Source organism: Crotalus tigris, unplaced genomic scaffold (genome assembly GCF_016545835.1).
Source record: "Crotalus tigris isolate CLP2741 ecotype Arizona unplaced genomic scaffold, ASM1654583v1 scf7180000017690.20705106771:4171800, whole genome shotgun sequence".
Lineage (NCBI taxonomy): Eukaryota > Metazoa > Chordata > Lepidosauria > Squamata > Viperidae > Crotalus > Crotalus tigris.
This window is the reverse complement of record NW_024096569.1, coordinates 2,638,395-2,703,584: the sequence shown is the minus strand read 5'-3', so window position 1 is coordinate 2,703,584 and position 65,190 is coordinate 2,638,395. Positions and strand designations below refer to the sequence as shown.

Below are 65,190 nucleotides of genomic sequence, written 5' to 3'. Positions count from 1 at the left end.
GTTCCACTGGTTAATTGTTCTAACTGTCAGGAAGTTTCTCCTTAGTTCCAGGTTGCTTCTCTCCTTGATTAGTTTCCATCCGTTGCTTCTTGTCCTGCCTTCAAGCACCTTGGAGAATAGCTTGACTCCCTCTTCTTTGGGGCAGCCCCTGAGATACTGGAAGACTGCTATCCTGTCCCCCCTCGTCCTTCTCTTCATTAAACTGGACATACCCAATTCCAGCAGCCGTTCCTTATATGCTTTAGCCTCCAGTCCCCTAATCATCTTTGTTGCTCTTCTCTATACTCTTTCTAGAGTCTCAACATCTTTACTACATCGTGGTGACCAAAACTGGATGCAATAGTCCAAGTGTGGCCTTACCAAGGCATTGTAGAGTGATATTAATACTTCACGTGATCATGATTCTATCCCTCTGTTAATGCAGCCTAGCACTGTGGGACAGCCCATTTGAATGCTTTTCAATGTATTGTTAATTATTATTTAGCACATAGCAAAAGCGACAATGAAGCCATGGTGCCTTGCATACAGTGGTGGGATTCAGCTGGTTCACACCACTTTGGCAGAACCGGTAGCTAATTTTTTTGTTGCCCAGGCCCAGAATGGACTTCTGGAAGTGGCATCTCCACAGAGAACCGGTTGTTCACATATCTGAATCTTGCCACTGCTTGCTTCTATTGCTACGGAGTTAAACTGCTGCTGAGCAGCTTTGACACCAACTTGAACAAGATGAACTAAGATGATCCAAGGCCTGGAGACCAAAGCATACGAAGAACGGCTGCGGGACTTGGGCTTGGCTAGTCTAAAGAACTGCTTTTTAAAAGGCCAGATCCTGAAGTTGAAACTCAAATACTTTGGCCACCTAATGAGAAGGAAGGACTCACTGGAGAAGGGCCTAATGCTGGGAAAGATTGAGGGCAAGAGAAGAAGGGGACGACAGAGAATGAGGTGGCTGGATGGAGTCACTGAAGCAGTAGGTGTGAACTTAAATCGACTCCAGAAGATGGTAGAGGACAGGAAGGCCTGGAGGAACGTTGTCCATGGGGTCGCGATGGGTCGGACACGACTTCGCAATTAACAACAACAACTAAAGAAAAGAAGGAATAGGGGAGACATGATAGCAGCATTCCAGTATCTGAGGGGCTGCCACAAGGAAGAGGGGGTCAGGTTGTTTGCCAGAGCACCAGAGGGAAGGACGAGAAACAATGGTTGGAAACTAATCAAGGAGAGAAGCAACCTGGAATTAAGGAGAAACTTCCTAATAGTGAGGACAATTAACCTGTGGAACAGCTTGCCACCAGATGTTATGGCTGTTCCATCACTGGAGGTTTTTAAGAAGAGACTGGACAGTCACTTGTCTGAGATTGTATAGGTTCTCCTGTTTGAGCAGGGAGCTGGACTAGAAGACCTCCAAGGTCCCTTCCATCATCATCATCATCATCATTATTATTATCACAAAGGTTCCTTTCAACTCTGTTATTCTGTTATTCAGCTGGTTCTAATCAGAATTTCACATTCTTGCTTGTTACTTCAAAGGGACTAGAAACATTAATCAAAGCACTCCTTGTTAATGGAAAACAGTTATTTAAAGAGGCTCCCATCAGCTTCACTGATTCTGATTATATTATAAATACATATAATGTTGTCCTGCGCCCTTGTTTTCTCTGGCTGAAAGGAGAGTAGCAAATTCCTGGTATGAATGCCAGCACCCTCGACCTGTTTAAATATTTGGCACGGAAATAATAATTTTCAAATATTTACTTGCTGACCATCAGCTGTCTCAGTTAACCAAACATCGGTCCGGAAAACAACCAGAATTTTATTTAGCGTTGCAAACTGGGAAAAAATGGATCGTTTTGGAGACTTGATCAGCATGAAGGCTGAGCAAAGGACAGTAATACACATGCCTGAGCTAACAAATACGGATACCGAGTTATATCACGAAATCCATATATAGTAGTGGCCAAAATTATGTAAACCTTTTGGGAAAAGTGTACATTTGAGGTTTGATGCTAATAACACCACTTTTTGGGGGGGGGGTAGTACCCTAAGATTATATATCAATGGAAAGATAATTTAATCAAGAATGTACTGCAACAAAGTTTGTTCAGTTATCTGTATCCTATGAAACGTTATAGCCAAATAACCAGAAAAAGGAAGCACAATTTGCTTAGGTTGATCTCAGGTAGCTTTCCTTCATCCGATTGTAGCCAATGAGCACGAGCGTTTAGAGAGCCAGTCAGGTGTCATCTTGTTTTGGCCATGAGCCAATCAGATCACAGAAGGATCCAGGTATTGATGTCCTGTATTGAAGCTGAGAGGAGGACATTTGTCAGTGTGTTATGGGATCGCTATCAAGTTGGTTGGAGTTTTTGGTGTTCTTTCCTTTAGCGAGCTTGTAAAACGTCATAAAATTAAAGTCATGGTGCAAAGACTTGACTGGTCACCCAGAAAGCGATGTAAATAGAAATTATTAGGTGAACAAAGCTACAGTTCTAAAGAAATTAGAAGAAAAATGGGTGGAAACGTAACCAAAAGTGGCATTTCTAGGTTTTTGAAGAGGTATAAGGAGACGCAGTCACTACAAAACCAGACTGGTAAAGGCAGGAAAAGGTGCACAACAGCAAGTGATGATAGAAGAATTAAGAGGCCGTGCCTACGTGACAGAAGAAACTCATCTGGGTGTATACAAGATGAAATGGCGCAACACAATGTGAAGTTGAGTGCAAGGACTGTTCGGCGCAGACTGCAGGAATTTGGCCTAAAATCTAGAATTCCACACACAAAAAAAGCCATTTTTATCTCTCAAACTTAGGTTGAAAAGACTAAACTGGGCTAAAACCCATGTTACCTGGACATAGGAACCATGGGACAATGTTATTTGGAGTGATGAGATCCAAGATCTCCCTGTTTCGTAGTGATGGCATAAAATACGTAAGGAGAAGAACCAGAAAAAAATTGCATCTTGATTGCATTACATGTACCGTGAAACACCCAGTCAGTGTTATGATCTGGGGTTGTATGACATCAAAAGGTGTGGGCAGAATTGGTGTGATTAATGGGAATATAAATGGCCAAAAATACATTAATGAAATACTGGAGCCCAAATTGAAGCCTTCCGCACACGATCTTTTCCGAGACAATGAAGCATTTATATTTCAACAGGATTCAGCTCCGTGTCATGTTGCTGCTGTGTGCAAAAAGTGCTTTCAAGATAATCGTAAGGCCTGGGAATAGCCCAGACCTTCACCCAATTGAAAATCTATGCAGCCGACTAAAGAAACTTGTTAGTCAGAAGCGAGCCAGCAATAAAACCCAGTTAATAGAAGCAATCATCTAATCTTGGTTTCACATTATAACAGCTGTAGAACTAAAGGACTTGGCTCGCTCCATGGGAAGACGTTGTAAGGCCGTAATTCATGCTAAAGGTAACCCAACTAAGTATTAACTGACATGGTGATTTTTGTATATCTCGTTTTTTTCTACGTGTTTCACTTTTCTTCTTTATAACTGCTATTCTAATAGCAAATCCTTCATGAACAGTGGATCTCAACCTTTTTAATGCCGCAACCCCCAACCGGTCGTAAGTCGAGGACTAGTCAACTGGTCGTAAGTCGAGGACTACTCAACTGGTGCAGCACCGTTTGCAGAATGGGGCTTTTGGCGGGCTCAGCAGGGCAGAGGCAGCCTGGACAATTCCTATTGGCTTTTGAAAGCCAATAGAATTAGACTCTATTCAAGAGAGTCTATTCTATTGGCTTTCAAAAGCCAATAGAATAAAAGGGAGGAGCACAGCTAAGGAAAAGGGGGGGAAAAATGGCGGACTGCGTTGTTTGGCGACCCCCGTGAAATGGTCGTTCGACCCCAAATGGGGTCCCAACCCACAGGCTGAGAACCACTGTTCATGAAAGTTATTGCATTACATTCTTTTTTTTTATTAAAAAGTTTTATAAAAATTACAATATACCCCACCCAAAAACTCCCCTCTCCCTCCCCAACTTCCCAGAGCTGAATACAGGGTTACAAATATGATAATCATAATCTAATTAACATTAACCAACTATATAAATAACCAAGTCCATAATGCACTTTAACTCCCCTTTAACATAAATATAAACAAATTGAAAATAAACATAATAATAATGAAAACATAAACAAGTTAATATCCTAATTATTAAACAATACAATCTCCAAATTGTTAAACAATACTAATACTAAAAATAATAATAATATCATACTAATACTCTAAAATTCACTCATAGGCTAAATGAAAGTTTTTAGTCCCATATTTATTCTGAATATAATTTATCCATCTTCTCCAAACCGAAATGTATCTTTCTTGTGAGTGATCCTTCAAGTAAGCAGAAATCTTAGCCATTTCTGCTAAATTTGACACTTTAAGCGTCTATTCTTCTATAGTAGGCAAGCAATCCTTCTTCCAATATTACCCTACTAGTAACCTTGCATTACATTCTTGATTAACTTATCTTTCCATTGGTATATAATTTTATGGTACTACTCCCCCCAAAAGTGGCGTTATTAGCCATCAAACCTCAAATGTACACTTTTCCCAAAAGGTTTCCACAATTTTGGCCACTGCTGTACAGTGTTTCGCAACCTCGGCCATTTTAAGATGGGTGGACTTCGACTCCCAGAATTCCCCAGCCAGCGTGGGCGGGGCTGGAAAATTCGAGGAGTTTCCGCTCTTGAATTTTCAAGGCCTCCCCTTAATTACTAAGAATTGGCTCACCCTTTCCAGCTCTTGATCAAGTCAGGATGTGAGTTTGCTATTAGCTGAGGACTTTCCACAGAGCTTTAGCAAATACAGGGAGTCCTGGACTTACGACGATTCATTTAGTGACTCTTCGGACTTACAGCAAGACTGAACCCAACAGCAACCTGGAATTAAGGAGAAACTTCCTAACAGTGAGGGCAATTAACCAGTGGAACAGTTGCCACCGGAAATCGTGGGCGCTCCATCCCTGGAGGTTTTGAAGAAGAGATTGGACAGTCACTTGTCTGAGATGGTTCAAGTTCCCCTGCTTGAGCGGGGGGCTGGACTAGAAGACCTCCAAGGTCCCTTCCAGCTCTATTCGAATTCTGATTCTGAAAAAAGTGATTTACGACTGTTTTTCACAACATTGATGTGATTAAAATTCAGACGCTTGGCAACCGACTCACAATTGTGACGGTTGCAGCGTGCCAAAGACACACAATCCCCTTTTGTTACCTTCTGACAAGTCAAGTCAAGAGGGAAGCCACATTCACAACAATTATATTACTATCTTAACAACAGCAGCGATTCGGTGGCGAGACAGGTTGTAAAATGGGGCAAAATTCACTTAGTGACTGTCTTGCTCAGCGACGGAAATTTTGGGCTCAATTGGAGCCATAGGTTAAGGACTACCTGTCCTCTCCCCCAATCTTATGTTGGTCTGGCTTGTTTGCATTTAACGATCCTATTAAGCCTGGGTTTGTTAAACAGCCCTCCCCTGCCGGGGCTTGTGAGCACGCCGGGTCCCAAAATAAGCAGATTAAATTAATGGGAAAATATGAATCCGGTGCCAAATTGTTCTTTGGTGTATCTATCATCATTTTTACTTTATTTGACAGCTGATCTGTAGGGAACAAAGACATTTTCCTGGGTGTGGAATAAACAAGAACTTTGTTTGTGATTCTCAGACAATCTTCGTACCCAGCAATTTGGTTTTACGCTTCTGCTTTTCTTCCCAAACAGTTCAAGCCCCTGCTGACGACAGGAGAAAAACAAATCCAGATTAAAAACGAAACAAAGCTCCAAAAAACAGCCCTCAGAGTTTTTCAGAACAGAATATTAAGAGGATAAAAAAGTCGGAAGGGACCTTGGAGGTCTTCTAGTCCAGCCCCCTGCACTTTTTTTTTTAAGCTTTCCCCTGAGACTAAATCTGTGCATTCACAGCAGCTGTATTTTCCAGAATAATAGAATAGAATAGAGCTGGAAGGGACCTTGGAGATCTTCTAGTTCAGCCCCCCGCTCAAGCAGGAGAACCTACATACCATCTCAAACAAGTGACTGTCTAGTCTCTTAAAAATCTCCAGCGATGGAGCGTCCACAATTTCTGGTGGCAAGCTGTTCCACAGGTTAATTGTCCTCATTGTCAGGAAGTTTCTCCTTAGTTCCTGGTTGCTTCTCTCTTTGTTCAGTTTCCATTGTTTCTTGTACAGTCCTCAATTTACAACCATTCATTTAGTGGCCGTTCAAATGTGACTTACCGTGGTTTTTCACCCTTACGGCCGTTAGCACCCTCCCTGTGTTCACGTGATCAAAATTCAGAAAGCTTGGCAACTGGCTCGTATTTATGATGGTCGTAGAGTCCCCCTGGGTCACACGATCCCCTTTTGCGACCTGCCTGACAAGCAAAGTCAACGGGGAAGCCGGTTTCACTTAATGACTGTCTTGCTAACTTCACAATTGTAGTGGTTCCCTTAACAGCTGTGGCAATAAAGTTGTAAAATGGCGGCAAAACTCCCTTAAGGATCGCTAGAGCCATTGTTATCAATAAACATCTCGCTTAGCAGCAGAAATCTTGGGCTCAATTGTGGTTGTAAACTGAGGACTACCTATATATCAAGTGCTGGTATGGTATAGGTCAGGGTTAGGCAACCTTGGCTCTTTTATGACTCATGGACTTCAATTCCCAGAATTCCTGAGCCAGCATGGTGAGCCACTCTTGCTGAGGAATTCTGGGAGTTGAAGTCCACAAGTCATAAAAGGGTCCTAGTTCCCTCACGCTGGTTGAGGAATTCTGGGCGTTGAAGTCCACAAGTCATAAAAGGGTCATGATTCCCCCATGCTGGCTGAGGAATTCTGGGAGTTGAAGTCCACAAGTCATAAAAGGGTCCTAGTTCCCTCACGCTGGTTGAGGAATTCTGGGCGTTGAAGTCCACAAGTCATAAAAGGGTCATGGTTCCCCCATGCTGGCTGAGGAATTCTGGGAGTTGAAGTCCACAAGTCATAAAAAGGTCATAGTTCCCTCACGCTGGCTGAGGAATTCTGGGAGTTGAAATCCAAAAGTCATAAAAGGGTCCTGGTTCCCTCACGCTGGCTGAGGAATTCTGGGAGTTGAAATCCACAAGTCATCAAAGGGCCATAGTTCCCTCACGCTGGCTGAGGAATTCTGGGAGTTGAAGTCCACAAGTCATAAAAAGGTCATAGTTCCCTCACGCTGGCTCAGGAATTCTGGGAGTTGAAGTCCACAACTCATAAAAGAGCCAAGGTTGCCTACCCCTGGTATAGGTCAACTCAACAACTTTTAAGATGCGTGGACTTCAACTCCCAGAATGCCCCAGCCAGCCTCGTTGCTAATGCTCAGTATAAAAGACTCCATACTTCGTGCACACTGACAAGCAGATCTGCTGACGAGCCAGGAAGCTTAACAACCATGTTACTAAGTTAACCACGGTGGCAAAAATGGTCACAAAATGGGGCAAAGCTGACTTAACAGCTGGTCCAGCTCCGTTTGCGCTTGTACGTTGAGAGCGACCTCGTCTCACCGTTGTCTTGCTTAACGACAGAATTTGGGGGCTCAATCGTCATACGTCAAGGATTGCTGACTTGTGTGTTCCTGAACTGAAGAATTCCTTGAATTGAGGTCACATGGTGTTTAGGAAAATTAGAGAACTTTTGAAGTTAAATTTAAATATGTCACCGAGGATTGCATTACTGTTACTGATGGAAAAACAAGAGATAAATGAAGCAAAAAAAGGAATTGATTGTAAATTTGATAACGGCAGCTGGATTAGTGATGGTTAAACATCGGAGATGGAATTGGGTTATTCAAAGGAATGAGTGGTATAATGGGCAGCATTAACAGAGGGATAGAATCAAGATCAGGTGAAGGGTTAATACCACTTTACAAGGCCTTGGTAAGGCCACACTTGGAATACAGCGTCCAGCTTTGGTCACCACGATGTAAAAAAGATACTGAGACTAGAGTGCAGAGAAGAGTAACAAAGATGATTAGGGGACTGGAGGCTAAAGCATATAAGGAACGGTCGCTGGAATTGGATATGTCTAGTTTAACGAAGAAAAGGATGAGGGGGGACATGAAAGCAATCTTCCAATCTCTCAGGGGTGCCCCAAAGAAGAGGGAGTCAAGCTATTCTCCAAAGCACCTGAAGGCAGGACAAGAAGCAACAGATGGAAACTCATCAAGGAGAGAAGCAACCTAGAACTAAGGAGAAACTTCCTGACAGTGAGAACAATTAATCAGTAGAACAACCTGCCTCCAGAAGCTTTGAATGCTCTAACACTGGAAGTTTTTAAGAAGAGATTGGACAGCCATTTGTCCGAAATGGTATAGGGTTTCCTGCCTGAGCAGGGGGGTTGGACTAGATGACCTCCAAGATCTCTTCCAACTTTATTATTACTATTATAATGAAATATGGAATATGGCAATAAACGATAAATTTAACAACAGAAATTAAGTTTAAAAAAGGGATGATTAAAGTAAATAATTATAATGAAACATGGGGTGATTTTATAAAAACAGTCTTGGTGGAAAGCAAAGGGAATAAACCTGCTCAAGAATAAATGCTGTTTTGGAGGGGATAAGGGCACAATCGAAATGTATTGCATATTGTTAGTTGTTATATGAGAAGAAATATAGGTAATAAAAATGGTGTCCAGGGGGGTGGGTGCACTATAGTATTTGTATTTTTTTATACTGTTTTTTATTTAGACATATGTATTATGTTTGTATTATTTGTATGTGAATACAATTTTAATTTTAATTTTAAAAAAAATTGAGGTCACGTTCCGGGTGGATTCACATTTTGTCTGTCCTGCCCTTCGCTCCAAACTCGATCCCATTCTTGCTTTCTCGGAACGACGGGCGGCGTTGATGTATGAATAATCACTCTAATTGCTGCTTTCGGTGGGTGGGTGCTGATAGAATAAAAGCCTTTGAGTCAGCTCAAAAAAGGAAAAAGGGAATTTAGGCAGGTTTTTTTTTTTTTATAAAAAGGAACAGGCTTCCCTTTCTTTCATCAACCTCTTGACAGGACCCGCCAAGGATCGTGACGGTTTTTCAAGGGATTTTATTTTAGGAAAGAGCGATTAGAGGGCAGAGATTCCTCCGTATCTTAAAATGGCAGCTCGTCCTCGACTTAACAATTCGTTTAGTGACTGTTTGAAGCGATAAATGGCACGGAAAAAAGGACCGTTTTTCAGACTTAGGACTGTCGTAGCATCCTTAGGAAATGGGGTGTAGGGTCTCTTGCTTGGGGGCGGCGGGTTGGACTAGATGACCTGCAAGGTCTCTTCCAACTCCGTTCTTCTAATTCGCGGGGTCAAAAATGTGGACGATTGACAACTGGCTCAGATTTATGACGGTTGCACTGTGGCGGGGTCGCGCGATGCCCATTTGTGAGCTTCCCAGCCAAGCCGAGTCAGTGGGGGGAGCCAGTCCTCAGACTTACAACCATTGCAGCAAGTAATATCAGAATTCAGGTGCTTGGCAACTGACTCATATTTACGACGGTGGCAGCATGCCGGGATCACGTGATCCCCGTTTGTGACCTTCTAAGCAAAGTCAATGGGGGAAACCGGATTTACGTTAACAACCGTCGTCCTAACTTAACAACTGCAGTGATTCGTTTAACAACTGCAGCAAGAAAGGTCCTAAAACGGGGGCCAAGCTCTCTGAACAACCGTCTTGCTTTGCAACGGAAAAATTGATCTCGAGACTAGACATTTACCTGTCCGAGATGGTATAGGTTCTCCTGCTTGAGCAGGGGGCTGGACTAGAAGACCTCCAAGGTCCCTTCCAGTTCCATTCTATTCAAAGGACTACCTGGGCCATTGAAACGAAGATTCGGATAGGAGGGGCAGAATTTAAATCTGAATTTTTGGTGACCGGGTTCAACAAAAATTCACAAGAGGAAATTTAGGGGTGTGAGCATGAAGTCATCGCCAAGTCAAGCCAGCTGGATTTCCCAGGGGGAAGATGGGGTGCATATATCAGCCGGAAGGAACGGGGAAAGAACGAAGGTGACGCCTGGATGAGATGGATTTATATTCCTGTGACTGGAAACGCCTGGCGAAGTCCCAGCTGTCTGGGTGCAGGGTGCCGAAAGAGACTTGATATTATAAATTCCCATTTGTGCAGCCATGATTTGTGCGGCTAATTAGGCAGAAGAAGAATGCAACACACCTAGGATTCTTCAGCAAACTTTTTTTTAGCTTGGGAGGGCTAATATTTAGTTCCGGCACTAATAGAAACGCTCATTTTAGATAGTAGAATAATTTATAATTTACATTATATATAGGTGATCCTTGACTGACGAGTGCAATTCAGCTCAAAATTTCTATTGCTAATTGTGAAGTGAATTTTGCCCCGTTTTACGACCTTCCTTGACCCAGTGGCTATGTGAATCACTGCAGTTGTTAAACAAGTAACAAGGTTGTTAAGTAAATCCGGCTTTTCCCAGGGGTCTTCAAACTAGACCCTTTTAAGACTTGTGGACTTCAACTCCCAGAATTCCTCAGTTGGCCATTTTGATGAACCGGCAGGCTTAGATCCAGACCAGGAGTCTTCAAACTTGGTCCTTTTAAGACTTGTGGACTTCAACTCCCAGAATTCCTCAGTCGGCCATTTTGATGAAGCTGAGGGCTTAGATCCAGACCAGGGGTCTTCAAACTTGGTCCTTTTATGACTTGTGGACTTCAACTCCCAGAATTCCTCAGTCGGCCATTTTGATGAAACCACGGGCTTGGATCCAGACCAGGGGTCTTCAAACTTGGCCCTTTTAGGACTTGTGGATTTCAATTCCCAGAATTCCTTAGCCAGCTGCCTGGCAGAGGAATTCTGGGAGTTGAAGTCCACAAGTAATAAAAGGGACATTGTTCCCTCACGCTGGCTGAGGAATTCTGGGAGTCGAAGTCCACAAGCAGGGGTCTTCCAACCTGGCCCTTTGATGACTTGTGGACTTTGACTCCCAGAAATCCTCAGCCAGTGTGCCTGGTAGAGGAATTCTGTAAGTTGAAGTCCACAAGTCATAAAAGGGCCAAGTTTGAAGACCCCTGCTTGTGGATTTGAACTCCCAGAATTCCTCAGCCAGGCACGCTGGCTGAGGAATTCTGGGAGTTGAAGTCTACAAATCATAAAAGGGACATAGTTCCCTCACGCTGGCTGAGGAATTCTGGGAGTTGAAGTCCACAAGTCATTAAAGGGCCAAGTTTGAAGACCCTGCAATAATGTCTGCAGGGTTTTAGTTAGGCAGAGTTAGGTAGCAGTGCCAGGGAGACGGAGAGAGCAAATATGCATGGCATTATTGCATTTTGATTGCCAGGAAACACAGGGGATTTTCTCAGGTGTCAACATAAATTGTCTGGCCCAAGTTAACCTAACGAAAAAGCCAAGTTCATACAGGTCTGGCCAGGCTTCAATTGCTCTTCCTGCAGCTTGCTTGTTCTTCATACCGTATCATGTTTACCTTTAGTTTTATTTATCCAATTTACATGGCACCCTTCTCCCCATCCAGCGACTTTGGGCGGCTTACCAGTTTTTTATTGAAGATTTTTTTCCCCCATTCCCTGGGATAAATGATGTAGAAAGGAGAATTAGGAGAAAGGAAAAATAGTAACAAACTATACAAAGAAGGAAAGAAAAAGAGAATTAAAGAAACAAGTTCTGGTCTTCCTTCTTCACAGCATTTGCAAACCGACTTATATTTCCCTCCTTCTTGAGACTGTATCACATAGTTCTCCTCTATCCTTTGAATCGGCGCATCCAGAAATCCCCATTTCATTCCCTCCCCATTTTCAGCCAGAGGTCCATAAGAGATTTCCAGAGCGGCTTTGCAGAGTGAGACAGGTGGCGTATAAATTTAATTGAGAAGCAAATAAATGTAATAAATAAAATAAATATAATAAGTAAATGTGGTCAGTGCATTTGAGAAATGAATAATCTGATAAATGCAATAAATAAACGAAATAAAGGTAATAACCAAATGTAATAAATAAAATACATTAAATAAATGTGATCAACACATTTAATAAATGAATAATTTGATAAATGCAATAAATAAATGATAAAGATAATAACCAAATGTAATAAATAAAATACATTAAATAAATGTGATCAACGCATTTCATAAATGAATAATTTGATAAATGCAATAAATAAACGAAATAAAGGTAATGACCAAATGTAATAAATAAAATACATTAAATAAATGTGATCAACACATTTCATAAATGAATAATTTAATAGATAAATGCAATAAATAAAGGTAATAAAGGTAATAACCAAATGTAATAAATAAAATACATTAAATAAATGTGATCAATGCATTTTATAAATGAATAATTTAATAGATAAATGCAGTAAATGAAGATAATAAAAGTAATAACCAAATGTGACAAATAAAATACATTAAATAATCTAGTCCAACCCCCGCTCAAGCAGGAGACCCTGGCAAAATGACAGAATAGCACAGTTGGAAGGGATCTCGGAGGTCATCTAGTCCAACCCCCCGTTCAATGCCCCACGCCCTTCAGCAAATCCCTCTTCTGCTGGTGACCCTGGCAGTCGGCCCCCCACCTCTATTTCTTTGATGCTCCCCACTCCCGCGATTCAAATGCTCGTAATCTCAAAGAACTTAAAATAAATTTAAGTTTAAGAAATCTAAATTTGCCAACCGCGCAGATAGCACCGTTCGCAGTGAATGAATGAATGAATGCACATATGAATGAATGAATGGTGACGTAATGGGTGCAATGCTTTCTGGGAGGAGCGGCCGCCGCGCTCGCTCGCTCGCTCGCGCGGGGCAGGCCGGGATGCAGCGCGGCAAAGCTCCAGACTGGTTCCGGGAGAGGCGTGGCCTGCGAGGGTCTCTCCCGCGCACGCGCGGTGCGGGCTGGACCTCCGCGTGCCGCGCGGATTGCAAAAGGTGGCGGCGTTGCAAGCAGCGGGTGCAAGATGCGCGATCCTGTGATCGCTTTTCCGCGGGATCCTGTGGCGATCCAGTAGGAGCGGCAGCCAAGAGGCAAACTTTGGGCCGGGCGTCTGCTGTAAGTCTTGCAATCTTCTGAATTTTGATTGGAATCTTCCAGCCTTCCCCTTTTTGATTTTTGGCTCTTTTTTCTTTGCACGGATTCTCTGCAGGCAGAAATGCAACCGGTGAGGCGGCGAGGAGAGGGGCATCTCAACCAGCCCGGCCTTTCCTGGGGTGGCCCCTCACTTTCCTTGACCGTTGATTTGCACTTTCTCCTGGCTGTTGGTGGATTAAAAACGAGCTCTCCTGGGTTGGATATTTTATGACCTTTGACCCTTGGCAGTGTAACTTCAGTCTAAACCAGGGGTCTTCCAACGTGGCCCTTTGATGACTTGTGGACTTCAACTCCCAGAATTCCTCAGCTAGGTACACTGGCTGAGGAATTCTGGGAGTTGAAGTCCACAAGCTGGGGGTCTTCAAACTTGGCCCTTTGATGACTTGTGGACTTCAACTCCCAGAGTTCCTCAGCCAGGCACGTTGGCTGAGGAATTCTGGGAGTTGAAGTCCACAAGTCAGAAAAGGGCCAAGTTTGAAGACCCCTGGCCTAAACTGACTTTGAAACTCTGGATGTTGGTTTTGAAGGGAAACCCCCACCCCTTAAATTAATTTTATTTAATTATAGTGAAATTATGCATTATAAATTGAATACACACAGAGAGACGCACATGCACACAAACACACAGACACATATTGTATTTTACTGTGTTATTAATTTAGATGAAATGTGAATATATATTGTGAGTCCATGTTTGTTATGTCATATGCTAAAAAAGTCCACAAGTCATCAAAGGACCAAGTTGGAAGAACTCTGCTTGTGGACTTCAATTCCCAGACTTCCTTAGCCAGCGTGAGGGAACTATAGCCCCTTCATGATTTGTGGACTTCAACTCCCAGAATTCCTCAGCCAGGCACAATAAAAAAAATGTTTCGCGCCATTATTATTTTTGCAAATAATTTGAAGCAACAAACAGCCAACACACAGGAGGGAGAGAGAGAGAGAAAATATTATATATTATGTAAAGTTATATGTAGCACCCGATGACTTTGATTGGATGGAATGATTGGATATTCAAAAAGTTGTTTAAAGTGTAATGTGTTGAAGTGTCCAATGCACACTCAGGGTTTAGCCTGCTCTTTCTTTTGTCCATTTCATCCCCACCACACCCCTGTGAGGTGGGCTCAACGAGACTGTGTAACTGCCAGAATATTTTTAACCTGGATTTTTTTTCCTGGCCTTGTTACAGCAAGCGGATCCCTGCTGCATATGTTTTATTTTTATGTATTAAATTTATATGTTTTGTTTTGTTATTTATTTATTACATCTACGTGGTGTCGGTCTTGCGGTCCAAAGTGACTGTTTTTCTTGTTGCTAATTTCCTTGATTTTCCCTCCGGCAGTCCTGCTGAGCTGTCCAGAAGGATGGCACCCCCTGCCCACCGCCACAAAGCAGCGAAAAGCAGCAAAGAGCGGAAGAGACGTGCTGCTAAGACGGGGAAAGGAGACCCAGAGGAGATCAAAGGAGGAGGTGTTCCCAAAATGGAGCCCGCAGTGGCGGGTTATTTCCACCAGGCGCACGAAACCTTCAAGTCTGGCTTTGCCTCCGATGAGGAGAAAAGTAAGATTTGTTCACAGAGGGATTGAGGGAGACAGAGCCCTTTGAAAGCTTGTGGAAACAGTCCTCGAGTTACGACCGTAATGGAGCCTGCCCACCACCACGGTCGTAACTCATGATGTTTGTAAATCGGGTTCTCCATGCGAGTGACCCAATTTTAGGACCATTTTTGGAGCAGTTGTTAAGCGAACCAGTGGTTCACTATAAGGTGGCTTGAGCGTAAGCGGGACGTATACATGCCAGTGTTTGGCAAAATGGCCATAAAATGTAGTCACGTGACTGGGGGGTTGCTGTAAACCGGGGGTCTTCAAACTTGGCCCTTTGATGACTTGTGGACTTCAACTCCCAGAATTCCTCAGCCAGGCATGCTAGCTGAGGAATTCTGGGAGTTGAATTCCACAAGTCAGCAAATGGCCAAGCTGGAAGACCCCTGCTTGTGGACTTCAACTCCCAGAATTCCTCAGCCAGGAAGACCCCTGCTACAAATTGCTGTAAGAGGTCATGTGAGTACAAGGGGTAGCCATTGGTCTTTCAAATCTGGGTTGTAAGTACCCCCATGGAAGTCTGTTGTAAATTCAAACAGTTGGTAAGCGATCGGTCATAAGTTGAGGAGTACCGGGCCATAGCCTCACCCATTGGCATTCAGAAATTTGGGAATACAGGAGTTGTTTTTTTTTGTCGGGAGGAATTCTGGGAGTTGAAGTCCCTACATCTTCAACTTGCCAAGGTGGAGAAACACTGTTTAGTGCAGCGGTTCTCAACCTGTGGGTCGTGACCCCATTTGGGGTTGAACGACCATTTCACGGGGGTCGCCAAACAACGCGATCTGCCATTTTTTTCTCAGCTGGCGGCACCGCGCATGGGGACGCAACCGCGCATGCGCACTGCGCATGCGCGCTGCGTCCTTATGGCTGGGGTCGCCGGTATAAAAAGGTTGAGAACCACTGGTTTAGCGAGCATTGGAAGCACCGAAAAGACAATTTTAATGAAAAGACAATTTTAACAATTGCTCCTCACACTTAACGACTGTTGTGGCATTCTGACCATCAAGTGATCAAAATTTGGGAGATTGGCATGTACAGGCAGTCCTTGACTTACGACCACAATTGAGCCCCAAATGTCCATTGTTAAGTGACACATTTGTTAAGTGAATTTCGTCCCGTTTTACGACCTATCTTGCCACCGTTGTTAAGTGAATCACTGCAGTGGATAAGTTAGTAACCTGGTTGTTAAATAATTCCGGCTCTCCCACCCCCCACCCCCAATTGACTTTGCTGGTCAGAAGATTGCAAAAGGGATCACATGATCCTGGGACGCCGCCACTGTCATAAGTACATGCCAGTTTCCAAGCGTCTGGATTTTGATCACGTGACCATGTGGGGATGCTGAAAAGGCCGTAACTGTGAAAAACGGTCCTCAATCCCTTTTTCAGTGCCGTTGCAACTTTGAGCGGACACTAAACGAACTGTCATAAGTCGAGGACTGCCTGTATTGACAACGGCTGCAGCCTCCCCGGGGACGTGATAGCCGGCTTCCGATAAATAAAAGCAATGGGGGGGGGGGAATGCCAGATTTGCTTAATGACTGTGCGATTCCCTTAACGACTGGAGGGATTCGCTGAACGACCGTGGGCCGAAAAGCTTGCAAAAACTGGGCCCGACTCCATTTAATAACCGCCTCGCTTAGTGAGGGAAGTTCTGCTCTCAATTGTGGTCGTAAGTCGAGGACTCCCTATAACACGCCTTATTTTTGCCTTATTTTAGGTTAGATTATATTGTATGTATTGTTTTATTTTATTGTTTTATATATTTTATTTTAGATTATATTTTATGCATTTTATTATATATTATTATTTATTTATTTTATTATCGTATTTTAGATTATATTTTATTACATATTATTTTATTTTAGATTATAGTTTAAGTATTATTTTATTTTAGCTATTGTTTTATTTTATTGTTTTGCTTTCTAGCGTTTTGTGTATTTGATATATTATTTTGTTTCTTTTGTTTTATTATTTTATTGTGTATTTTATTTTAGATTATATTGTATGTATTATTTTATTACTTTGCTTTGTTTTGTTTATTATTGTTTTATTTTTATCTACAGGCCTGTTTGTGAGCAACGTCCTGACGGAGGCCGTCGCTGTGGCGCTGCCGCTGGCCCTGGATCCGTCCGGGTCGCTGCTCCTCCAGGCGCTGCTGCCTTCGGCCTCGGGGGCCAGCTTGGAGCCCCTGCTCCGGGCCCTGCTCCCCTCCCTGCGCCTGGTGGCCTGCCACCCCTGCGGAGCCCACATCTGGGAGGGGGCCCTGTGGAGAGCCCCAGCGCTGATCTCGGACGGGGGAGAGGAGTCCCAAGCGCTGGAGGAACTTGTCCTGGATCTGGGGAAGGGTCTTCAGGAGGAGCTGTCGACTTTCGCCTTGGATGCCCACGCCAGCTTTGTGGTGCGGACCCTGTTGCAGGTCCTGGGAGGGGCCCGAGTCGGGTCAGACGGGGGACGGGGGCTCCCAGGCTCAGGTGAGTGGTGGCCATTGAATACGTCCCCCATCATGTGATGGGGGTGTGTGTGTGTGGAGGGGATGGAAGCCGTCCCCTGCTTTTGGGCATCTCAAGAGTTTCCTGCGTGTTGAGATCCAGGGTGGGAAGGATGTGGGAATGATGAGACCTGGGTTAATGACTCTCCTCAGTTCTAGGAGGTTTCTGGGTGACTCCGAGTCAGCTGTTTCTGCTCAGCTCACTGTATCTGTTTTTGTTTTTATTTTATTTTAATATTTTATTTTTTATGTATTTTATTTTTTATGTATTTTTTATTTATTTTATTTTTATTTGATTTTATTATTATATTTTATTTATTATTTCATTATATATTATTTCTTATTATTTTAGTTGAGATTATATTTTATTATATGTTATTTTAGTTGAGATTATATTTTATGTATTGTTTTATTTTATGTTACGTTTTATGTATTTTATATATTTTATTTTTTATTTTATTTATTATTTTTTATGTATTTTATTTTTATTTTATTATTTTTTATGTATTTTATTTTATTTATTCTTTTATTTTATTCTTTTATTACATATTTCTTATTTTCTTATTTTAGTTTAGATTATATTTTATTGCATATTATTTTAGTTTAGATTATATTTTATGTATTGTTTCATTTTATTGTTTTATGTTATGTTTTATGTATTTTATATATATATATTATTTTATTTTAGATTATATTTTATGTATTTTATTTTATTATTATATATTATTTTTTATGTATTATTTTCTTTTAGATTATATTTTATGTATTGTTTCATTTTATTGTTTTATGTATTTTATATATTTTTTATTATTTTATTTTAGATTATATTTTATTATATATTATTTTAGATCAGTGGTTCTCAACCTGTGGGTCGGGACCCCATTTGGGGTCAAACGACCATTTCATGGGGGTCGCCAAACAAGGCTGTCCGCCATTTTTTCCCCCTTTTCTTTGGCCACGCCCCTGGCACCCAGTGATGTATAAGTGGTTGGGGGTCACCACAACATGGAGAACTGTATTATGGGGTCGCGGCATTAGAAAGGTTGAGAAGCACTGTTTTAGATTATATTTTAAGGATGATTTTATTTTATGTATTGTTTCATTTTATTGTTTTGCTTGATATTATTTTGCGTATTTTACATATTTTATTTTATTTCTTTGGTTTTATTGTTTTATTATATGTTTTATTTTAGATTACGTTTTATGTATTGTTTTATTATTTTGCTTTGTTTTGTTTATTATTTTATTTTTATTTACAAATAACAGATGAAGTCCTAAGCTCAACATATGCTGTCCTCAACCTAAGGAACTTCAAGTCCCAGAATTCTGGCTGGGGAATTCTGGGAGTTGAAGTCCACAAGTCTTAAAGTGACCAGGGTTGGACACCCTTGGTTAATGCCCTATTTTGCCAGGTGTTTGCAGCAAGCAGAACTGTATGAATCGTTTCCATGTGGGAAAATCAGGGCCTCTGATTCACACCTTCCCCTTTTTTGCCCACTTCCGCCATCTTAGGGCTTCTTCGTCCCCGGGCCAAGAGTTCAAAGGTCGGGAGCGAAGGACCAGCGGTGTTCGAGGTCCCCGCCAGCTTCCTCTCCCTCCTGCAGGAATTCAAAGGCTGCTTCCAGGAACAGATTGCAGGTGAGATGCCGCCATCTGCTGGGCAGGTGGAGAAACAGCAGCCTTGCACAGCTCTTGAGGGAGTCCTCGCTTAATGGCAACAAGGGAGCGTGGGATTTTTTGTGATAAGTAGTTGTGGTGGTTAAGCGGGTCTCCAGAAGTGCTGACTCGATCTTACAACCATTTGGCTGGAAGGGACCTTGGAGGTCATCCAGTCCAATCCCCTATACCAGGGGTTCTCAACCTGTGGGTCGGGACCCCATTTAGGGTCGAACGACCATTTCACGGGGGTCGCCAAACAACGCAGTCTGCCATTTCCCCCCTTTTCCTTAGCTGTGCGACTCCCCTTTATTCTACTGGCTTTTGAAAGCCAATAGAATAGACTGTCTTGAATAGAGTCTAATTCTATTGGCTTTCAAAAGCCAGTAGGAATTGTCCAGGCTGTCTCTGCCCTGCTGAGCCCGCCAAAAGTCCCATTCTGCAAACGGTGCTGCACCAGTTGAGTAGTCCTCGACTTATGACCGGTTGAGTAGTCCTCGACTTACGACCGGTTGGGGGTCGCGGCATTAAAAAGGTTGAGAACCACTGCCCTATACCATTTCAGACAAATTTCAGACGTCTCCCTTAACAGATATTTTGGGGTCGTAAGTCGAGGACAACTGAATGTGTCTTGTGAGACATAAGCTAAAGAGGAACAGGACAAAAAAAATTCTGATGATGTTACCTAGTGTGGTAACAAAACGTTCCGAAACTAAATTGAAACCGGCTTGGAGAGCAAACTGCTGTCAAAATCTAAAACCCGAGCTACAAGTATTTCCTGTTATTTCAAAGGTATAGAGGTATATAGATAACATTTATATGTCTTTCCTGGCCTGACCTTAACCAAGATTCCCTGCTATTAAACTAACCCTGTTTTCCCTCTAGATTTCATCACCAACAAATGTTTCAGCCTCTGCCTGCAGGTGGCGCTGGAGATCCTACATAGAAAGCTGCCTGAAATGAGTGCTGAGCTCTGCCGGTCTGTGATTGGCTACCTGAGCAGCTGCAACCCAGCTGCAGCTGGGCAAAGGTGAGTGTTGGGATTGGCTGGATTGTTGCAGGGATTGCAGTGGCTGAGGAATTCTGAGAGTTGAATTCCACAAGTCATCAAAGGGCCAAGTTTGAAGACCCCTGCTTGTGGACTTCAACTCCCAGAATTCCTCAGCCAGCGTCCCTGGCTGAGGGATTCTGGAGTTGAAGTCCACAAGCAGGGGTCTTCAAACTTGGCCCTTTGGTGACTGGTGGACTCCAACTCCCAGAATTCCTCAGCCAGGCATGCTGGCTGAGGAATTCTGGGAGTTGAATTCCACAAGTCATCAAAGGGCCAGGTTTGAAGACCCCTGCTTGTGGACTTCAACTCCCAGACTTCCTCAGCATGCCTGGCTGACGAATTCTGGGAGTTGAAGCCCACAAGACATAAAAGGGCCAAGTTGGAAGAGCCCTGGTCTAGACACACTTTAGCATTAAAACCTTTGACTTACAACCATCATTCAAAGCTACAACGGCCCCGAATAAAGTGACTTAGAACCAGTCCTCGCACTTGTGACCATTGCAGGCTCATGGGATCAAAATTTGGGTGCTTGCCTACCTTTACGACGAGGACAGCATCCCAGGTGATCCACCATTTGAGACCTTCCCAGCCGGCTTCTGACCAGCAAAGCCCAGGAGGGAAGCTGGATTCATCTTAATGGCCACACGATTCACTTAACGACCGCATATGTGGATGTGCATGATAAGGCAGAGGCGCATTGATGCGCCTGTCTCGTTTATTCCTCCCTCTTCAGCAGCCTCTTGGTGTTTCTGAAGGACGCGACCTGCAGCCGGGTTCTGGACAAAGTCCTGGAGGTGTCGGATGCGAAGGCGTTGCGCTCGTTCTACAAGGTGCACGTGAAGGGGCAGCTCCGCGTGTTGTCAGCTCACAAGGTGGCCAACTTCACCTTGCAGCGGCTGATCCAGGCCGCCTCGCGCAAACTGGTGAGAGAGGATTTGGGTGGTGGCCTCTCCGTTTGTGTAAATCGGGGTGCTGCCGTGGGGTGCTGCCGATTTTCGATTAATCTCGAAAAACTAAGCAGGGACAGGGCGGGTTAAGACTTCGAAAGGGTAGGAGCAGATTTTGGTTCCCCCCCAATGGCATGAGAGGCTGTTAAGGCACCAGGATAGAAACCAGGAGATGGTGAGTTCTAGTTTGCTTTAGGCATGAAAGCTGGCTGGGTACCTGGGCCAGTCGCTGAGTTCTAGTCCCACGCCCATCACTAGGAGAAAATTCTAGTCCCGCCGTAGGCATGAAAGCCATTGGTTGACTGGTTCAGTGACCAGGAGTGGTGAGTTCTAGTCCCACCCACCCTAGTCACGAAAGCTAGTTGGGTGACTGTGGGCCAATCACTAGGAGACGGTTCTAGTCCCGCCTTAGGCATGAAACCGACTGGTTGACTGTGGGCCAATCACCAGGAGACAGTGAGTTCTAGTCTCACCCTAGTCACGAAAGCCAGCTGGGTGACTATAGGCCATTCACTAGGAGACTGTGAATTCTAGTCTCATCCTAAGCATGAAAGCCAGCTAGGTGACCGGGCCAAATCAGGAGACAGTGAGTTCTAGTTCCACTCTAGTCACGAAAGCTAACTAGGTGATTGGGCTAATCACCAGGAGACAGTGAGTTCTAGTCCCACCCTAGTCACGAAAGCTAGCTAGGTGACTGAGCCAATCACCAGGAGATTGTGAATTCTAGTCCCATCCTAAGCATGAAAGCCAGCTAGGTGACTGGGCAAATCACCAGGAGACAGTGAGTTCTAGTCCCACCCTAGTCACGAAAGCCAGCTAGGTGACTGGGCCAATCACCAGGAGACAGTGAGTTCTAGTCCCACCCTAGTCACGAAAGCCAGCTTGGTGACTGGGCCAATCACCAGGAGACAGTGACTTCTAGTCCCACCCTAGTCACGAAAGCTAGCTAGGTAACTGGGCCAATCACCAGGAGACAGTGAGTTCTAGTCCCACCCTAGTCACAAAAGCCAGCTAGGTGACTGGGCCAATCACCAGGAGACAGTGAATTCTAGTCCTACCCGAGTCATGAAAACCAGCTGGGTGACTGGACCAGTCACTAGAAGACAGTGAGTTCTAGTCCCACTTTGGCATGAAAGCCGGCTAGGAGCCTTTGGGCCAATCACCAGCAGAGTGGGAATTCTAGTTCACCTTAACCAGGAAAGCCAGCTGAGTGACTTTGGACCAGTTACCAGGAGACGGTGAATTCTAGTCCCACCTTAGGCCTGAAAGCCGGCCGGGTGACTTTGGGCCCAACCCACCAACCCACCTCAAAGGGTTGTTGTTATTGTAGGGGAAATAGAAGGAGGGAGGAATAGGAGACACGTCCGCCACTTTGAGTTATGTGTGAAAATAATAAAATCGGGATAAGATTACCTGAGTCACACAGTAAGGGTCCCCCAGCTGCTCGTGATCCATTGCAGAGAGATCCATCAGATCCCTGCCGGCCTAGAAGAGGGGACGGGGCTCCTGAAGACCTCTTGGTTTAGGAGGGTCTTTTCACTCACACCCTGTCCCCAGCTGGGGAATCTTTTTCAGGAGCTGAGCCCCGGCTTGGAACAAATCCTGGCCCTGGAACATCTCGGCATCGTCACGGCGCTCCTGGGCGCCTGCCGGAAACACGGTGCCCACCAGCCGGAAGTGCTGCAGGTCCTTTTGGAGGTGAGCAAATCCTGCTTGGTTTCCTTGTTGCTCCTTTGCTCTTTGCTCCACCAAGTAATAATAATAATGATGATGAAGAAGAAGAAGAAGAAGAAGAAGGAGGAGGAGGAGGAGGAGGAGGAGGAGGAGGAGGAGGAGGAGGAGGAGAAGAAGAGAAGAGAAGAAGAGAAGAAGAGAAGAAGAGAAGAGAGAAGAAGAGAAGAAGAGAAGAAGAAGAAGAAGAAGAAGAGAAGAAGAAGAAGAAGAAGAAGAAGAAGAAGAAGAAGAAGAAGAAGAAGAAGAAGAAAAGAAGAAGAAGAGAGAAGAAGAAGAAGCAGCAGCTGGGAAAGCAGATAATAATAAAACCTGGCAATGGCTAAGAGCAGGAAAATTGAAGAAAGAGACTGAGGGACTAATTCTGGCTGCACAAGACCAAGCCTTAAGGACAAAGGCATACAAAGTCAAAATTGAGAAGACAGCAACAGACAGTAAGTGCCGCCTATGCAAAGAAGCTGAAGAAACAGTGGACCACTTGGTAAGCTGTTGCAAGAAGATTGCACAAACTGATTACAAGCAGCGGCATGACAAAGTAGCAACAATGGTGCATTGGAAGATCTGCAAAAAATATCATTTGCCTGTAAGCAAAAACTGGTGGGATCATAAAATAGAGAAAGTCATAGAAAATGATAAAATTAAACTGCTCTGGGACTTCAGAATTCAAACAGGCAAGCCCCTGCAACTTAACACCCCAGACTTAACAATTGTCGATAAAGACAAAAAAAGTCTGGATAGCGGACATGGCAGTGCCTGGAGACAGCAGAATAGACAAGAGAGAACTGGAAAAAATAACAAAATACAAAGACCTACAAATAGAAATAGAAAGACTGGCAAAGGCAAGCAAGGGTAGTACCAATAGCAATAGGCTCCTTGGGTGCAATCCCAAAACAACTGGAGAACCACTTGAACACCATTGGAATTGACAAATTCGCCATTAGTCAATTGCAAAAGGCGGCCTTACTAGGAACTGCTTCCATCCTGCGACGATATCTGTAATACCATCAAACATCCACATCTGCCTATCCCAGGTCCTGGGTAAGGACTCGATAGGTAGACAAAATGCCAAATCCAGTCTGAACATCTGGCTGACTGTGCGATGATCAATAATAATAATAATAAGTAATGATGATGACGATGACACGCTCTGAGGTAACATAAATGCCAAATCCAGGAACATCTGGCTGACTGTGCGATGATCAGAAGGTCAAGTGGGCAGGAGATGACAAATGGCTTCCAGTCTCTTCTTAGAAACTTTTTAAAAAATTGTTGGTTTTTTCCTTGCAGGCCTTCCACTGTTGGAAGCCCCGTGCCCGCCAGCGGGCCTGTGCCCCCCTCCTCGCCTCAAGGTCTACCCGGGACGACAGAGCCTGTTGCTAAGCCAGACATGTGTTAAGTTAGAGTTAAGCATATCGCTGCCATTGTGAAGTTAGGGACAGTGTTGCAAAGTGAATCGGGCTCCTCCAATGGACTGGGCTCGTCAGAAGGTCGCAAATGGGGATCACCACACACACACACACACACACACACACACACACACACACACACACACACACAAAACCCCGGGACGCTGTGACCGTAACAAATGTGAGTCACTTGCCAAATGTCTGCATTTCGATCACGTGAGGCTGCAAAGGTCGTAAGTGTGAAAACCAGTCGTATGTTGCATTCTGAGTGCTGTTGTAACTTTGAACGGTCACTAAGCAAGCTGTCGTAAGTTGAGAACTGCCTGTATTGACAAGGGCCGCAGCGTCCCACCGCTGTCATGAATGGGAGTCGGTTGCCCAGCGTCTCAATTTTGATCATGTGACCGTAGGGATGCTGCAAGGGTCGTAAGGTCGAAACATGGGCACAAGTCCCTTTTTTTCAATGTCGTCGCAACTTCGGACGGTCGCTAAACAAACGGTTGAAAGTCGAGGACTTTCTGCACCTGTGTTTGCATCATTTAAAGATCGGCAACAAACGAAGCAACAACAACAACAACAACAACAATAATAATAAAGTTGGAAGGGACCTTGGAGGTCATCTAGTCCAACCCGCTGCTCAGGCAGGAAACCCTACACCATTTCGGACAAATGGCTGTCCAGTCTCTTCTTAAAAACTTCCAGTGTTGGAGCCTTCACCGCTTCTGGAGGCAGGTGGTTCCACTGGTTAATTGTTCTCACTGTCAGGAAGTTTCTCCTTAGGTTGCTTCTCTTCTTGATTAGTTTCCCTCTCCATTGCTTCTAGTCCTGCCTTCAGGCGCTTTGGAGAATAGCTTGACTCCCTCTTCTTTGGGGCAGCCCCTGAGATACTGGAACACTGCTATCCTGTCCCCCCTTGTCCTTCTCTTTGTTAAACTAGACATACCCAATTCCTGCAACCGTTCCTTATATGTTTCAGCCTCCAGTCCCCTCATCATCTTCGTTGCTCTTCTCTGCACTCTTTCTAGTCTCAACATCTTTTTTTACATCGTGGTGACCAAAACTGGATGCCGTATTCCAAGTGTGGCCTTACCAAGGCCTTGTAAAGTGGTATTAATACTTCATGTGATCTTGATTCTATCCCTCTGTTAGTGCAGCCCAGCACTGTGTTGGCCTTTTTGGCAGCTGCAGCACACGGCTGGCTCCTATTTAAGGGATTGTCCACTAGGACTCCGAGGTCCCTCTCACAGTTACTACTATTGAGCAAGGTGCCCCCTGTACTATACCGGTGCATTTGGCTTTTCTTGCCTAAATAGAGAACCTTACTTTTTTTCATCCAGGCAGACACACCGCCGGCCCTGAGCACCGTCTCCTATCACGGCTCCCTGATGTTGCAGCACCTCCTCCATTTTGCAGACCCTTCCCTCGTGCTGCGCAGCATGGGCGCCACGCCGCCCGCGGACCTGGTCACCTTGGCGTGTGATCCCTCCGGGAGCCACGTCTTCGATGCCCTCTTGGCCAGTCCCTCCGTCCCCAAGAAGTCGAGGCGGAAAGTCTTGCTCCAGCTCAAGGTAAATCTCGGGGATTCTGCTCCGGGTGTGATAACGCTGTGATAACGCAAAGTCAAAGCTCTGCTGGCTTAGGTTCAACCTAAACATAGACCCGTGTTTCTCGATCTTGGCAACTTTTTAAGACATTCCCAGAATTCCCCAGCCAGCAAGGGAATTCTGGGAGTTGAATTCGACCTGCCTTGAAATCCCCAAGGTTGAAAAACACAGAAATAGATTCTTGGCTACTGTCAACCCATGGTCATTCAGGTGTCAAATTCAAGTTCTGGAGGGATTCATTTCACAGGGTTTCTAGTCCTCAAGGCAAGCAGGAATTCTGGGAGTCGAATTCTACGTGCCTTGAAATCACCAAGGTTGAAAAACACAGAAATAGATTCTTGGCTACTGTCAACCCATGGTCATTCAGGTGCCAAATTCAAGTTCTGGAGGGATTCATTTCATAGGGTTTCTAGTCCTCAAGGCAAACAGGAATTCTGGGAGTTGAATTCTACCTGCCTTGAAATCCCCAAGGTTGAAAAACACAGAGATAGTTTCTTGGCCACTGTCATACTATGGTCATTCGGGTGCCAGATTCAACTTCTGGAGGGATTCATTTCACGGGGTTTCTAGTCCTCAAGGAAAGCATGATCCCACACTGTAATGTTTATGATGATGGGTAGTAATCCATAAATTCTGTTTCTGATTTTTGGCTCCAGAGAGAGTGGTAACTCCACTCTGCCTTCTACCTGTCGACAGATATTTGATCACTTGTTGTACTTTCCTGTTAATCACGCACAGAATGAGATTAGATTGTTATTAATTGCAATTCCTTTTATATCAGTTACTTCTGCATCCAAGCCACATTCATTCAGAACCCATTCATTCAAGGCATCTTAAGATGTTTCTGTTTTCCCATCTTTAATTTAGATCAGGGGTCCTCCAATTTGAAGAATGAATGGTCGTAAATGGACCCCTTGCCGTTGGCAATTTTTCAACCTCCCTCCTTTTTTTTCATTGTGATGAGAAAACCGCGACAATCTACCGATACTTTTCAGATCAGTACAGCTGGTTGCATCGCACACTCCTCCTAACCTCTGCAAGGTGTTTGGGTTCTTGGCCAATAACACGTCAACATCTGTACCCACAAAGTACACATTTCATTTCCACAGTCGGCAGGATTGTGGCCCTGGTTGCAGCCGTTATTTGCGTGTAGTTCTCGACTTATAACCATTCCACCTCTCTCCCCCCCCCCTTTTTTTTTCCTTTGGATCATCAGGGCCACTTCGTGTCTCTCGCCTGCTCCAAGTATGGGAGCCGAGTTCTAGATGCCATCTGGAGCAGAGCCTCCCTGCCAGCCAAGCGGGAGCTGGCTCAGGAGCTGGGTAAGGCCTCTGTGTCCTCTGTTTTGTTTCCTTCCTTCCTTCCTTCCTTCCTTCCTTCCTTCCTTCCCTTCCCTTCCCTTCCCTTCCTTTCCTCCCTCCCTCCCTCCCTCCTCTCCTTTCCTTTCTCCCTCCCTCGCTCCCTCCCTCGCTCCCTCTTCCTTCCTCCCTCCCTCCTTTCCTTCTTTCTTTCCTTCCTCCCTCCCTCCGTCCCTCCTTCTTTCCTTCCTCCCTCCCTCCCTCCTTTCCTTCTTTCCTCTGTCCCTCCTTTCTTTCCTTCCTCCCTCCCGCCTTTCCTTCCTCCCTCCCTTCCTCACCCTTCCTCCCTCCCTCCTTTCCTCCCTCTCTTCCTTCCTCCCTCCCTCCTTTCCTTGCTTTCTTTCCTTCCTTCCTTCCTCCCTCCTTTCCTTCCTCCCTCCTTCCTTTCCTTCCTTCCTTCCTCCCTCCCTCCTTTCATTCAATTAACACAGTGTTTCTCAACCTTGGGCACTGAAGGATGTTTGGACTTCAACTCCCAGAATTCCCCAGCCAGCATAGCTTCCCCTGCCCCGGCCCCCACTTCTTAAAGGGGCCGAGGCTGAGAAACACTTTGAGTTAAAGAAAACGTGTAAAGCTGCCCAACCCTTTACACGGCAGGCCATATTTCAGAGTCACCCACTTCTAGCGACGGCGTTCGCACCGCCTCCTAAGGTGGAGCCTGGAACGAAGGACACGTGTGAATGCAGCCTCTCCGTTCCACAGAGGCTTTGTTGCCATTCCTCAAAACGTAACCCGCTCTCTTCTCCCTCTCCTCCCAGCGGAGCACGAGGCCCGGCTGCGACACGACCCCTTCGGACACCACCTCGTCCGCAACTTCGCGTTGACCCACTTCCTCAAACGCCGCCGCGACTGGGACGACCACCAGCAGGCGGAGAAAAAGCGGAGGCAGCTTTTCGCCGAGATCCTGGAGGGCTGAACTGAAGTGGGATCAAGAGGACTAGCTCCTTAAGCGGGCTTTGTGTTCCCACATCTGCTCAGAAGAGCCTTTTAGAGCCTCTCCCTTCACCCTCACGAATGGGAGCGGAATCGTTCGGATCGCTCTCGGCCAGCTCGTGATGGGGACTGTAGTCCAAAAGAAAGGAGAGAGAGAGAGAAGGGTGAGATTTGAGCAATTTGAGGTTGCTCCGGACGTGCCTTACTTGACTCTCTTCTCAAACGGATATTTATTTATATTTTTGCAGATATTAAAGGCAGTGAGTTCTTTGCAGGTGCTGTTCGTGTCTTGGTTTTAGGGCAAACAGATGGGCTGGACAATCTGTGGTTTGTCCAGAGGGATAGTCAGCTTCCTGTAACCGTGAAATGATGGTTTATAATAATAATAATAAAGTTGGAAGGGATCTTGGAGGTCATCTGGTCCAACCCCTGCTCAGGCAGGAAACCCTATATCATTTCAGACAAATGGCTGTCCAGTCTCTTCTTAAAAACTTCCAGTGTTGGAGCATTCACCATCTCTGGAGGCAGGTTGTTCCACTGGTTAATTGTTCTAACTGTCAGGATAGATGGATGGATGGATGGGTAGGTAAAGATGGACAGTACTTAATATTTATTTCCTATGTATATAATAATAATAGTAGTAAAGTTGGAAGGGACCTTGGAGGTCATCTAGTCCAACCCCCTGCTCAGGCAGGACACCCTACACCATTTCGGACAAATGGCTGTCCAGTCTCTTCTTAAAAACTTCCAGTGTGGGAGCATTTACTGCTTCTGGAGGCAGGTTGTTCCACTGATTAATTGTTCTCACTGTCAGGAAGTTTCTCCTTAGTTCTAGGTTATTTCTCTCCTTGATTAGTTTCCACCCGTTGCTTCTTGTCCTGCCTTCGGGTGCTTTGGAAAATAGCTTGATTCCTTCTTCTTTATGGCAGCCCCTGAGATATTGGAAGACTGCTATCCTGTCTCCCCTCGTCCTTTTCTTCGTTAAACTAGACATACCCAATTCCAGCAACTGTTCCTTATATGTTTTAGCCTCCAGTCCCCTAATCATCTTGGTTGCTCTGCTCTGCACTCTTTCTAGAGTCTCAACATCTTTTTTACATAGTGGTGACCAAAACTGGATGCCGTATTCCCAGTGTGGCCTTACCAAGGCATTGTAGAGTGGTAAGGCCACACTTGGAATACTGCATCCAGTTTTGTAGGGGTGTAGTTCTATACATACGTTGTTAATAGTATGTTTAGGTGTGTGTCATGTATGCGTTTCACTTTGAGAGCGGGCAACTAAATTTCATTTTCGATGTGTGCCGTTGTGCCCACCGTAAAAAAAAAAAAAAGACGATAAAGGTTATCTTATCTAAATCTGAGTCCCGAATCAAGTGGGTTCCCTTCAATCCAGTCTGAAGACGGAAGGTTTTTCCGGCGTTTGCAGGGACGAAGGGCCTCAATATTGGTAGTTGGTTATCTTGACTTGGGGGTGCCAGCTGTCCCCCACCTCCAGGAGCCGGCGGATGTAATTGGAAGCCCCCAAAAGAAGGTGCCCGACGCCTTGCATGACGGTGGAAGCCACCCGCAGGATCTCCCTGGAGGAAGAAGGCAAAAGAGGATTTCCATCAAAATAATTCACAGACGTAGGCGGTAGGGATAGTCCTCGAGTTTAACGGCCACAAGGGAGCCCAAAGTTTCTGTTGCTAAGTGAGAGAGCCATAGGCACGAAAGCTGGCGAAGAGAATTTGGGCCCATCGCCAGGAGACAGTGAGTTGTAGTGCTGCCTTAGGCATGAAAGCCGGCTGGGTGACTTTGGGCCAGTCACCAGGAGACGGTGAGTTCTAAGCCCGACTTAGGCACGAAAGCCGGGTATGTGACTTTGGGCCAATCACCAGGAGTTGGTGAGTTCTAGTTTTGCCTTAAACATGAAAGCTGGCTGGGTGACTTGGGGCCAATCACTAGGAGAAGGCGAGTTCTAGTCCCACCTTAGGCACGAAAGCCGGGTATGTGACTTTAGGCCAATCACCAGGAGTCGGTGAGTTCTAGTTCCGCCTTAGACATGAAAGCTGGCTGGGTGACTTGGGGCCAATCTCCAGGAGTTGGTGAGTTCTAGTTCCGCCTTAGACATGAAAGCTGGCTGGGAGACTTGGGGCCAATCACCAGGGGACAGTGAGTTCTAGTTCTACCTTAGACATGAAAGCTGGCTGGGTGACTTGGGGCCAATCACCAGGAGATGGTGAGTTCTAGTTCTGCCTTAGACATGAAATCTGGCTGGGTGACTTGGGGCCAATCACCAGGAAACAGTGAGTTCTAGTCCCGCCTTAGCCCTGAAAGCCAACTGGATGACTTGGGGCCAATCACCAGGGGATGGTGAGTTCTAGTTCCGCCTTAGACATGAAAGCTGGCTGGGTGATTTTGGGCCAATCACCAGGAGATGGTGAGTTCTAGTCCCACCTTAGCATCAAAGGTGGCTGGGGGACTTAGGGCCGGTCCCTGTCTCTCAGCTCAACCCACTTCAGAGGATTGTTGTGGGGAAAATAGTCGGAGGAAGAGTATCAAGAATGTTTACCGCTTTGAGAATTGTTCATAAACAATCGTAAGGCGGGATAAAAATCAAATGAATAATCCAATGAGTGGAAGCATTGAGAGGGCCAACCTGGAGATGGGTTTATCACTGTAATAACTAGAGCCATGGTCTTCAAACCTGGCCCTTTGATGACTTGTGGACGTCAACTCCCAGAATTCCTCAGCCAGGCACGCGTGCCTGGCTGAGGAATTCTGGGAGTTGACGTCCACAAGTCATCAAAGGACCAAGTCTGAAGACCCCTGAGCTAGAATGTCTCTTGCAACAATTTTGCTTTGTCTTGCATTTCATACAAAGCCTCCAGCATTCTTTTCCAACCTTTTAGGAGGATTGGGGGACACTGTTCCTTGGAAAAGCACTTGGGCCATTCCTAGCCCTCCCTCTGCCCCTTCTCCCCGGGGAGGGCAAGGGAGCAGGCTCACCGCAGAACCTTCTTCGGTCCCAGGCATTTGAAGTCGCAGCTCATCGAGTAGAGCCCGTAGAAAGTGGCCGAGATGTTGAGGCTGCCGAAAAGGTCCCGAGGGTTGAGCTTGTAGATGTCGAACGTGATGCGGGCGATATCCTGGCTGTTTCGAGGCTTGTCTCCGCTCAGGGCAAACGTCCGACTGGTGCTCTGGGGAGCAAGAGCAGTAGCACTTAAGACTTATGTACCGCTTCGTAGTGCTTTGCAGCTCTCTCTAAGCGGTTTACAGAGTCAGCCTATTGCCCCCCCCCAACAATCTGGGTCCTGAGAGAGAGAGAGAGAGAGAGAGAGAGAGAGAGAGATATGATAGATAGAAAGAAAGATGATAGATAGATAGATAGATAGATAGAAAGATAGCGAGAGAAAGAGAGATGATAGAGAGATATGATAGAGATAGATAGATAGACAGACAGACAGCAATAGGACTTAGACTTATATACCGCTTCATAGTGTTTTACAGTCCTCTGTAAGCGGTTTACAGAGTCAGCTTATTGTCCCCAGCAATCTGGGTCATTTAGATTCAGATAGATAGATAGATAGATAGATAGATAGATAGATAGATAGATAGATCAGTGGTTTCAACCTTTTTAATGCCGTGACCCCCAACCAGTCGTAACTTGAGGACTACTCAACTGGTGCAGCACCGTTTGCAGAATGGGACTCTTGGCGGGCTCAGCAGGGCAGAGACAGCCTGGACAATTCCTATTGGCTTTGGAAAGCCAATAAAATTAGACTCTATTCAAGAGAGTCTATTCTATTGGCTTTCAAAAGCCAATAGAATAAAGGGGAGTAGCACAGCTAAGGAAAAGGGGGGGGGGGAAATGGCGGACTGCGTTGTTTGGCGACCCCCGTGAAATGGTCGTTCGACCCCAAGTGGGGTCCCGACCCACAGGTTGAGAACCACTGAGATAGATAGATAGATAGATAGATAGAGATTAGAGAGATGAGAGAGAGAGAGACAGACAGACAGACAGCAATAGCACTTAGACTTATATACTGCTTCATAGTGTTTTACAGTCCTCTGTAAGCATTTTACAGAGTCAGCTTATTGTCCCCAACAATCTGGGTCATTTAGATTCAGATAGATAGATAGATAGATAGATAGATAGATAGATAGATAGATAGATAGATAGAGAAAGACAGAAAGAAAGAAAGAGATGAGATAGATGATAGAAATAGATAGATAGATAGGTAGATAGATGGATAGAAAGAAAAGAAAGAAAGAAAGAAAGAAAGAAAGAAAGAAAGAAAGAAAAAGAAAGAAAAAGAAATAGCACTTAGACATATATTGTTTCATAGTATTTTACAGCCCTCTTTAGGCGGTTTACAGAGTCAGCCTATTGCCCCCCCAAACAATCTGAGTCCTCATTTTATCGACCTTGGAAGTCCTGCCTTAGTCATGAAAACTGGGTGGGTGATTTTGGGCCAATCGCCAGGAGGTGGTGAGTTCTAGTCCCTCACTGCATAGGAAAGCCAGCTGGGTGACTTTGGCCCAATCACCAGGAGATGGTGAATTCTAGTCCTGCCTTAGGCATGAAAGCCAATTGGGTGACTTTGGCCCAGTCCATCTCTCTGTCAGTCCAACCCACCTCACAGGCCTGTTGTCATTGTGAGGAAAATAGAAGGATTAAGTATTTTTGCTGCCTTGTGTTCCTTATAAAGTAACAAAGGCAGGATCAAAATCTAACAAATAATTAAAAGAAAGGATCCCAAGGAGAAAAATGCACACCACCCCAAAGCAATTTGAGTAGGGGTGTGTGTGTTTTTGTGAAACCACAAAAACCCAAATCTCCAAACCGAGAAAACCAATTTTAGCAGCTATTTTTAATGTGGTTTGGGGTTTGTTTTTTTAAAAAAATGCATCAAAGGTATTTCCTGCCAGTTTTATATTCACCACAAGTGACATTGGGGAGCTTAGCTGGGCAAAAAAATCCAGATTTCTAAGGAAATAAGGGCAGATAAACCAGAGATTAGCGTGGCTGCACTTGGTCATCGCCCAAACGGATCTGGAATACCTACAAAATTTATTTCTCTCCTTTGAGCCTTTGGACCGACGTGAAAAAAGAAAAAGAAAAGAAACGTTAATTTTAGAACGATTTTTGAACTAGAAATGGCCGAAAGATTGTGAAATGGAAAGCTAATGGCTGAACCTGTATTATTTTTGTAATTGCTGCACCAAAGACTCTTGGAAGTCAATTTTTTTTTCCTTTTGGCACTTTTTATTTTTCTTATATTTTCTTACTTTGTTCCTTTTATAGGTTGATCTTATAATAAAACTTGATCAAAAGAACTGGAGGATTTAGAAGCATAGAAACATAGGATTCTAGGGCTGGAAGGGACCTTGGGAGGTCCTCTAGTCCAACCCGCTGCCCAAGGCATGAGACCTTAGGACATCTTGGACAAATGGACGTCCAATCTTTTCCTTATAACCGATAAATATTTAGATAGATGGCTGATAGATAGATACATAGATAATAATTGATCTATTGATAGATGATAGATAAACAATGATAAATTGATAGATAGAAATGGATAGATACATAGATAGATATAGATAGTTAGATCATGATAGATGGATAAATAGATAATTAGATGGATATATAATTAGATGGATAGATAGATAATGATCGATAGATAATGATTGGTAGATGATAAAGATAGGTGATAGATGGATAGATGATGGAGATAGATACATAGATAATGATCGATCAATCGATAGATGATAGGTAGAGTAATAATAGATGGATAAATGGATAAATATAGGTAGATAGATAATAATAGATGGATAGATGATGATAGATGGATAGATGAAGATAATGATCGATATATGATAAAGATAGATAATGATAGATGGATAGATAGATGATATAGATAGATAGATAATGATGGATAGATAATGATAACGATCGATAGATGATAGATATAGATAGATAGATAATGATAGATGGATAGATAATGATATAGATAGATAATGATAGATGGATAGATAGATGAGATAGATAGAGACAGACAAATAGATAATGATGGATAGATAGTGATATAGATAATGATAGATGGATAGATGATATAAATAGATAGATAGATAGATAATGATAGATGGATAGATAATGATATAGATAATGATAGATGGATAGTGATATAGATAGATAATGATAGATGGATAGAAATAATGATAATGATTGATAGATGATAGAGATAGATAATGATAGATAATGATCGAGAGATTGACAGATGATAGAGGCAGACAGACAGACAGATCATAGAGTTGGAAGGGACCTTGGAAGTCTTCTAGTTCAACCCCTTGCTCAGGGAAGGAGACCTTACTCCATCCCTGACAAACGGATGTCCAGCTTTTTCTTGATTTGATTTGATGACCCCCACCTTGCTGTGAGTCCACTTCTGTCCTTTCTCTAACACCATCAAGGCTGTGTTGTCTTCCAGGATTTGGAAAAATTCCTCCGTCTCAACCAGGGTCCCGTCTTCTTCCAACACCAAGAAAACCATACTGGACATCAAGAGGGTCTCCCTGGCCTACAAAACATGAAACCAACAAAACTGAGGCATGCAGGCTGAAGACACTCCACCCCCCCTCAAACTGCTTACTTTGATGCATTAAATATGTGCAACAAAATTTTATGCCCATTTTGCAGGGGAGAAAAGAGAGGTCGACTTGGAGCGACCTGCTGCAAATTCAGAAATTGACCTTCAAAATAGGTGTGTGTGTGTGTGTGTGTGTGTGTGTGTGTGTACATTGGCTGGGAGATAAAATAATGATAATAATCAACACAAACACATCTGCCTATCCCAGGTCCTTGGAAAGGACTCACTAGGTCAGGTGTCTTCAACCTTGGCCCTTTGATGACTTATGGACTTCAACTCCCAGAATTCCTCAGCCAGATATGCCTGGCTGAGGAATTCTGGGAGTTGAAGTCCACAAGTTATCAAAGGGTCATAGTTCCCTCATGCTGGCTGAGGAATTCTGGAAGTTGAAGTCCACAAGTTATCAAGGGGCCAAGCTTGAAAACCCCTGCAGTAGGTGGACAAAAACGCCAATTCAGTCTGAACCTCTGGCCGATTGGCCGACGAACCAAAATATTCATAATCAAAGAATTTAAAACAATACAAACTATCTGATACATCCCAAATAAATCTACCCACCTTGGTAAGTAAGTCTCCCAAAGTGCTGGCCATTAGTCCCTTGCGGATATTGCGCTTGTGATCGCACACTCGGAACGGCCGCTGGGGCGGAGGGCTCGGCGTCCAGACCCGGCGGGAGATTTCCGAGCCCGCACTGGAGACTGATCTGAGTCGAGGGAGAATAACGGAATAACAAGAGTTGGAAGGGACTTTGGAGGTCTTCTAGTCCAACCCCCTACTCAAGCAGGAGACCCTACACCATTCCAGAAAAGTAGCTGTCCAGTCTCTTCTTAAAAACCTCCATTGATGGAGTCCCTACAACTTCTGGAGGCAGGTTGTTCCACTGGTTAATTGTTCTCCCTGTCAGGAAGTTTCTCCTTAGTTCTAGCTTGCTTTTCTCCTTGGTTAGTTTCCATCCGTTGCTTCTCGTCTTGCCTTTTGGTGCTTTGGAGAACAGGTTGACCCCCCCTCTTTTTTGTGGCAGCCCCTCAGATACCGGAAGACTGCTATCATGTCACCCCTGGTCCTTTTCGTTTTTTAGACTAAGAGAATAACAGGATTGGAAGGGACCTTGGAGGTCTTCTAGTCCAACCCCCTGCTCGGGCAGGAAGCCCTATACCAGCGATGGCGAGCCTTTTAGAGACCGAGTGCCCAAACTGCAACCCAAAACCCACATGTATCGTCAGGTGCCGGGTGGGCGTGGCCCATTGGGTGGGCGTGGCCTATTGGGTGGGCATGGCTGCGGTGGTAACGGCAGACTGGGTGGGACTAAAAAGTTCAATCAATTCCAACTTTGCGAGATCTTTTTTTTTTCCCTGTGAGAGGTTGAAATTGACTGATTAATTGAACCTTTTTTTTTTTTGCACACGGCGGCGGAGGCCTAAAGCGAAAAGGTTTTATAAAACCCAGCTGAAGGCCTAGGACTGGGGCGACGGCACGCGTGCCCACAGAGAGGGCTCCGCGTGCCACCCCTGGCACCCGTGCCATAGGTTCGCCACCACGGCCCTATACCATTTCAGATAGATGGCTGTACAATCTCTTCTTAAAAACCTCCAGTGTTACTCATGAAGTTCCACTGTTTAATTGTTCTCACTATCAGAAAATTCCTCCTTCGTTCTAGTTTAGCTTTCTCCTTAGTTTCTATCCCTTACTTCTTGTCCTGCCTTCAGGTGGAGAATAGGTGGACCCCCTTCTTCTTTGGGTCAGCCCCTGAGATACTGGAAGACTGCTATCCTGTCCCCCCTCATCCTTCTCTTCATTAAACTAGATATCCCCAATTCCAGCAACCATTTCTTATATGCTTTAGCCTCCAGTCCGCTGATCATCTTTGTTGCTCTTCTGTGCACTCTTTCTAGAGTCTCAACATTTTTTACATTGTGGCAACCAAAACTGGATGCCGTATTCCAGGTGTGGCCTTACCAAGGCCTTATAAAGTGGTATGTGATCTTGCAGCGTGATACCTCAGGTGATGTGCAGAGTGTCCAGCGAAAAACACACCTTCCCTTTCTTTAGTGTCACTAAGAAGGTCCTTCTGTAAGACTGCCTCTCCCTGATTTTTGAGAGATTAGCGCTCACAGGGCTCCCCAAACAGCCACAATTAATCAGGATTACGTGGAGCTGTTTATTACAGCAACTGTTGTTCCTTTAGCTGTGGAGGTCAGAGTCTAAATTCCAGGTAGGTTTTTTTTTCTCCAGAAAGAGGGGGCTGTAGTAGTGATGGAATAGCTATGGAGTCTGTCTTAATTGCACAGAGATATCCAAGGAGCAATGATCCACAAGTGGGATTTTTAGCTTAATAATAATAATAATAATAATAATAATAATAATAATAATAATAATGGAAGGGAGGTCATCTAGTCCAACCCCTTGCTCAGGCAGGAAACCCTATACCATTTCGGACAAATGGCTGTCCAGTGTCTTCTTAAAGACTTCCAGTGTTGGAGCATTCATAGCTTCTGGAGGCTGGTTGTTCCACTGGTTAATTGTTCTAACTGTCAGGAAGTTTCTCCTTAGTTCTAGGTTGCTTCTCTCTTTGGTTAGCTTCTGAAGTATGAAACAAGCGAAGTCATACCTTGTATTTGTGAAATAAGCCATGATTGGCTGAATGTTACTTCTCTCTCTCTCTCTCTCTCTCTCTCTCTCTCTCTCTCTCTCTTTTTCCTCTTTCCACTCCAACGGAACTGACATTCTGCTGAACTGATTCCTGAAACAAGCCTTTTTCTGGGTCTCTTGACCCACAACCAGAGAGCAAGCAAACCAGGTTTATATAACACGCCCTCTCCCCTAATCTCAACCCCTCAACCAGATAACCACAGACCAAGCTTCGCCCCCATGGTGGAATCCAGCTGGGTGATCTTTGTAAATGACCAGGTTACAAAGTTGGGTGAACCTAGTTAAGTTTGCTGTGCCTTTCTTGATTTCGCACAAACAGGTGTGGGAACCCCCCCCCTTTCCACGGTCCCCAACATCCTTGTGTTGGCTGCTGCTGTAACTTGTGAAAAGGCTGGCCGGCAGATCCAACTAACCACAAAAGAAGGCTAGCTGTTGAGAACTGGCTAGAGAAACCAGGATGTCAAGGACTCCGGAAGTTGAGATTGCTAACCCCAATTTCTCCAGCCCGGTGCCCCCCATGAACTTACTTCAACAAAGATGAGGGGGCCAAGGCATTGATAAGATCCATGGTGCCCACGGCAGGGGCTGATGGGCTCCCAACAAAGAGATGTCCTTTCTTCCTGCTTCGTCAGTGTTTTGTGTTGAATTGCAAAAGGGACACGCTGCCCTGTTTGGTCTCTCTGGACTCTGAACTGTGATTTGTGGCCAGGAGAATGGGTGTGTGTGTGTGTGTGTGTGTGAGATGGAGGTATGTGTGTGTGTGTGTGTGTGGGGGGAAACATGGTGTAAATTCCAAAGTAAACAACAGAATAGATAACACCCCAGGCATTTAATAGTCTTGGATTGGATGGTATCTGTTTTGATTTTCTGCATCGAGCGAGCTGTCCCTTTGGCAGAGGGAGAACACCAAATGTTGACCTAAAAAGGAACAGGTTAAGCTGGTTAAAAATTTATTTTTGGGTCTTCCCCCCCCCCAAATCAACAGGGTTTATATACCGTAACATCATCACGGAACATCTGCCCATCTGATAGCAGTGCTGGATTTTTTTTAAAAAATGACCCCCTAATAATATAAGAAAAGGATGGATGAACAAATCTATCAAATCCACAAAGGTGTGTGTGTGTGTGTGTGTGAACTTATTGCTGGAGTTAGGGATGTCCAGTTTAATGAAGAGAAGGACGAGGGGGGACAGGATAACAGTGGTCCAGTATCTCAGGGGCTGCCCCAAAGAAGAAGGAGTCAAGCTGTTCTCCAAGGCAGGACAAGAAGCAACGGATGGAAGCTAACCAAGAACTAAGGAGAAACTTCCTGACAGTGAGAACAATTAACCAGTCGAATAGAAATTGTGAATGCTCCAACACTGGAGATTTTCAAGAAGAGACTGAACAGCCATTTGTCTTGAAATAGTATAGGGTCTCCTGCGTGAGCAGGGGGTTGGACTGGAGGACCTCAAGGTCCCTTCCAGCTCTATATTGTCCAGAGAAGTATTAAGACTTACTTGGATACAATGGTGTGCAGGCAGTCCCCGATTCAGAACCATTTGTTTAGCAACTGTACAATTTCAGACAAGTTCCAACAGCACTGGAAAAAAAAAAAGACGACTTACAATTGGTTTTTGCACTTGGCACCCATCGCAGTGTCCTTGCCCGATCAAAATTTGGGGTGCTTTCAACCGACCTCTATTTATGACGGTTTCAACGTCCTGGGCCTGTGTGATCACCATTGGCTGCCTTTCCAGGGACCTTCCGACAAACAAAGTCAATGGGGGAAAATGGGATTCACTTAAAACAACTGCAGGGATTCCACTTAACAACCGTGGGGAAAAAGAAATGTCATAAAATCCCGTTGCGACTCCTGCTTGCTGAGGCACATTCTGGTCCCAGTTGTTAGCCGTAAGCCGAGGACCAGTCGGCCAAGTTTGCGCACGTGTCAAAGAAATGGTGGAACCAAGTGCAAAACAAAAAAAATAAATAAATCAGATTTCATTTCATTAGAACGTTGCCGAATAAATTGAACGGAGCTAACGTAATTAACTCTGCCTGCAGAGTCTTTGAAATAATTTTATTGGGAAGTAGCTAGATGGCAGCACATACTGCTGATTTTAATTATCTTGAAAAGGGTAAGCTGACCCAGAGTTATGTTGTTCAACTGGAAAAAGAGATATTTGTGAAATCAAGAGGTTAACCTGAAGGAGAGTTTATCTTTTCTTTTGTTCTCCGATCACTTTCAAGATTACAGCCACTGCAAACAGAGACACTCAAAGCTTTCCGGACAGTGTTGTGAGTGTTTCATCATGGGAGGTTTTCGAAAATAGACCGGGACAACCATTGGACTGGGATGGCATAAGGACTCCTGTCATGCACAGGGGTTGGACTAGAAGACCTCTGAGGTTATTTCCAGTCCTAGGACTCTATGATTGAATAGAGAAAAAAGCTAGTCAGGAGGGGCCGTTCCCTGAATCCTACAACGCTAAAATTGGAAGGGTCCCCAAGGTCATCCAGTCCAGAAAAATCAATCCAAGCATTCATGAGAAGTGACTCTCCAGCCCCTTTAAGGTCTCCAGAGGTGGCCATCCCATAACCTGAATAAGTGAACTGTTCTGTACACCTTATCATCAGGAATTTTTCCTTATGTTGAAAGAAATTTAGCTGGTTGCTTACTTGTACGCATCGTTCCCGGTTCTCATTTCTGTCTGTTGAAAATAGTTCTTGACTATCTTCTCTAGGGTATTCTTTTATGCTTCTAGCTGTGGGAAATCAGTCCCCCAGAGAAGGAAATATTAAAAGGGCAGACTATTATATTTCCTCAAAGGATCTTAAAGAGGCAGAAAAGCATGCCCAGTTTTTTTTCTTAATAGCCCCAAGTCTCTCTCCCCCAAGCAGAAACCAGCTCTGTAGAAATGCAGATGTAAATAATCCAGGAAGGTTGGGGCCCTTCAGCTAGAAGTTTAGGAAAACAAAGACACCTAAAATCTACATACCCCACCCAAACTCTAAGACAGGACATAACAGGATTAATCCACAGATGCCAAAGGGCACATCCAGACGCAGCTCAGAATACATGACACAGGAAATACAAAATCTCAAACAGGAACAAGAAACAACTCCATACAAAAGCCCCAGAGGGTATAAAAACCCACTCCCTACATGTACTCTCTCTCATTTCTTCCAGAGCCATCTTTCCATCTGGCTTTCCTCTCCAATAAACTGCAACCTTCTTTCTAAAGCAATTGCCATGTTGTTTATTCCCGGCTTGGACTGAACCATGATGAAGACTTTCCCTTCAACATAACTATGGGCTCTTATGTTTCTTCTTGAAGGCATCTTGAGCCACTTAACCCAGCCCCTTTCACCTGCCCAACTATCTTGCAATCTTGTTGTCCCAAAGGTGTTTTTTACAGCAGGCAACTGGCCTGTTGAAGGAAAAGTCTTAGGAAAGCATAGGAAATCTCTAAGAAACAGTGCAAGATGGAAGATGTGGAGAGACCTGGATGGAACTGAATGGAGAGAGTTGGATGGAACTGAATGGAGAACAACAATGCCTTGGATTGGTGGGATTGGGGAAGGAAGGCGTAGGAGCTTCCGGTTTGGAGGTGAAAGATTTTTCGAGCTGGTGGAGAATCTTTGATGCTGAGAATAAGAGAAACTGTGTTTTGCTCTCCGTTTTTGTCTATTCTATTGTTTTTGGCTCTTCTTAAGGGGCCGTGGCTGCACAAAGGATTTGACAATGACAGCTCTAGGGCCGGGGGCGGCGAGATGTCCTTGTGAGATTGCAGAATAGGTTTGCTGTGGTCAAGAAGGCCGCAGAGCTGAGCAGGGAGCTGGGTTGGTCTCGCTGAGCCTGCCAAGTGAGGAGGAGGAGGAGGGTTGTGGAGAGGTATTGATGACGTTTTTCCTTTCCTGCTCTTTGCTGAGAGGAGGTAGCGTTTGCAGGAGCAGGTTGTCCACCTCAGAAAGCAGAGCGGTGGTGGTGCTGAGACGATCCTAGCTCCAGAAATGGACCATCCTGTGGAGCATGGAGGCCACCACTTGGTGGATGGCTTGAAGGTGTCTCTCTTCTCTTGGTACTCTTCAGCTCCTGTTGTTCCCATCATCAATTTTGTGGCTCTCTTTCTGTTTCTTCCAACGTCTCTCCTGATCGTCCCGTGTGAATCAACCACCCAAGGTAAAATTAATTTCTTTGCTTCTACATTTTCCCTTTTCTGACACACAAGATGGGAAGAAGGATCTGGAAATGAAGATTTCTCTCCAAAGAAGTAGAGGGGAATAAATCCTCCCTCTTATGCTTGGGAATGTGTGGTTAATATCAGAATAGATAGAGGAGCTATCAAAGTGGTATGAGCCGAAAGCTCTTCCGATTGTCCTTTTTCTCATTTGTGAAAGGGGATCCTATGTCTTTTCTCTGAAAATCCCTCTCCAGGAATCAGATAGTTTTTTAAACATTGGCTCGTTTTAGTGTGGCAAAGAAGTGAAAAGACTCAAAGAGAAATTTTCTTGATGAAAAGGATGAATGAGATTTAACGTCTTAGCAACGTTTTTCTCAAAGGCGCTCTTTTGCTTTTCTCCCTTCCTTTCCTGAAATTTGAGAAATTTTAAATGTTCTTCCCTGTGACAGCCCTTCAAATATTGGAAGATGCTGTCATATCTCCTCTAGTCATTCTCTGTTAGACTAGACATCCTTAGTTCCCTCAATGGTTCATCGTACGGTTTAGTCTCCAGTCTCCTAATCATCTTTTTTGCTCTTCTCTGCACTCTTTTTTTTTTTTACAAACCTTTTTTTTTTAATCATGGTGACCAAAACTGGACTCAGTATTCCAGGTGTGGGCTCACCAGGGCGTTATAAAGCGATGCAATCACTTCTTGTGATCTTGAAACCATCCCTCTCTTGATGCAGCCTAGAACTGCATTGGCTTTTTGGGCAGCTACAGCATAGTGTTGGTTCATACTTAAGTGACTCTCTACCAGGACACCTATATGCATCTCATAGTTCCTGCTGTTGAGCTGGGTACTACCGATTCTATATTTATCTATCTTTTCTCATCACTGAACTGCATCATGTTGAACAGGGCCCAATACTCACATCAGTCAATATGCTAAATATGAACATTTTGCCTCTGGAGCTTTGCCTGGCGATTCTTGACTATAGATTCAGCAAACTGCGATGATTCTTTTGTCCAGTAATGGGTGCAAACTTCTTCAGTGCAGTGACAAAGCCACAAACACCAACTTAGACTAGCATTTCCTGTGACTGCAGCATTTATGGTCGGCTTCTTGATGTGCATGTGAGGTGTCAAGGGAGAGGTTAACAAGGGTGTGATTGTAAAAATGGCTCCATCGAACAAAAATGTTGATGATTCAGATGGACCAGCTCTGGCGAAGGGTAATTCATGGCTCTGTTGTAAATCAGCTTTAATATATAAATGAATAGGCCATGCCACAGTCGTGAATCTGCAGACAGAAAAAAGGATCTCTCGTATGCTGAATTTATGTAGGGAGTTCCAGTTCATCATAAATGTGATAAATGTCTACCTGAGACCCTCCAGATGTTATAAAATCTCAGCTATGAACCTTATCCAAAATGGCCATTGCTAATGGATGATGGGAATAAATGCATAAAGCCACATTGGATCCACCGCCTAGCTCTCAACAGCTATCCATTGAATTGTCTGGATTTCCATTAAGGATTTGTTAATTGTAGTTGGTAGAGATGTTGAGAGTAATGGTCTACTCTCTGGTCATCAGATGCACATGTAAGCCTCGACTTGATGACCATAATGGAGCCTGCTGTCAGAACTTTGAATCTGGGTGGTAAGTTGCTTTTTTGAGGTTTGTCATAACTTCGAACGTTTACTAAGCAATGGGCCGTTGGTCAAGCACTACCTGTAAAGATGTTTATTTGAGAAGAGATAATTTGGTTGTTTCTACTTCTAGCCCAAGTCTTGGATTGGATTTGTGCAACACAATTCTGCTTACTAGCTTGCAAGTATTTTTATGGGATTCTTTCCAAATTTCCTTTGTTTCTCAGCTTTTCAGAAGACTACTTGGAATCTCCCAGCAGCTCCCACCTTGTCCTGGTCGCCTCCTTACCAAACTCTCCACAAAGGAGACAACATAGAGTTAAAATGTTCCCCCCCAGGAGGACAGAAGGGAAAACTTTACTTTTTCTATCGCATCAGTGAAAAGGGTGAAGAGACAAGATATCAAGAACAGATCGGAAATACTCTGCTGATTCAGGCAATACAAATAGCCCCAAAGGAAAATTTTTCTTGTTCTTACTGGGGAAAAAACAGGGACGGAAGAAGCTCTTTCTCGCAAAAGAGTAATTGGGCTGAATTTACTACCATTGGTAAGGAACTTTTTTCTGATTTATAAGAGTGTTTACATTGGGGTTTTCTCCATCTTGACAACTTTAAGATGTGTGGACCTCATCTTCTAGAATTTCATATGCTAGCAGAGGAATTCTGGGAGTCCGTTCACAAATCTTCAGATTTGTCAAGGTTGAGAAATACTGTTCACATCGTTAGAAAGATGCCTAAGAGATTCCTACGACAAAAAACACTACTTTCAAGAATCTGTGTTCTTTAATTCATTAAATAAAAGATATTTATTTTATTGTTCTCAAAACAAAAAAGAGACAAGAGAAAGATGTTCAAGCAGACCAATTTCTTTTACAGAGGAAAGCTGAAGGAAATGTGATATTGCACACCTTCACCACATTGGAGTGGGGAGATTTTGGTGCTGCCTCGCAGAGATTCTGTCTCCTTAGAATATCCCTGGAGAGTGAAGGAATATTAGTGAGATTTCCGGGATATTTCTGCCCCACTATTCAGGCTGTGAAGCTGCCCAATCTAGATTTCTTCAACCTCTTGATTCCAAGGAGTGTTTTCTGAGGAAAGAGAAGAGGTCATCAGTTCCATTCTGCAGGAAGGAAAGTCCAACCAAGAATTTTAGTGCAGTTAGATGTGTTGATGGGTGCCAGTCAAGATAATCCTGGGACTGCCTGAAGGACATTTGATACTCACTTCTTTTTCCGCTCTGGATCTATCTAGATCTTCCACCAGCTCCCAGTCTTTCTCCAGATGCTTCAGAACCTCTGTATCTGGTTGGGGAGAACATTTCTCTCAGGTGCTCCGCTCCCAACAACAGTGTTCAAAGTTGGAGACAATACCAAATAAGGAAAAATGAGAATGAGACCTCTATAAAGGATCTGGATTGGCATGAAGACAACTCCTGGGTCCTCACAGCCACAAGGGAAGATTCTGGATTATATAAATGCAGGTACCAAGAATGGAAATATGGGAGAACCATCTCTTCAGAGTGGAGTCGTCCTGTCTCAATTGTGGTGAGAGGTGCGGATTTTTTTTTCTTCATTTTGAAAATGTGGATCCCTATAACTGGGGCTTTATTTATTTAGAGCCTGCATATGAAAGCGTTTCCCTGATGAAATCCCAGAATGGCTCCATCCTGGAGACAGTGGAATCCAAGCACCACCAAGCTAATTCCCCCTTTTCTCTTCTCCAGATTCTCTGCCTCCCCCAGTGTTGAAGCTGCATCCTCCCTCTGGATCCCTGGGGGAAGGCAAAGTCCTGCACATCCAGTGTTTGCCCAATGAGGGCAATAACACCAAGAGGTTCCATTTCTCATGGAAGGGTGTGGAAATGGCCTCCAGCAATGAAGGTCTTCGGAGGAGCAGCAGAGACTTTGGGCTTCTTACTCTAAATATGTCAGTAGTCTTCCTATATGCCAAAGGCAATGGAAGCCTGGGACTTGCTTGCAGATGGGAGGAAAACATAAGTGGGCGCTGGATCATGTCTCCTTGGAGCCAGATAGTGAATATCACAGGTGGGTCTTTTCAGAAGGTGGAGTCATCTGCTGTCTATATGCGGAAGGAACACTTGCAAAAATTGATATAGCCATCCAAGGAAATCTTGCAAAATGATACTTCTCCCCCTTTTCCTTTGTAGTTCTACCAGCCCCAGCTGGCCCGTCAGTGGGCTATGCAGCGTTGGCTCTCCTTGTCCTTCTCCTGGGAGCCCCACTGGTTTTCTGCTGCAGCAGGAAGAAGAACGGTAGGTGGGTGAGTCCCAAATTCAAAAGTAGCAGGAGCTTCCCTGAATCTCAGTCAAGTGGCTAGAGAGGAACCTTTGTCGGAGAAATGGTCAAAGCCACTTGGAAGAATAGACCTCCAAGAGGTCCTTCTTCAACACAATGGAGACTACTCTGATAAGCATAGTGATCCTTCTTGTTGCCTGTCCCAGAATTTAATAGACATTTGGCCTTGGGAATCTTAGCCTTGGGATTAGGAGGGTCTTGACTGTTGACATAACAAACATCCCCCCTGAGCTAAGAAACTCCAGCTTCCACTGTATCTACCCTAAGTAGTAATTGAGGTTGGGATATTCCCTCTACTGGGCGAAGGTGGCTGAATTGAGAAGAGCTTATTTGGCTTTAAAGGAGAGTCTTCTCTTCCCAGCCAGAATATCAGCAGATAGCAGATCTTAGATGGTAAGTATTTGGCCCTGAGTAATAGCTGGATGGGAATATCCAAGAAGGTTCTTAGCTGTAGAGTGGGCAGTTTTCAAGAAATAGAATGGACACTGCAGCCCAGTGAAGCTGAGCTTGAGGGTGTATCTATCTTTACTTTTTTTCTCAGATGATAGAATAACTAGGATGAGTCATGTTTGTTTATTCCTGTCTTCCTTTTTTTGCATGGATCTGGAAACATCAGGATGCCAGCGGAGATCTGAGACTAAAGAGAAGAAGGAGGAAGTCCGATTAAATGATCTTGGATCTGAGGATCTGGATGGGGAGGATTTACAGGTAACCACTTCAAGGATTCTTCCATTCCTGGGCAGGACCGTTTATGAAGGAATTCGGAATCCTGGGCAGTTTCAGAGCTATCGTGTATCACCCAAATTTCCTGGTAGTCAAATTCTGATGGAATAATAGAAAAACTTTCTAGAGGATTTTGAGAGAGGAGGGAGGGAAGGATCTCCATTCACTAGATTATAAAAGTGGAGCCAAAGAACATTTTTTGAAGGATACCTTCATTTACTTCCTGCCTTGAGTGGCATGGCCTAACGTCCACTTTGTCTCCACTAGTCTTTTATTCTACTAATATTTGGTTTTATTGTGAACAAATTGTTGGTTTTCCAACTAGAACGATTTGGGAGTCATCCTGATAGAAGTCTCTCCCAGGGCCGTTCTCTGGGTGACAGGAGGTAGAGGATCTGGGTTGGGCCTGGTGTGGTGTGGTTGCCATTTACTACTACTACTAATACTGCTACTACTACTACTACTGCTACTATTAATAATAATAATAATAATAATAATAATAATAGAAAATGATAAAATTAAACTGCTCTGGGACTTCAGAATTCAAACAGACAAGCACCTGCAACATAACACCCCAGACTTAACAATTGTCGATAAGAAAGACAAAAAAGTCTGGATAGTGGATGTGGCAGTGCCTGGAGATAGCAGAATAGAAGAGAAAGAACTGGAGAAGATAACAAAATACAAAGACCTACAAATAGAAATAGAAAGACTGTGGCAAAAGCAAGCAAGGGTAGTACCAATAGTCATAGGCTCCTTGGGTGCAATCCCAAAACAACTGGAGCACCACTTGAACACCATTGGCATTGACAAATTCGCTATTAGTCAATTGCAAAAGGCGGCCTTATTAGGAACTGCTTCCATCCTGCGACGATATCTGTAATACCATCAAACATCCACATCTGCCTATCCCAGGTCCTGGGTAAGGACTCGATAGGTAGACAAAATGCCAAATCCAGTCTGAACATCTGGCTGACTGTGCGATGATCGATAATAATAATAATAATGTTGGAAGGGACCTTGGAGGTCATCAACTCCAACCCCCTGCTCAGGCAGGAACCCTACACCATTTCAGACAAATAGCTGTCCAGTCTCTTCTTAAAAACTTCCAGTGTTGGAGCATTCACCGCTTCTGGAGGCAGGTTGTTCCCCTGGTTAATTGTTCTAACTTTGAGGAAGTTTGATTCTGTTGCTGAGGATTCTGGAAGAGTCAACTAGTTTCCATTTGTAAACCCCTTCCAAAGTAAACGTTTGAAGGTCTCCTTTATGATGGATCCTGGTTGAATTTCAAGCTTGTCTTTTCCTGGCTTTCTAGAATTCAGAACTCACCTATGTTGTTGTCAAGACATCATCCACGGTGATCCCTTTGGAACCCAGGACCAAGAATCCTCTGAAGACCCAGGAAGTGGACCAAGTCATATACAGCGATGTCCGGGTTCAAGCAACCAGCAGAAGAGCCCACTGACTACTTCTCCAAAGGCCACTTTCAGAAGACCAGCCTTTTCACCACCAGGAACGGAGGACTTGCTCTGGTTCTGTTGGGGTATTTGGGAATAGACATGCTTGAACCCAGGGTTTCTCAACCTTGGCAACTGGAAGATGGACTCCAACTCCCAGAATTCATGGCTGTCTGGTGTATCCTGGGAGTTGAAGTCCACCCATGTTCAAGCTGTCAAGATTGAGAAACTCGGGGCATATCTTCAGTACACCGAAATCACTCAGAATTTACAGCCTTGACCTTTTACTCTTCCTAACTAGTAGAAATATTGGCCAATGTCCAGTTACTCACAAAGAATACCTGTCCTCCCTTCCCCTTTTTGTACTAAAAATGATTCTTCCTGTCCTTGTTGATGGAGAATCCAGTGAAGGAGATATAAATCCTGTGAAATAAATAAAAAATGCTGTTGTTGTTGTTCAGTCACCAAATTGTGTCTGACTCTTCACAACCCCATAGGCCATAGCATACCAGGCCCACCCAAATTTTGCTCCAATTCATATTTATTCCGTCAATGACACCATCTAATAACCTCATCCTCTGCTGTCCCCTTCTCCTTTTGTCTTCCATCTTTCCCAATATTGGAGTCTTTCCCAATGAATCTTTTCTTCTCGTTAGGTGGCCAAACTATTTGAGCTTCAAGAAATATTATAAGAGTTTTTTTAAAAAATATAAGGGATTCTGCAATTGCTGTTGTGGCTTTCCATGGCACGGTTGTTGTTCTGCCCCAAAACTGGGTCCCGTGGGGCTAGAAGATGAGTCTCCACAAAAATCCTCTCCAGTCACGTAAGTCTCCCATTCACAATGTTGGCAATGTTTTCACTGGTCCAAACAGGGAATTTGTATCCCCGATTTATCAGTGGCATTTTCATCTTTCAAATTACGCAAAGCTTTATGGTTGCTGCTGGTAATTTTCTTCTCTCTGAGCTGTCGAGGCCCTTCTAGGCTCCTGATTGGCTGGTGGCTGGAGCCTCACCCCTTGGAGGGCCATGCACTATTGACTTTGTATTACCTGCAATATGGTTTCTGCACTAGTTAACTCACCTGGGTTCTCTTGTATTTTAATTAGCCTTCTTGTTCTCTTCCTTTCAAAAGTATTGCTACTCAGGGTGGCTGGAACCTCGCCCCTTTGAGGGCCATGCAGTATGGACTATGTAATACCTGGAGTATGGTTTTTGTAATACCACTGCACTGGTTAACTCACATGGGTTTTCTTGTATTTGAATTAGCCTTCTTTCTTTGCTCCTTTCAAATGTATTGCTAATTATGGTGGTGACTGGAACGTCATCCACTTTGAGGGCCACACAGTATGGACTTTGTAATACCTGCAATATGGTTTTTGTAGTACCACTGCCCTGGTTAACTCACATGGGTTCTCTTGCATTTTAACTAGTCTTCTTTCTCTCTTTCTTTCTTTCAAACATATTTCTAATTATTTGCCATCCTCTGGCTATTTTAATTGGGGTCCAGCAAATGGAGGCAGGAGCTCCAGCCAACTTTAGCTATCACCTCAAGCTCTGAACAGGAGGAGGAGGAGGAGGAGGAGAAGCCGAGCGTGGGATTCTGGGAGATGTAGGCTCCACCCACGAGGAGGGCCTTAGAATGCAGGGCAGCAGAACTACAGAGCCCAGCATTCCAAGGGAAAAAAGGCGGGAAAATGGACTGGGGAGAAAAAACCTTTGCGCCTGAGGGGAGATGGGGAGAGAGAGAGAGAGAGAGAGAGAGAGAGAGAAAATCTTGTTCTGAGGAAAAAAAAAATGGCTCTGGCTTTCTGGGAGATTATCTGAATCAAAGCCTCACAAATGCCCCAAGGGGTGTCGGGGGGGGGGGGGTTGGGCCAGGCAGGCCGGTCATCAGAGGAGAAGGACAGAAGGAGCCGGTCATCGGCCAGAGTCTCCTTCGAGGGTGAGCGCTACATACGCAGCAGAGGAGAGCTGGGATATTATGGGATGAGAAACTCCTGGAGCTGTTTCTATGGGAAGTTTAAAGGGGCCAACGCTGCTTTAAACAATCCCAGCTCTCTCACTGTATGTGTGAGTTTTGTGTATGTGGTAGTCTGCATGGCTTCCCTCCATTGCCTACCCTTTGTTAAATTGTGATATTGCCTCATTTCAGCATCTGCCTGCCTGCCTAATCTATCTTAGCTATCTCTATCATCTCTTTTCTATATCTATCTATCTATCTATCTATCTATCTATCTATCTATCTATCTATCTATCTATCTATCTATCTATCTATCTCTATCCTCTCTTTTCTATATCTATCTATCCATTCATTCAATTTTTATGCCACACATCTGCCCTACAAGATGACTGTGGGTGACTTGAAAGCACTTGGTGAATTTTAAAGATCATTTAAAAAATAACTACTGCTCCACAGAATTTAAGATCTGGAGCTGAATCCCGGTCTGTAGCATCCCTGATGGAGGAGGCTCGTCCTCTGCTTCAAGACTTTCCATGAAGGAAAATCCAGATCTTCCCAAAGCCTTCAGTTCCTCTTAGGAATTTTTGTTTTTTTGCTGCCGTCCAACCAAAATCTGTTTCCTTTGTAATTTCTGCTACGGTAATAGTTTCCTGACTTCTGGAAGTGCTTCAAACAATTTGGAAGACACTTGCCATCTCTTCCTGCCTCGTCCTCCAGGCTAAACTTCTGTTGCTGAAGAGGGAGATTCTTTTGCCAAATTCTTTTCTTGAATGAATCTCACTTTAAAGTAACAGGTCGCAAATTCTGACTTTCTTTCAACTCTAGCCCATTGATTGGTTAAAACTGGGAATTCCAACTCTTTGTTGGTAGTTTCTTGCTATTCAATATATGCATTAGTGCACGCACACACACAGACAAAAATACAAATACATGAACACATGTATGCATCAAGTAACAACATGATGAACATTTTAACGTCAAGTAATTTAGTTTGATTAGTTTGTTTTATTATAAAACAAATACTTTGATGCATACTCTTCTTTCATTTTTCAATTTATTTCCAATGTTATATTTAACTCTGAAGAAAAAGTCAAACAATCATAATATTTGTAACACCAATATCCAAAGCTGTAATTAATACTGATAAAATATCTATTCTCCCCCTCATATCTATATTCAGAACTCCAAGGAACATAAATAATAGAATATTAAGCATCCAAGTATATTATATGAACATCATCATATTGAAATAGCATATTGTACCAAATGCATGCATGTATATATACGTATGTGTGTATTTGTATATATGTGTATGTGTGTGTATGTATAACTCTCTTCTCGCCTCTCTCTTTCTCGCTGTCTATCTATCTATATCTATCTATCTATCTATCTATCTATCTATCTATCTATCTATCTATCTATCTATCTATCACCTCCATGCACCATTCAACCCATCAAAAAAATGGAAGGAGAAAAAAAGGACCTAAGAAAAAGGAAAACCTGTATCTCTGGGAAAATGAGAAAGGGGTTATTAGCCAAGAGACTCAGCTAGTATTCAAAGCAAAATATCCCAAAGGACATTTCCCATGGCTTCAAACAAACATGGAGAGGAACAGATCAATAAGGAAAAAGCCTTGGATCTTCTCTCTCACCTGAGACTCAGAAGTGAAACTCCAAAGGATGAAGGCGAGCTCCTCTGAGCTGGAGATTCAAGAGAAATTTCAGGGTGGAAAAGGGCGTCTAAATGAGATTTCATGGCAGTTGTTTGTATTAGATCAGACATGTCAAACACAAGGCCCAGGGGCCGGATGCGGCCCACGAAGTGGTTTCATGTGGCTCGTGAAGCCATCCTGGAAACAGTGAGGGAATGGCCCCCACTGCCTTGGCCCTGGCCCAGGCCAGCCGGGAGCCAATGTTCAATTTTGTGGTGGCCATCTTGGCACTTGCTCCGGTCCCATCCCATTCTGCCAGAGACCCTCAGATTTGTCCCACTCCTGCCCAGGCCCCCACAGGCTCCCTTGACACAAATGATGTACAACTGACCACGACCACCCAGTAGGCCACACCCACCCAGTAAGCTGCACCCACTCTGGCCACACCCACCAGACCCCCCCAGGGCAACCGCAATGCTGAAACGGCCCTCAGTGAAATTGAGTTTGACACCCCTGTATTAGATCTATCCAGTATGCAGAAAAAAGTTGTTGAAAGTTATAACAAAAATCTTCCCAACAGGCTCAAGTCTAGATAGATCTGAGACTTGTAGAAGAGGGTGGGGCCAAAGATTTTCCCCTTTTTGATGGGGTTTCTCTTCTGCCATAAACTGAAGTACCTCATCATTTCTTCACAGGTCATGTGCATATCTGGGCCTAATAAGAGACTGCACCAAGAGAGCTGTTTTGTTTTCCTGCAATCAAGTTTATATACGGTGCCCCCTCTTCTTCCTCTTCTGTAAGATGGTTCTTCTGAGTGGAGAAGTCCTGAACATTGCTGTAGGTGGCCTCAAAGTCCTGGGGAAACTAAGGGAAAGAGAGCCCATTGTTCAAACATTCAGTTTGCCTGCAGCTCAAGATCAATGAAGAACAAGGGATTTCTCCATCATTTTGCAGCATTTTTAGAAATAAATAAGGTTGACGGTCTTCTAGAAAGATTGCCAAGCCCATCAGAGAACAGAAGGATTGACTTTCAGCATCTGACCTGACCCGGTCTGGTTTTCTGATTCTGATGGTGATGAGATACTCCTGAGAAACCCGCAAGGACATTCCTCTAAAACCTTGCCTGCAACACTTGATTAGAGGAATCTTTGATGGCTTCTAAGATACTTAATTTTCTTAAGTATATCTTTCTTTTCCTATTTTTCTGTGAACTTCAAGGCCATTTAATTTTACGGCCAACACATAATTTGTTAGATTGAAAGCCATATGGAGAAGTATTCTTTCCTATTTTTAAAGGAACATCCAGGGGTACTAAAATGCCTAAATTCTTTGATTGAAACCAAGTAAATGAAGAAACGGAGAATAGGTGTTGACAGAGATCAAAACAAATGGGATTATGGGAGGTAAATCCTGCTTGAATTTAAGATTTAAGTTCACTATCTACCAATATTACACCAATATGCTTCAGGCCCTCTAAAGCCCATCTATATCATTCTTGTTCGTAGACAACAATAGTTGGGTGATTCCACAGGACACTGTAAGTCAGTGGTTCTCAATCTTTTTAATGCCGTGACCCCCAACCGGTCGTAAGTCAAGGACTACTCAACTGGTGCAGCACCGTTTGCAGAATGGGATTTTTGGCGGGCTTGGCAGGGCAGAGACAGCCTGGACAATTCCTATTGGCTTTTGAAAGCCAATAGAATTAGACTCTATTCAAGAGAGTTTATTCTATTGGCTTTCAAAAGCCAATAGAATAAAAGGGAGTAGCACAGCTAAGGAAAAGGGGAAAAAAGATGGCGGACTGCGTTGTTTGGCGACCCCCGTGAAATGGTCGTTTGACCCCAAATGGGGTCCCGACCCACAGGTTGAGAACCACTGCTGTAAGTTATTGGTGAGGATTCCATGAACCTAGTATAACTCTCCAGTGTGATAGACCTTCCCTGTAGACGGTGTGTGTGTGTGTGTGTGTCTTCAAACTTGGTCCTTTTATGACTTGTGGACTTCAACTTCCAGAATTCCTCAGCCAGGCATGCTGGCTGACGAATTCTGGGAGTTGAAGTCCACAAGTCATAAAAAGGGCCAAATTTGAAGAATCCTGCTGTAGACACTAATTAAAGTCACCCATGAATTCCACCAGCTACCTTGACTGATGAGGGTGTTGCTACTTGAGGCTCCATCACTGAAAGATGATCTCCTTTCTCTTTCTTTTCCATTAGTTGAAATTGTTCCTGTGATTGAGATGCTTCCATGGCAGCAATAAAAAGGAAAAAAAAATGAAGCTACTTTCCACCATCCTTACATATCATCTTCCCATCCCTCTCATTTCCAGTTCTGCTTTTCCTTTCCTGCTTCCCCGGAGGATCTCTCAGTCAACATATCCAACTACAAGAGCAACCTCTGATAAGGGAACCCTCGAACCCAAATCCTTCACTTACTGCTCTTTTGCTTCCAGCAATAAAAGGCAATTGGAACCAGCAGAATTAGAAAAAGAATCCATCTCCGGGCATATCTCCAAACAGAATATAAACCGTGGGTCCAAACTGGTATGACTAGGAAAGAAGGAGGATGATTTAATGTTCCTTGGCAGAATATTTTTACCCTGTCCTGTTCTTGAAAGTTTAGATCCTATATCATCTAAAATCTAAACTTTTCACGGTCTTCTTCTTCTTAGCTTAGCAATCTCACAGAAGCCAATTGCCTTTCTTTAGATCTTTCTTCAGCCTTCCTAGTTTATCCTATCATGGTGGTCTCAAGTTGTAACCACATCCAACATTCCCTTAACTGGCTCACCTGTCATGTTTATCCCCTGGCTCCAAGAAGACACAAGCCATTGGTTAGTTCTCTTTTCTTCATAACTGCAAGCAAATTCGCCACTGTGGTTGAATGACGCATGTAGGATTCTCAAAGAGGCACTTTGAACACGATCTGTGGGTTCAATGGAAGGTTCCAGAAGACCTTCTTCCCTGGAGGTGATCTCCATCCCATCCTTGTAGAAATGGAAGATCTTCTCTGCATTGCTTCCTTCCACTGAGCAGAGGAAGACTAAAGGGTCACCTTCCTTCACCTGGGACACCGGATCCACTTTCAGCAGCGGGGAAGGAGGGGAAGGAAGTTCATCTGCAAGAAAAGTTCACAAGGAACATATTAATGTCTCCATTAAAGCAGGAGAGATCCTGGAAATCATCCATAGTATCCCCTTGAATCTAAAGTACTATTTCTATGAGACAAAGCAGTGATATTTCAGAGAATGGAGATTAAGATGGGAAATAAGGAAGGGGAATGCTGTCGTTCGGGGTGAAAATAATACATAAACTGCCCCTTTTCACCCAAGAGAGACTGGATCAAGCAATCATTACCTTTGTCTACCCATCAGCCAAATCTTCAAATTAAAGAAAAGCAAGATGCAGCACAGAATATAAAATATAAAAAGCGGTAGGTATGAAGCATGTAAGACTGAAAAAACATTTGTTTTTGTAACTTGTCACCATGTCGTCACCACCAAAATATTCCATTTGGGAGATATTTTTCCCATTGAAGGAAAGTCCTCCTGACCATTTTCTTAGAGGAGGCGTCATTTATTTAATGGTGGCTCTGCTTGTTTGGTTCACTGGATTAATTTTTGAAAGCTTTATTGTGCATTTTCATAGGTTGAGTATTAGAACTGCCTTTGATGTGAATATTTCCAGGCAATGAGGATCCATCTTACCAACAACTGAGAAGACCAGCTGGTTACTTTCAGGAGAAGAAGGCCATCCCCAAGATGTTTCCCTGATCTTGCAATTACATATAATCTTTATTTGGTCAGAGGTCAGATTTTCAGTCCTGATATTGACGGTATTGTTAGGGAGATGTTGACCTCCAACTGATTTGCCAGATTGATCTTTACAGTAGAAAAAGAACCTATGGGATCCCTCCGGACTCCAGGATGCGACTCCCTCAGGGAGGGAGCAATTCAGGGGAATCTCTTCTCCTTTAATAATAAAGCTGTGTGGAAGAGACGAGGACAGCCTGGGGGCTGATCGAGATGAATCTGTCTGTGAACCTGAGGAAAGAAAGAGAAGACATTGAGACTTGCCTTCTGATCTCCTCCTGGAACCAAATCTCTATATCAGAACATCCACCCTGATTCCCAGAATGGCTCCCATCCATAATCTGCTCTGAGAATCCTTGACCCACTGCTTCCTCTTGCAAGGACAGGAGTTGGACAAAAAGGGACCAATGCTGCAAATGAAAAATTCTCCTACTCTTGATGGCTTGGATGAAGGTCCATCCCAGATTTTATCCCTCCCTGAACCTTTAGGACTGTCTTCCTTTCTGCTCTCCTTCCTCTGTAGACCACAGATCCCCACCCTTTCTGGGTTGGTAGCCCGGAGGGAAAGGGAAGAGCAAGGAAATTTGCATGTGCATGCGTGTGCACGCGCAAAAGAGGCTGCTAGTGCCTGCATGAATGTCCAAATGGGGCTACTAGTGGCTGTGTGGCAGCACTAACACCCACGCACATGTGCAAATGGGGCTGCCAGTTGACTGCTAGCACAAGGGGGGGGGAGTGTGCATGCACATGCGCACAGACTGACCAGCTATTCTCATGGCCTGGTGGCCAGCAGGCTACGGACCAGTAGTGGGCTATAGCCCACAGGTTGGGGACCCTTGTTATAGACACTTCTCCATTTTATATTGGGTGAAGAAGAACTTGACATGGACATTCTTGAGAAGGATCATTTGTAGATTCACCAGGACATAAAAAGAAGGATTTTCATGCTTGTCTTGTAAGAACAGCTATTAATTCTTCAGTTTGGCACCTTGGGAGAAAACGTTACCAACTGAATGTTAGAGGATTTTTGCCTGGGCTCTTCAGGGAGACCCAGGGATGTGTCTCCATGAAGGACGACACTTCTAAACTTTTCCTGGTCTTCTTTGTGGAATTTGCTGAGCAATCTCACAGAAGCCATTTGCCTTTCTATAGATCTTTCTTTGGCCTTTCTACTCTCTATGCCAGTGGTTCTCAACCTTTCTAATGCCGCGACCCCATAATACAGTTCCCCATGTTGTGGTGACCCCCAACCACTTATACATCACCGAGTGCCAGGGGCGGGGCCAAAGAAAAGGAGAAAAAAATGGCGGACAGCCTTGTTTGGCAACCCGTGAAATGGTCGTTCGACCCCAAATGGGGTCCCGACCCACAGGTTGAGAACCACTGCTCTATGCTCTAGCACAAGGCCAGTTGCATAAAGAGTTAATAAATAGTTAAGTCACATTTTGCAAAGGGTTCCTTCTGCATTTAGGCAGCAGTTGACTCCACCTTCTGAAAAGAACCACCTGTGATATTCACTGTCTGGCTCCAAGAAGACATGATCCAGCGCCCATTTATGTTTTCCTCATATCTGCAAGCAAGTCCCAGGCTTCCATCGCCGTTGGCATATAGGAAGGCTACTGACATATTTAGAGTAAGAAGCCCAGAGTCTCTGCTGCTCCTCAGAAGACCTTCACTGCTGGAGGCCATTTCTACACCCTTCCATGAGAAATGGAACCTTTTGGTGCTATTGCCCTCATTGGGCACACACAGGATTTGCAGGACTTTGCCTTCCCGCAGGGATCCAGAGGGAGGATGCAGCTTCAACACTGGGGGAGGCAGAGGATCTGGAGAAGAGAAAAATGGGAATTAGCTTGGTGGCACTTGGACTCCACTGTCTCCAGGGTGGAGACTTTCTGGGACTTCATCAGGGAAACGCTTTCATATGCAGGCTCTAAATAAATAAAGCCCCAGTTATAGGGATCCACATTTTCAAAATGAAGAGAAAAAAAATCCGCACCTCTCACCACAATTGAGACAGGACGACTCCACTCTGAAGAGATGGTTCTCCCATATTTCTGTTCTAGGTACCGGCATTTATATAATCCAGAATCATCCCTTGTAACTGTGAGGACCAGAGAGTTCTCTTCATGACAATCCAGATCCTTTATAGAGATCTCGTTCTCATTTTTTCTTATTTGGGAAAACAGGTACTGTCTCCAGCTTTGAACAACGTTGTTGGGAGCGGAGCACCTGAGAGAAATGTTCTCCCCAACCAGATACAGAGGTTCTGAAGGATCTGCAGAAAGGCTGGGAACTGGTGGAGGATCTAGATAGATCCAGAGAGGAAAGAGAAGTGAGTATCAAATGTCCTTCAGGCAGTCCCAGGATTATCTTGACTGGCACCCATCAACACATCTAACTGCACTAAAGGTCTTGGTTGGACTTTCCTTCCTTCAGAATGGAACTGATGACCTCTTCTCTTTCCTCAGAAAATACTCCTTGGAATCAAGAGGTTGAAGAAATCTAGATTGGGCAGCTTCACAGCCTGAATATCCCCGAAATCTCACTAATATTCCTTCACTCTCCAGGGATATTCTAAGGAGACAGAATCTTGGCGAGGAAGCACCAAAATCTCCCTGCTCCAACGTGGTGAAGGTGTGCAATATCACATTTCCTTCAGCTTTCCGGCGTAAAAGAAATTGGTCTGCTTTCTCTGTCTCTTTTTTGTTTCGAGAGCAATAAAATAAACATTTTTTATTTAATGAATTAAGGAACACAGATTCTTGAAAGTACTGCTTTTTGTCGTAGGAATCTCTTAGGCATCTTTCTAACAATGTGAACAGTATTTCTCAACCTTGACGAATATGAATTTGTGAACTGACTCCCAGAATTCCTCAGCTAGTATATGGAATTCTGGGAGCTGAAGTCCATGCATCTTAAAGTTGTCAAGATGGAGAAACCGCGATGTAAACACTTTATAAATTAGAAGAAAGTTCCTTACTGATGATAGTGAATTCAGCCCGATTACTCTTTTGTGACAAAGTTCTTCTTCCTTCCCTGTTTCTTCCCATGTAAGAACAAGAAAATTTTGCTTTTGGGGCCATTCGTATTGCCTGAATCAGCAGAGTATTTCCGATCTGTTCTTGATATCTTGTCTCTTCACCCTTTTCACCGGTGCGATAGAAAATGTAATATTCTCCCTTCTGTCCTCCTGGGGGGGAACATTTTAACTCTATCTGTTCTCCTTTAAGGAGAGTTTGGTAAGAAGGCGACCAGGACAAGGTAGAAGGTGCTGGAAGATTCCGAGTAGTCCTCTGCAAATCTGAGAAACAAAGGAAATTTGGAAAGAATCCCATAAAAATCCTTGCAAGCTATTAAGCAGAATTGTCTTGCAAGAACCCAAGAGAAACCCATAGGGTAGAAGTAGACAGATGCAACCAAATTACCTCTTCCCAAATAAAAGTCTTTACAAGTAGTCCTTGACTTACGACCGGTTGCTTAGTAAATGCTTGAAGTTAGGATCAACCTCAAAAAACTGACTTACAACGCAGATTCAAAGTTCTGACACCAGGCTCTATTATGATTGCAAATTGAGGATTACTTGTACATCCAATGACTGGAGATTAGGCTCAACAATTGTATCAATTGACAATCAACAATTCCTTAATAGAAACCCAGGCGTTGAGAACTAGAGGTGAACAAAATGTGGCCTTCTGCGTAATGGATTGCAATTCCCATCATCCTCTAGCATTGGCCATATTGGACAGGGCCCATGACAGCTGGGCTTCCATAACATCTGGAGGGCCTGATGTAGACATTGATCATATTGGTGACAAATAGGAAACCTCTGCATCAAATTCAGCGTAAGAGATCCTTTTTTGTGTCTGGAGATTTGTATCTCTGAGGGCCTGGCCTATTAATTTCTTAAAGTGATCCATGAATTAGCCTCAACCAGAGATGGCCAATCTGAATTGTTTTGTCGATGCCATTGTGAAGATCAGCAGTTAGCTAAGGCCTCCTTTGACTCATGTCACATGAAGCAAACAAAATAGAGGTTGACCACAAATGTTTCAGATCACAGGAAATGCTAGGGTAAGCAGGCTATTGTGACTTTGTGGCTGTGCTAAAGAATTTTGCAAAGTGGGCCCTTTACTGGACCAAAGAAAGGGAATGTGGCAGTTTGCTGAATCTATAGTCAAGGATCTCCAGGTGAAGATCCAGTTCATTTTTATCATATTGACTGATATGAGCATTGGGCCCTGTCCAAGAAAGTGCAGTCCAGTGGTGAGAAAAGTAAGGTTTTACACTGGACTAGAAGACCTCCAAGGTCCCTTCCAGCTCTATTCTATTCTATTCTATTCTATTCTATTCTATTCTATTCTATTCTATTCTATTCTATTCTATTCTATTCTATTCTATTCTGTATTTTATTATTCTATTCTATTCTATTCTATTCTATTCTATTCTATTCTATTCTATTCTATTCTATTCTATTCTACAGGGTCTCCATGCAGAGTCTCCAAGATCTTTTGTCAGATCTACCTCTTAAAGTCACGCATTCAAAGTCTGATCTGAATCTTTGTTCTTCGTGAGGAGGAAACATAATCAATCCACATGGATCTATTTTATCTGATATAAAAAGAACTACATTCCACTTGAGGCAACTGAAACAGACAAGATCTAAATCATTAGATTTGCAACAGATACCCATTTTCCAAGGGAGAAAGCAAATGCCCTCTAAAATTTAAGGAAAAGAAGTGAGAAACACAAAGGTTTCTAAGAAGTTAAATCTCATTATTCATCCTGTTCATTAAGGACAAGAGGTTGTATTTCTGTGCGAGGCTTTTCACTTCTTTGCCACTTAAAATGATTCCTGGAGAGGATTTTTCTTTTTCAGAAAGAAGATAAAAAATAAATAAATAAAAAAAATCACTTCTCAGAAATAAGAAAAAGGACAATTGGGGAATTTTTCAGTTTATACCAGTTTGATAGCTCTTCTTCTGATATTAACCACATATTCTCAAGCATAATGGTGAGGATTTATTCCCCTCTCCCTCTTGGGAGAGCAGTTCCATCTCCTTTCTCCCATTTCATCTCAGAAAACGGAAAATGTAGAAGCGAAGAAATTAGATGTACCTTGGGCAGTGGATTCGCACAGAAGGATCTGGAGGAAAACTGGAAGAAACAAGAAGCGAGGCAGAAAAATTATGGCGGGAACCAGAGAAGATGCAGAGGGCCAAGAGAAGTGAGAAATCTTCAATTCATTTTCCAAGTGGTAGTCTCTCTGCTCCAGGAGATGCTCCATTTGGGGAACTGGGATCTTCTCAGCACCACCACAGCTCTGCCTTCTGAGCCGAGGATGACAACCTGGCCTGCAAACATTTCTCTTCACAGCAATCAGCAGGAAAGGAAGCACGTCATCAACACCTCTGCACCACCCTCCTCTTCCCTTTCCCCAGCGAGGACAACCCAGCTCACTGCTCAGCTTTGGGGCCTTCTTGACCACAGCAAACCTTTCCCGCAATCTCACAAGAGTATCTCACCACCCCTGGTCCCAGGCGTCCCATTGCCAAGTCCTCTGTGCAACTACGGAGCTTAAGAGCCGCAAATAATAGAATTGGTCTGGAACTGACAAAACTCAGAGCAAAAGGCCAAATTTCCTTTACACGATGCTTTTACTCTCCGCTTTAGAGATTCTCCACCAGCTCCGAAATCCCCTCCTTTCCTGCGATCTAGAGGCTCCTTCATTCCCAGTTCCACCAATCCATCGTGTAGCATCTCTGCTACGTCATCAAAGTTAGCTACCAGGATCCACAGTGCTGCTCAGAAACTCAACCACTATTAAACTACTATAGAAGGTCATCAAAAATAGTTGACTGGTTGACAAGGCCCATCATCGCTTCCAAATGTTCTTCTCAGCCAAAATGACCAAGGAGACGATAAATTCAGGAAAAGAGCCCCCCCCCAAGTCAGAACCCTATTTATTTAATTTTCTTTCTGCTACTTCTCTGCTGCCTCAGTCAGACAAGTCTAAGCAGCTTAAAAGTCCTGCAACAGAGCATCCATACACTACTAACAAAGCCAGGAAAAGTTGACAAAATTACCTTCCCCCCCCCTTGCTTTCATTTTGATCTTTATTGGCAATTCCAACTGGATGATAAAAAACAGCACCAGATGAATGATGCTCAGCTAGGAGATAAATCAGTCAATCAAATCCACCTCTCATAAAAGGCAGACTTGGCTATTGGCCAGCTGATGGGCTGGCCTAAAAGGTTTTTTGGGATCCTTCCTAGGGAGAAAGCAAGATACTGTTTGATTGATTAAGGGTGAGCATCCAGCTTCTTATTCCAAATTTACTTATTTTTGGAATGTAAAAGCCTCTGTGTCTTTTAATGGGCAAGATTTCCTTTGAGAGGATCTCAACTCCTGGTGACCAGTTTTTTTGACAATAGCATGAACACCATTGGCCCTTGTCTTCATCCAAGGTGGTTTTCCAGTGTTTCAGTTCTGGATTTCTTGAAGAAATCAGGAGGAAGAAGAAGATGCTTTGAAAAGTATCCAGAGCTGCTCAAGCTTTTCTTTCTGAGACCAGCCAAAGTCAAACTGGCTTTTTCCAAAAGTGGAGAGGATTTTTCACACCAAAGATTAAAACGGAAATTTTGTCCAGCTGGAATGGAAGAAGCTACAATTAAGTTCCAGAAGTGACCTTTGGAAAGTCTACCTAAGAAGGGTATTTTAATGCATTTAGGCAGATATTTACTATTCTGAGCATTTATAGAGAGTCCGCACTGTCGAAGCAAAAAGTCAACCGGGTCATTCCCTCAGAGATATTTGGGAACTTCTAGAACAGTGATGGCAGACCTTTTAGAGACTGAGTGCCCAAACTGCAACCCAAAACCCACTTATGCATCGTCGGGTGCCAGGTGGGTGTGGCCCACTGGGTGGGTGTGGCCCATTGGCTGGGTGTAACCCATTGGGTGGGCATGGCGGTGGCGGAGACCTAAAGCGAAAAGATTTTATAAAACCCAGCTGAAGGCCTAGGACTGGGGCAATGGCGCACGTGCCCACAGAGAGGGCTTTGCCGCCTCTGGCACCCGTGCCATAGGTTTGCCACCACTGCCCTAGGAGCTGATTATCACACTTTAGAAAAAATATTTGTATGGTTTATAGAGAGCTCTTCTCCCTATCAATTTATTTTTAATGCTGGGAAGAGGAACAAAGGAGAGATATTCAGGAATGTTGAGGGGGGAAGACCAATTTCATGATGGAACATCAACAATCATAGGTATTCCCTCCCCCCCGCCCCCATTTTTGTGTCTTCTGTCCTCAAAGCCAATCTTTTTCTCTCTCTTCCTTCTTCCAATCTCTTTGTTTTGCCAAGAAATTTGCAATTGTGTCCACCTTCTCCTCTTTCACATTTGGGGACCTTCATTTGGGGACTTCTTGAAATCACCATCAGCTTCATGCTTTCCTTCAACCAAAATTCAACATGTTATCTCCGCCTCCCTTTTCTTCCGAAATACCCCTCAAATATCTGGCTTTCCAACATGAATGGCCACTCCTTCATCTTCATTTGAGGAGGGGAATAGTCCCCAAAGACCAGGAAGTGATGAAATCTTGGATGGACCTTCATCAAAGGCCAATAGCTTACTGGTGTACACCGCTTAGAGAGTGCTTGCACTTAAAGCGGTATATAAGTCTCATAAATAAATAAATAAATAAATAAATAAATAAATAAATAAGGCCAATCCGAGATGCTATTAAGAGGGGACTGATAAATTTGAAGGGCAAAACTCTGATGTTTCAGACACAGCCAATGCCTTTAAGAGCTGTTTTAGTGGAACCTACTGCTCTTCGACGTTATTGCCACTTTAAATGTTTCTTTATTAATGCTTTGCTATTCTTTTTATTGCACGTGTTTTGGGCTCCACTTTGGAAATGCATGGCTTAGGACAAGAAGGGGAAGGAATTAGGTCAGATACAGAGGGCTGACATTTAGGTCATAAGAAATGCAAACAGACTTGGCTTCTTGCCTTTTACACCTCTTATCTCTCTTTCTTCAGGTTCCTGGGCAGATTCATCTCTATCAGTTCCCAGTCTGTCCTCTTCTGTCCACACACCGTCATTATTAGAGGTTTCTTTGAAGTGCTCCCTCCCTGAGGGATCTCATGCAGAATGGTTCTTTTTCTACGGCTTCGATCAATCAGACACACCAATCAAACATGAACATCTCTATAAAAATACCTTCATTCTGAGGACTGCAGATCTATATTCGGACTAAATAAAGATAGCATGTTCCTACAAATTCTGGGAAACATTAGGAGGAAGCCCTCTTTCTCCCAACAGTAACCAGCTGGTCTTCTCAGTCATTGGTAAGATGAATATTTATTGCAGAGAAATACTTACATCAAAGGCAGCCTAGGGTTCTATGATTTAATAGAGGAAAGAGCCAGGAGGAGCCGTTCACTGAATCCTACAACGCTGAAATTGGAAGGGTCCCAAAGATCATCTAGTCCAGAAAAGTCAACCCAAGCATTCATGAGAAGTGACTCTCCAGCCCCTTTAAGGTCTCCATCCCATAACCTCAATAAGTGAACTCTTCCATACACCTTATCACCAGGAATATTTCCTTATGTTGAAAGAAATTTAGCTGGTTGCTAACTTGTACGCATCATTCCCGGTTCTCATTTCTGTCTATTGAAAATAGTTCTTGACTATCTTCTCTAGGGGATTCATTGACGTTTCTAACCGTGGGCTCTTATGTTTCTTCTTGAAGGCATCTTGAGCCACTTAATTTAACCCAGCCTCTTCCATCTGCCCAACTATCTTGCAATCTTGTTGTCCCAAAGGCAACTGGACTTTCTTGTTTTTCTTTGAAGATGTTTCGCTTCTCATCCCAGAAGCTTCTTCAGCTCTGACTGGATGGCGGGGAATGGAAAGATTGGATGAGAAGCAAAAGGTCTTCAAAGAAAAACAAGAAAGCCCAGTTGCCTCCTGAAAAAATAAAAAAGCATCTTTGGGACAACCGTGACCTGGATGACTGAGACTCTCCATAGACATTGAGCCATGTACTTTGGGGATGGACCCCCTGCGAAGGGTGCGGGAGGATGAACGGATTTCCAGAAAACATTGCGGACCACAGGGACCATTTGCGCTTCAGTTTGGGATGCAGACAACACAGACTCATCCCCCAACAGCCTGCGCCTGTCTTCAATAGTGAAGGGACCCAGGGCAGAAAACATCCTGCAGCCAAGAAGACTCCACACAAATTTGCACCACTCAGGTGACCCTGAGGACACAGGTAAACTTCCGAATGGCCTCAAAGACTCTACAGAAAGCCAAGTGACCAGCTATTTGCAAGGAATATAAATCCTTCCATTCCCCACCATCCAGTCAGAGCTGAAGAAGCTTCTTGGATGAAAAGCGAAACATCTTCAAAGCAAAAACAAGGAAGTCCAGTTGCCTCCTGAAAAAAAAAGCACCTTTGAGACATCCGTGACCTGGATGGCTGAGAAGCTCCATAGATATTCATGTTGGGAAGAGTTAGCGGTAAAAAACAATAATCAAGACACCCAAAAAACACAGCGGCCGGACTCAATCAATATCGACACCAGCCAGAGCATAGAAAATCTCAAAGAAGCAGTGCAAGATGGAAGATGTGGAGAGACCTGGCGCATACAATTGCCAAGAGTCAGATGGAACTGAATGGAGAACAACAACGCCTTGGATTGGTGGGATTGGGGAAGGAAGGCGTAGGAGCTTCCGGTTTGGAGGTCGAAGATTTTTCGAGCTGGTGGAGAATCTTTGATGCTGAGAGTAAGAGAAACTGTGTTTTGCTCTCCGTTTTTGTCTATTCTATTGTTTTTGGCTCTTCTTAAGGAGCCGTGGCTGCACAAAGGATTTGACAATGACAGCTCTAGGGCCGGGGGCGGCAAGATGTCCCTGTGAGATTGCAGAATAGGTTTGCTGTGGTCAAGAAGGCCGCAGAGCTGAGCAGGGAGCTGGGTTGGTCTCACTGGGCCTGACGACGAGGAGGAGGGTTGTGGAGAGGTGTTGATGACGTTTTTCCTTTCCTGCTCTTTGCTGAGAGGAGGTAGCGTTTGCAGGAGCAGGTTGTCCTCCTCAGCTCAGAAAGCAGAGCGGTGGTGGTGCTGAGAAGATCCTAGCTCCACAAATGGACCATCCTGTGGAGCATGGAGGCCTCCACTTGGAGGATGGCTTGAAGGTGTCTCTCTTCTCTCGGTACTCTTCAGCTCCTGTTGTTCCCATCATCAATTTTGTGGCTCTCTTTTTCTTTCTTCCAACGTCTCTCCCAAACGTCCTGTGTGAATCAACCACCCAAGGTAA

The 65,190-nt window shown here is 44.1% G+C and overlaps 4 protein-coding genes across 4 annotated transcripts; 2 read left to right on the top strand and 2 right to left on the bottom strand.

Moving 5' to 3' along the window:
• Positions 1 to 12,854: 12,854 nt before the first annotated feature.
• NOP9 (NOP9 nucleolar protein) lies at positions 12,855 to 28,141 on the top strand. The gene is made up of 11 exons (XM_039337828.1): positions 12,855 to 13,051; positions 14,433 to 14,650; positions 16,757 to 17,164; positions 18,694 to 18,819; positions 19,723 to 19,867; positions 20,625 to 20,811; positions 22,393 to 22,533; positions 23,854 to 23,934; positions 25,286 to 25,540; positions 26,793 to 26,898; positions 27,693 to 28,141. The coding sequence occupies exons 2-11, from the start codon at positions 14,455 to 14,457 to the stop codon at positions 27,848 to 27,850; spliced, it is 1,803 nt and encodes a 600-aa protein (XP_039193762.1). The 5' UTR covers positions 12,855 to 13,051; positions 14,433 to 14,454; the 3' UTR covers positions 27,851 to 28,141.
• Positions 28,142 to 29,164: 1,023 nt separating this feature from the next.
• CIDEB (cell death inducing DFFA like effector b) lies at positions 29,165 to 37,831 on the bottom strand. Its single transcript, XM_039337845.1, has 5 exons — positions 37,673 to 37,831; positions 35,055 to 35,199; positions 34,278 to 34,427; positions 30,856 to 31,046; positions 29,165 to 29,444 (listed from the first exon to the last, which is right to left on the bottom strand). Exons 1-5 carry the CDS (start codon positions 37,711 to 37,713, stop codon positions 29,306 to 29,308), a joined length of 666 nt encoding a protein of 221 aa, XP_039193779.1. The 5' UTR covers positions 37,714 to 37,831; the 3' UTR covers positions 29,165 to 29,305.
• Positions 37,832 to 40,773: 2,942 nt separating this feature from the next.
• LOC120305761 lies at positions 40,774 to 48,033 on the top strand. The gene is made up of 7 exons (XM_039338030.1): positions 40,774 to 41,310; positions 43,171 to 43,491; positions 44,195 to 44,494; positions 44,667 to 44,987; positions 45,110 to 45,214; positions 45,874 to 45,965; positions 47,296 to 48,033. The coding sequence occupies exons 1-7, from the start codon at positions 41,142 to 41,144 to the stop codon at positions 47,443 to 47,445; spliced, it is 1,458 nt and encodes a 485-aa protein (XP_039193964.1). The 5' UTR covers positions 40,774 to 41,141; the 3' UTR covers positions 47,446 to 48,033.
• A 2,957-nt stretch (positions 48,034 to 50,990) lies between these two features.
• LOC120305649 lies at positions 50,991 to 57,935 on the bottom strand. The gene is made up of 9 exons (XM_039337826.1): positions 57,845 to 57,935; positions 56,861 to 57,169; positions 56,367 to 56,687; positions 54,757 to 55,092; positions 53,841 to 54,167; positions 53,486 to 53,599; positions 53,192 to 53,292; positions 51,823 to 51,914; positions 50,991 to 51,099 (listed from the first exon to the last, which is right to left on the bottom strand). Exons 1-9 carry the CDS (start codon positions 57,912 to 57,914, stop codon positions 50,991 to 50,993), a joined length of 1,779 nt encoding a protein of 592 aa, XP_039193760.1. The 5' UTR covers positions 57,915 to 57,935.
• Between the last annotated feature and the right edge of the window lie 7,255 nt (positions 57,936 to 65,190).

Coding starts and splice junctions, on each gene's coding strand:
- CIDEB (XM_039337845.1), bottom strand. CDS start 37,713: ATGGATCTTATCAATGCCTTGGCCCCCTCATCTTTGTTGAA. Junction 35,200..37,672: donor GCCCCCTCATCTTTGTTGAA/GTAAGTTCATGG, acceptor CCCTCGACTCAG/ATCAGTCTCCAGTGCGGGCT. Junction 34,428..35,054: donor TGGGAGACTTACTTACCAAG/GTGGGTAGATTT, acceptor CATGTTTTGTAG/GCCAGGGAGACCCTCTTGAT.
- LOC120305649 (XM_039337826.1), bottom strand. CDS start 57,914: ATGGGAAGAAACAGGGAAGGAAGAAGAACTTTGTCACAAAAGAGTAAT. Junction 57,170..57,844: donor GGCTGAATTCACTATCATCA/GTAAGGAACTTT, acceptor GGATCTATCTAG/ATCCTCCACCAGTTCCCAGC. Junction 51,100..51,822: donor GAGGAAGAAGAGGGGGCACC/GTATATAAACTT, acceptor TTGAATCTCCAG/CTCAGAGGAGCTCGCCTTCA.
- NOP9 (XM_039337828.1), top strand. CDS start 14,455: ATGGCACCCCCTGCCCACCGCCACAAAGCAGCGAAAAGCAGCAAAGAG. Junction 17,165..18,693: donor ACGGGGGCTCCCAGGCTCAG/GTGAGTGGTGGC, acceptor CCGCCATCTTAG/GGCTTCTTCGTCCCCGGGCC. Junction 22,534..23,853: donor TGCTGCAGGTCCTTTTGGAG/GTGAGCAAATCC, acceptor TTTTCCTTGCAG/GCCTTCCACTGTTGGAAGCC.
- LOC120305761 (XM_039338030.1), top strand. CDS start 41,142: ATGGACCATCCTGTGGAGCATGGAGGCCACCACTTGGTGGATGGCTTG. Junction 41,311..43,170: donor GTGTGAATCAACCACCCAAG/GTAAAATTAATT, acceptor TTTGTTTCTCAG/CTTTTCAGAAGACTACTTGG. Junction 44,988..45,109: donor CCAGATAGTGAATATCACAG/GTGGGTCTTTTC, acceptor TTTCCTTTGTAG/TTCTACCAGCCCCAGCTGGC.